Below are 51,518 nucleotides of genomic sequence, written 5' to 3'. Positions count from 1 at the left end.
GTGAGCCCAAAGTAAATATACAGCGATGTAACCACTCTGCACTTTGCTTATCAAGGGCTCTCACTGAACCCAGAGCTCACTGGCTCCCTCTGGTCCAGCAAGCCAGCTTGCCCAGAGCCCGGGGAATCCCTGCCTCTGTTGGGGTTATCTATCAGTGGATGGTAAAATGCCCACATCACTAGCTTTGTACGTTGGTGCTGAGATTTGAACCCACTGAGCCATGTCTCCAGGTCTTCATATGTGCCCCAGGTGTCTCAGATGACAGTCCTTCCTCAGATTCTAAGTCAGAATGATGGGCATGGGCCACCCTGCCTCATGTGACTCCATCTTTTCCTTTGTGTGTGCAGGTGCAATCCTTAATAGCCAAATACTTTGCATAGATGCATGTCACGGCATTGTAAACAGTCTTGAGAGCAGAACACTGGACACAGGGCTCCCACTTGCTGGAAATCCCCTCACAAGCTTCTGCCCTGCTGGCTCAGCAGGCCCACTCTCTCCCTCCCCAAGTTCTAGACACAAGTTCTTGTTTCCCTAGAGGAGAGTTCAGGAATTCCCCATCTCTACCTTCTCTCACTTTCTCCCTCCCAGTGGGCCCCAGTCCACTCCTGACTTCCCGGTTACCTCCCAGCACCTCACCCTGCAGTCTGGTGACTTCCAGGAGGTCCAGACAAGGTCTAGACCTTTGCCACATTCCCAGCCAGCCCAGAAGCAGGAATGAATATTAGCCATCACCTTGAGAATTGTTCTTTCTTCCTCCTCAGCCATGGGGTTGGCTCCTTTGTAATCACCCCTGTCAGTTACTCACCTCCACCCACTAGGGTAAATAAGTCCATAGAAGACAAAAACAAATCCTGTAAGCAGGAAAGAAGCCAAGTGGTAATTGAAGAAATAGTAAACAATGGGGACCAGGAAGGGAACTCAGCTGGAGCGGTAGGGTTGGCTGCCAAGCCTGGGAACCTAAATGCCATCACAGGGACACAGTGGAAGGAGAGAAGGACTCCACACACGCATGAGTATAGACAATAAAAGTAAGATGCAATTTCTAACGTGTTAAATGCAAATAAATAAGAAGCCACTTTAAGATGTGTTGAACACACCAAGAATTGGAGTGTCTGGAGGAAGGCAGAGGGAGCAGCAGAGCTGGCAAAGGCACATTTGGACACCCAGTTTCAAAAACTGGGCCCCAGTTTTGGAGGCAAACCACTGCCTGCACCTCCCTCCTGCCCCCCATTCTTCCCTCCCCTCCCTTTCTGCCTTCCACAGAAAGGATGTCGAAATCACAACTAAAAGACAAGCCAGGTTTGCTCTAACTCCCAGCCACCCCTGTGCCCCAGGAGGCCAGGAAAAACGAGTGTTTTACAGGAAATCAGAGCAAACTGTCCCCTTAACCCCTTAATGGAAGGTTTTGTGAACACTTGTTCTTGGATTGGGCATCACATGTCGGTTCAGAGTGTTCCCCCACAGCTGTTCCTTCCCCAGTCACAGAGGACAGCATGGTGGCTGGAGGCTTCAGGGACAGGAAATTCTAGTTACTACCCAAGACTCAAAAAGTTTCTAGTCCAGTGGGTGTGGCCACCAGTCAGCTCATCACATGTTGATAGGTTTGAGACCAGAAGTGGATATGGCAACCCAGCACTCCAGAGCTGGAGTTGGGTGGAGCACTTGCCTAGCATACACACGAATCAGTCATGATTGCAGCCACCTGCCCATCAACCGCAGCACCCAGGAGGTGAGAAAGGAGTGGAGGTTGAAGGTCATCTTTCTTACATGGGGACTTTGAAGCCAGCCAAGGCTAATGAAAAGTCACATTAAACAAGAAAGCAGACAAAACAGCTAGGCTTGGTGGCCACCCCTTTAATCCCAGCCAGCACTTTGGAAGTAGAGGTTGGAGGATTCTCTGAGTTCTCAGCCAGCCAGGACTGCATATCTCCAATCTCCAAAGGTCTGAAATTCAGCTAGCATGGCTCAATAGCCTGTCCAGAGGGAAATTGGCAATTCACTTTTTGGAATTTGCAGCCTAGCCAGCAGGTGTATGAATCTGGTAGAACCTTCAAAGAGAGAGTTGGCAAGATCTAGCAAAATTAGAATCAGTGACGCCAGGGGATACCAGCCACCTGAGCTGACACTATACTTTCCAGGGCTCACCCATGGCTGCTGAGTGGCTGCTCACAGAGGAAGCAAGAACTGAGTTGGTTGTTAACCCCAGAAGTCTGTCATCCGCATAAATTGGTTGCTTTCACACAAAGTGGCGGGGGGGGGGGGGGGGGGGGAAGCAGTTGGCAGTGAGGAGGAAAAAGCTCTTCTGAGCATTGATCTGGAACAATTGTTGAGGTAAATTTCTCACACACAGAAAGCAAGACAGCCCTCAGACAGCACTCGGAAGCTGGAAGAACAATACAGAGAGGAGGTTAATGGTTACTGTAAAACCTGTGAGTTGGTAATGACGGCCCAGAATCAGCCTTTCTAGAAACAAGAGTGTGTGGGGCTCATTGCTTGCCCGTGCAGAGGATTTGTGTGTGATTCTGAGGCTAACACAAACACCTACAATTCTGGTTCAGGGGATCCAACATCTTCCAACCTCTGCAGGCATCAGGAAGCACATGATACATGAACATACATACAGGAAAACACGTACATATAGAGTAAATATTTTAAAAAGAAAAGAAACCATGTCGTGTAGCCCAGGCTGGCCTTTAACTTGCTACATAGCTGAGGCTGACCTTGAACTCCTGACCCTCTTGCCTCCACCATCTAGTGCTGGTATTTCAGATGTGTGCCACTGAGCTGCATTCCAAAGGTTTGGTAATGCCCGGCAACTAGGGAGGTAGAGGCAGGAGGCTTGCTTGAGGGCCGGAGTTGAGAACTGTTTAACACCGTGGTCCACCTTCCTTCACCGCCATCCTCCCACACAGTATGATGCAGTGCTGACCCCCAACCATAAAATTATTTTGTTGCTACTTCACAACTTAAATTTGCCACTGTTATAAATTGTAAGGTACCCAGGGTACACAGGGCATACATTGCGCATTCTGGAATGTGTCTCTACCCACTTGTTGAGAACCACTGATTTAGCAAGCCCTGGGGGTTAGGGAGAACCACATAGACGTGCTGGGTTACTGGAACCCAGCTAAGTGTGGGAGGAGGTCACTCTGGACTTCAATAGTGTCTGGTGTACCAAGTACAACAGGAACCAGCCCACGTTCAGCATGTATCTGACCTTGACCCCCAGAGAAGCCTGAGCCCAGCAGGTATTTTTGAGCTCAGGGAAATGGAAATGTGCCTGGGGTTACTCACCCCAAGACTTGTTGCCCCAGGCTTGTGAAGAGCTTAGGAAACTGTGTTGCGAAATCTGGGGCAGCCCCAGGGGCAGGAACAGGGAGGGACCAGAGAGGAGAGCCACATAAAGAGGCAGAGTCCACAGCCCCTACTCACCACTGCCCACCCCTGCCCCTTCCTCACTCCTCACTCCTCACTCCTTCCACCCTTGTCCTTCACGATGGGACCAACTTCAGGGCCCCAGCTACTAGTGCTACTGCTGCTGTTGGCCAGCTCCCCGATAGCTCTGGGGAGCCCCATGTAAGTAGTTACCTTCTGGGGTGGGGGGTGCACTTATAGAATTTAGGAGGCACCTGAGTGAGTGTGGCTTTGTGGAGGAAGACAGGGATGTTAAGAAATTGTGCCAGAGGCTGAAAGACGAGTCAGTGGGTAAGACGTCTTGCTGCATAAACACAACCTTAGTTCAAAGTCCCAGTACCCATGAAAAAGTCAGGAGTGGCCCCAAGAGCCTGTGAACCCACTCGGTGGGGCTGGAGACAGGATACTGGGGCTTGCTGGCTGCCAGCTCATTGCCAGGTTCAGAGAGAGGAGACATTGGCTCAAGGTGTGTATATGGGGGGGGGGGGGCATAGAGCAGGATACTTGACACCCTCCTGTGGCCTCCACACACCTGTACACACTTGCACACACTCGTGCGTGCACACACACACACACACACACACACACACAGACTATGAATGTGAGTGTTTGTAAGGGTATTTACAGTCTTATGTTCGTAGAACCCAGGTATTGTAGTGTTGGTGTGCCTACTTATGAAAAAGAAGGTCTATAGATTTTAGGTTGTCTGTGATGTCTTGTGGTTTAGGTGTTGGTAAGTTTAAGATTTGAGGACTGGAGAGTTGTTGGGGTTCGTAGCCCTTGTGTGGACTGTCAAAAGCCAAGCTCAGATTACACGGACCTGTCTTCCTGGCTACTCTGGAAGCCCAGGCAGGAAGTGTGCACATTCTAGTCAAGCCTGGGCTACAGAGTGAGTTCAGAGCTAGCCTGAACAACTTAATGGAGATGCTGTTTCCAAACAGAAAAGTGAGAAGAGGCTGAGGTGTAGCTTAGTGGTAGAGAGAGCACTTTCTCAGCACAAGCAAAGTCCCTATGGCTGGTACCCAGTGCTGAAGCCAGGGAAAGCCAACTTCTGCTGGCTGAGGGAAAGTGGGCTGTGGCTTGGTACCTTCTCGCGTGGGGAGGACCGTGGACCCAGCCTGAACCCTGCAGAACTAGCGACTGGGCCAGCCAAGTGAGGACTGAAGTCTCAGGCTAGAGGTGACATCTGTTCCCACACAGGTACTCCATCATTACTCCCAATGTCCTGAGGCTGGAGAGCGAAGAGACCATCATACTAGAGGCCCACGATGCTCAGGGTGACATCCCAGTCACCGTCACCGTGCAAGACTTCCTAAAGAAGCAAGTGCTGACCAGTGAGAAGACAGTGTTGACAGGAGCCACTGGACATTTGAACAGAGTCTCCATCAAGGTGAGCCAGGAACTAGAGAACCGCAGTCAGCCACAGACAGCCCCTTCCAGTCTGGCCTGGGTCCTCCTGGCTGCCTCTGATATCATCCTCTGAGCTCCTCCCCTCTGAGTCCCTCCCCTCTTACCTTCTGGGTCATTGCTTCTCCCCCAAGTCTCCTCCCATCAAACCCTCCCCTTTGAGTCCCTCCCCTCAGATTCCCTCTCCTCTGAGTCCCCTCCCCTTTAACACTCCTCCCCTTTAAGACCAGCTCCTCTTAGTCCCTCCCTTCTACTTCTTCCCCTCTGAGCCCCCCCACTTGAGACTCTCCCCTTTGAGACCCTCCCCTCCAAGTGCCTCCCCTTTAAGACCCTCCTCTTTCCGTCCCTCCCCTCCCCTCTGAGACCCTCCTCTCTGAGACTCTCCTGTTTGAGGGGAGACCCAGAGATTCTGGAGGATGCTCTCTGGACATGGCTCCCTGCCACATACTCCTAACTTCCCCCTGGCTCATTTGTAGATTCCAGCCAGTAAGGAATTCAACTCAGACAAGGGCCACAAGTTTGTGACGGTGGTGGCAAACTTCGGGGCAACAGTAGTGGAGAAAGCAGTGCTAATAAGCTTCCAGAGTGGGTACCTCTTCATTCAGACAGACAAGACCATCTACACACCAGGCTCTACTGGTAAGTGCTGTGGGAGGCTGCTCACACCAGGGCTGGAAGGTTCTCCCAGAGCCTAAGTTCTAACAGGACTCTCTGCTTGTCTCCCCAGTCTTCTATCGAATCTTCACTGTGGACAACAGCCTACTGCCAGTGGGCAGGACAGTCGTCATCACCATTGAGGTACTAGCTACTGAGTTTCCCAGAGATGGATACCCTCCCCTTCATGTCCCCTCTCCTCCGAGACCCAGTCCATGGGCAAATGGCTACACAGAAAGATCAGTGCACAGACCTAGGAAGACCCATAGGTCATAGACTGAGGAATCCAACTCCAGGGAAACTCCCTGAACTTCAGTTTCCCTGTCTGAATATTAGAATATATTAATAGTAATTCTGTATGGTCTCCCTATTACCCCCTGTGGCTGCCACTTCTTTAGAGTCAGTCTTCCTTTCAAGGCACAAGGTCCTGCTCAACCTGCCCAGTTTCCTTCCTGCCTTCCTCCTCCGTCTCTTGCCCCCTCTGTGCGTGACACACACACACACACACACACACACATACACACACACACACACACCTCATCTATTAAGTGCTCAGGCTTTTGCTGCATTAACTATAAACATAAAAGGAAATGCACAGAGAGGTTGAACTATTTACCTGAGACATAGAGATTATAAGTTGCACAGCAGGGATTTGAACCTAGGCTGAGTTACCCAGGTCTGTGTTCTTAACTGCCACCTCAGTGAACATAGATGAGGTGGTTGTGCCTCTGAAGAGTTGTTTTTAATCCATATACCTTTCTTACAGACCCCCGATGGTGTGCCCATCAAGAGAGACACTCTGTCTTCTCATAACCAATATGGAATCTTGCCTTTGTCTTGGAACATTCCAGAACTGGTCAAGTATATCTGGGTCTCCAAAATGGGTGCTCCCCTGCCCCAGGAGAGGGATGGGGAAGAGGTGCTTGGAGGCCCTGCCACATTCCTCATCTTCTTGCAGCATGGGGCAGTGGAAGATTCGAGCCTTCTACGAACATGCACCGAAGCAAATCTTCTCTGCAGAGTTTGAGGTGAAGGAATATGGTGAGTCTTGGGACAGCCGACAGGTTGGGGGTGTGGCCATTGCACTTAGGCTGCCCTGACAACCATGCCAACCCCATCATCTTCATGCCCCACCCCAGTGCTGCCCAGTTTCGAGGTCCTGGTGGAGCCCACAGAGAAATTTTATTACATTGATGACCCAAAGGGTCTGGAAGTTTCCATCATAGCCAGGTGAGGGTGAGGATGAGATGGGGGTGTGTGTCCTCAGCCACAGCCAGAGAAGTCTCCAGGACCCCAAGTCTCCTTGTCTCTCAGGTTCCTGTATGGGAAGAACGTGGACGGGACGGCCTTCGTGATCTTCGGGGTCCAGGATGGCGATAAGAAGATTTCTCTGGCCCACTCCCTCAAGCGTGTGATGGTACTGCCGCCCCTTCCAGAGCTTGGCAGCCTATGCCACACCCCTCCATCACCCCTGAGCCCATCCCGCCTCTTAGCCCCTTCCAGGTTCTCACCTTGCTGAACCAGGTCACCCTCTCTGAGCTCCTCTCCTCCCCGGCCTCCCCTCTGCAGATCGAGGATGGTTTGGGGGAGGCAGTGCTGAGCCGACAGGTGCTGATGGATGGGGTGCGGCCCTCCAGTGCAGACGCCTTGGTAGGGAAGTCCCTGTACGTCTCCGTCACTGTCATCCTGCACTCAGGTGAGGCTTGCTTTGATGCAGGGCTAGCAAGGCTAGTCTGAGAGAGCCTGAAGGGCTGCTGGGAAGCCTGCCCTCACTGGTACCATTCACCTCCTCAGGTAGTGACATGGTAGAGGCAGAGCGCAGTGGGATCCCAATTGTCACCTCCCCATACCAGATCCACTTCACCAAGACACCCAAATTCTTCAAGCCGGGCATGCCCTTTGACCTCATGGTAAGATCCAGGGCCAGTACCCACTTCCACTTTTAGTCACTCGGATCACACTGCCTGACCCTTCTCTGCCTGACTCTGTCCACAGGTGTTTGTGACCAACCCTGATGGCTCTCCGGCTGGCAGAGTGCCAGTAGTCACTCAGGAATCCGATGCACAGGCTCTCACCCAAGATGATGGTGTGGCCAAGCTGAGTGTCAACACGCCCAACAACCGCCATCCCCTGACCATCACAGTGAGTGCCTGGAGCTCCAACCCTGGTCTTCACAGTCAGAGAAACACAGGGTTTTATGACACTTTCTATGGTTCACCCAGAGGATCCCATGTTGGTGTAACAAGACAACCTGACAAAAACCACCGAGGAAGAAATGTATATTATGGCTCATGGCTGGCAGCTCAGAAGGAGCACACAGCAGCTATTCACACTCCATCAGTGTGAATAGTGAATGCTGGTGCACACTCCATTGGTGTGAATAGTGAATGCTGGTGCACACTCCATCAGTGTAAATAGTGAATGCTGGTGCATAGCTCACTTTCTCCTTTTTATTCAGTCCAGTCCACTAGCTCACAGGAGGACGGTGCCACCCACACATTTAACGTAACCTCCTCAGCAGCATGGCCAGAGCTCCTCACCTGGCTGATTTTAGGTGCATAGCAAGCTGTCAATCAGTATTAACCACAGCAGAGCCCGTTGTGAGCGTCTCAACCCGGGCAGCTCTGGGAACCACCATGCCTGTGTCTGGATTCCTCACCCAGGTCCGCACCAAGAAGGAAGGTATCCCAGATGGACGGCAGGCCACCAACACGATGCAGGCACAGCCCTACGGCACTATGCACAACTCCAACAACTACCTACACTTGTCAGTGTCTCGAGTAGAGCTGAAGCCAGGAGACAACCTCAACGTCAACTTCCACCTGCGCACAGACCCTGGCCAAGAGCCCAAGATCCGATACTACACCTACCTGGTCTGTGAGCACTAGGAGCCTCAGCTCCTCCAGCACCCCAGGGATTCCTGCCCAGCCCTGGGGTCTCCTGTACTCATTCTCCCTAGCCCCGTCCTGGTTCTTATGCCAGCCGATTTTCCCTTCAGGTTATGAACAAGGGGAAGCTACTGAAGGCAGGCCGCCAGGTTCGGGAGCCTGGCCAGGACCTGGTGGTCTTATCCCTGCCCATCACTCCAGATTTTATTCCTTCCTTCCGCCTGGTGGCTTACTACACTCTGATTGGAGGCAATGGCCAAAGAGAGGTGGTGGCCGACTCTGTGTGGGTGGATGTGAAGGACTCCTGTGTAGGCACGGTGAGTGCCCCCTTCTCTCTTCCTACCCCCTTTTCCTTTTTTAAAGAGAGTCTCATGATGCAGCTCTGGCTGTCCTGAAATTCAGTATGTAGACAAGCCTAGGCAGAGCTCACAGGGTTCTGACTGCTTTTGTCTCCCCTGAACCCCACCATTTGCAACCCCCTTTTCTCTTCTCTACCCATGTTCTCTCTCTTCTCCTCTCTCCTTTGCTCATCTCTTCTCCCCCACCACCCCCACTGTCTCTTTTCCTCCCCCCTTCTCTTCCCTATGTTCTCTCTGCCTCCTTTTCTTCCCTCCCTCCCTCCCTCCCTCTCTCCCTCTGTGGGTTTTCTGGGATTAATTCTTCCCTGTCTTGCTTCCCCATCCTCTCTATAGCTTGTGGTGAAGGGTGACCAACGAGATAACCGACAGCTCTTACCTGGGCGTCAGACAACTCTCAGGATCGAGGGAGACCGGGGGGCCCGAGTAGGGCTAGTGGCTGTAGACAAGGGAGTGTTTGTGCTGAACAAGAAGAACAAACTCACACAGAGCAAGGTAAGCACCTGCGTCCCTCAGGTCTGTCAAGGGCTGGATGTCAGGGTAAGGAGAGGTGGGGATGGCATGGTTAATCTTGATGGTGGATTGGTGGCCTCTTTCCACCCCCTCTATTCACCCTATACCACCCCACTTGCAGATCTGGGATGTAGTAGAGAAGGCAGACATTGGCTGCACCCCAGGCAGTGGGAAGAACTATGCCGGTGTCTTCACAGATGCAGGCCTGGCCTTCAAGACAAGCCAAGGCCAGCAGACTGATCAGAGAGCAGGTGAGAAAAGAGGCCGGGGTAGACACAGGAGGGATGTGCTTTCAAACCTAGATGCCCATATCCTGTAAGAACAGGACCCTACTATCAAGAGACTGGATCTGCCCTTCCTCCAGTAGCAACACCTGTCCATCCCTGTTTTGCTTAAAATTAGTTTTTAATTGCAATAAATTAAAGTGGTGTGTGTGTGTGCTTTTTTTCTGTGTATGCACATGTGCATTGTGAGTGCATTTTGTGTGAGTGCATTTTGTGTGTGTCTTATGCACATGCAAACAAAAGCAAATGCATGCGTGCACCATGACGTGCATGTGGAGGTCAAAAGACAACGTGCACCATTCCATTGTGAGAACTTCTAATTTGTGGATCCTGGAGATCAAACTCAGGACATCTGGATTAGCAGCAAGCCCCTTTATCCCATGAGCCATCTCACCAGCTTTTTATTGATGCTTCTTGAGCCTCAGTCTCTTCTACTACCAAAATGGTGCAACCATCACACCCCAGCCTTACCCTGTCCCTCCTGTCTCTCTCTCTCTCTCCCTCAGATCTTGAGTGCACCAAGCCCGCTGCCCGCAAGCGCCGCTCAGTGCAGTTGATGGAAAGGAGGATGGACAAAGGTTAGGAATCCTCTACTGACCTCATCCCCATGCATCACCCACATCTATCCTGTTAGAATTGTGCATGAGGAGGAGAGGGTTGCCTTCCTTGTCCTGCCCCAGGGAAGTTCTACCTGAAGTCTGGTCTGATGCTCTCCTGATGGCTAAGGCTAACCCCAGGTCTGGGCCTCCCACAGCTGGGCAGTACACGGACAAGGGTCTGCGGAAATGTTGTGAAGATGGCATGCGTGACATCCCTATGAAGTTCAGCTGCCAGCGCCGGGCACGCTTCATCTCCCAGGGCGAGAGCTGCACGAAGGCCTTTATAGACTGCTGCACCTACATTACCAAGCTGCGTGAACAACACAGCAGAGACCGCGTGCTGGGCCTGGCCAGGAGTGAGTGATGGCTTGTAGGGTAACACTGGGTGGGTGGATGGGGGGACACACCTGCCCAGTGATGGGTGGCTGCACCTGTTTGCTGGAAGGGTGGCCCAAAGACTGTGCCCCAGCCCTGTCCCCCAGGGAGATAGAAGGAGGAGGGTGGGCTTTATACCAAAGGGATGACTGAGGGAGGGAACCAAGGACTTTTCTCACGCTGGGCATCAGGTTTTCACACCTATACCCCCAGCCCACAAAGCAATGCATCTTCAGCAAGATGAAGGTAAATTATCCTACAATCAGTCTACATTGAAGCCAGGTGTGATAGCGCATGCCTGCCATTTTAGCACACTGTAGGCTGAGACAGGAGGACTGCTGTAGGTTCCAAGCCAGCATGGACTACCTAATGAGTTCCCGCCCAGTTTGGATGATGCTCATCTTCATAGCAACACATCTGTAGAAAGTGACTTTAGTTTTAGTTCCTGGGTGGAGAGAGGAATCCCCACAGACCAGCGTGTCTGGGGCTGGTGGGAACTCTCACGCAGTGGTGAATGCATTTGTGCACCTCAGAAATGTTTGCAAGGGAACCAACTGCAACGTAGTGTCTTTTTCCAAATCGAATCCACTTACCGTCAGGTGACATGGATGAAGACATAATTCCAGAAGAAGATATTATCTCTCGAAGCCACTTCCCAGAGAGCTGGTTGTGGACCGTAGAAGAGTTGAAAGAACCAGAGAAAAACGGGTATGCTCTCTGGTCAGTGAACAAAGGTGCTGGCCACCAAGATACACCACTTGACCCACATGGTGGAAGGAGAGAACAAAATCCCACAAACTGTGCTCTGACTTCCACATGAACGTCGTGGCAGAAGGATGCCACACACACTTAAATATAAGCAATAAATATATTTCCTAAAGGGAGGAGGGGTGAAGCTGGGACTCTCCCATTCTACATCCTTGCCTGAGGGCAGAAGACATCCTCCCAGACCAGCTCATTTGCATATGCTTTGCATGTACCTGCCAAGTTCCTTTCTCTGGATTCACCATGGAGGTCCATGGGCTGAGCTAGCAAAGCCACAGGTGCAAGTCGGAGCTCCTGTCTAACCTGTCCCCCAGGGCCTCCACGACAGCACCGCCCCCCATCTTGATACATCTTACCACTTAATTTTTCAACTTCTGTCCCATGCAGAATCTCTACGAAGGTCATGAACATCTTTCTCAAAGATTCCATCACCACCTGGGAGATTCTGGCAGTGAGCCTGTCGGACAAGAAAGGTACAGGAGGGGCTGGGAAGATAGCTCAGCAAAGAACTTGCCCTGAGCTGCATCTGAAGAACCAACATAGAAAGCAGGGAGTCACAGTGCTCCTTGCAATCCTAGTGCTGAGGAGTGAGAAATGGGAGGCTCCTTGGGGCTTCCTGGCCACTTAACCTAGCCAAGCAATGAGCTCCAGGGTCAGTAAGAAAGTTCAGTGGTTAGAAACATTTGGTGATCTTGAAGAGGACCAGGTTTGCTACCAGTGCCTGCTCAAAACTCCCTGCAGCTCCAGGAGATCTGGCGCCCTCTTCTGGCCTCTGTAGACACTACACTGAGATGCACACAAACTGAAGACAGCACTCAGTGTCAACCTCTGGCCTCCACATGCGCGTGCACCCATGCACACATGTGCACATGTAAACAAATGAGGTTGGACACAACTGTGATACCAGCACATCTGGGATTTGCCAATCACACGTGCATGCGTAGTCTTCACCTTTCTGCAGATGGGAACAGCCATGGACAGCCAGGGAACTTGAACCAGAAGCCTGCTTTTGTCTCCCTGTACAGCCCCCCTACCCTGGACCCTTGACACTCCTCTTTCTGCCGACAGGGATCTGTGTGGCAGACCCCTATGAGATCACAGTGATGCAGGACTTCTTCATTGACCTGCGGCTGCCCTACTCTGTGGTGCGCAACGAACAGGTGGAGATCAGAGCTGTGCTCTTCAACTACCGCGAAAATGAGAAACTTAAGGTGGGAGCAAGTCAAAGTTGAAAGGGGGACCGGGACCCAAGAATCCACCTTCCCTCACCTGCCCTGCCCCTCCCTCTCCTGCACCTCCCTCTCCTGCCCTGCCCCTCCCTCCCTCACCTGCCCTGCCCCTCCCTCCCTCATCTGCCCCGCCCCTCCCTCCCTCACCTGTCCCGCTCCTCCCTCCCTTGCAGGTGAGGGTGGAACTGTTGCACAACCCAGCCTTCTGCAGTATGGCCACCGCCAAGAAGCGCTACTTCCAGACCATTGAAATCCCTCCCAAGTCCTCTGTGGCTGTGCCTTATGTCATTGTCCCCTTGAAGATCGGCCTTCAGGAAGTGGAGGTCAAGGCTGCTGTCTTCAACCACTTCATCAGTGATGGTGTCAAGAAGATACTGAAGGTCGTGGTGAGTCCTTGGAGTACCTGCTGCTCTAGCCTTCAGATCTCCCTGCTGCTGACCTGGGCTCTGGGGCACCGAGGATCGTCTTATAGAAACTTACAACTGGCTAGGCTTCAGGGTGTAGAGCACCTGATTAGTTCATGCAAAGTTGAAGCTCCATTTCTAGCACTTTGTAAACCAGGTATGGAGTTCCAGCACTTGGGAGGTGTGAGGCAGGGGGATCATGAATTTGAGAACAGAGGGGTAACTTAGTGAGACCCTGCCTCCAGTTTTTTAAAAAGTAAAAAGGGCCCAGGGAGATGGCTCAGCTGGCAATATGGGTTCAGAGCTCCAGCACCCTAACAGAAGCCAGAGGAAGTGTCTCACCAGCCAGTCAGCCGAGCAAATTGGGTCTTCAGATTCGTCAAGAGACTCTGTCTCAAAAGAAAAAAATTGAAGAGGGATAGAAGACATATGGCACTGACATTTCACACACTTGCACACACTCATACACATGCACACTCATACACATATGCATACCTGTATACACATACACACATGCACATCTTGCAAACTCTCACACATACATACGCAAACATGCACATGTACACCTCACACTCACGTAATGCACACTCATACCCTCACATTCACATACACACTGACACATACATACTTGCACATACACACAGGCACAGATATTCATCTACACATGCACACATACATGGTACGTACACTCATGCACAGATACTCATACATACACAAACATGCACACCACACATTCACACACATGCATACTTACATGCGCACTCACATGCACATGCAAACATGCACACACACTTACAAATACACACATGCACATGAGTATAAGGTAGGCATTTGAAGCACTTCCTCCTTAAAAGTTGAGACACAAAGAGGTTAAGTAACTGGTCTCAGTCATGCAGGCAGAGAGGCAGAGGACTCTCTCTGCTGTCCATCTGTGTGTCTGTTGCCATGTTATCCACTGTCCTCCACAGCCAGAAGGAATGAGAGTCAACAAAACTGTGGCCGTCCGTACACTGGATCCAGAGCACCTTGGCCAAGGTGAGGGGCAGGCAGAGAGGGCAAGGTGGGGTACCGAGGACGAGCTGGAGGAAGCTGGTGCTATCCAAGTCTTCACCCGCTCACCCTGCAGGGGGAGTGCAGAGAGAGGATGTGCCTGCAGCAGACCTCAGTGACCAAGTGCCAGATACAGACTCTGAGACCAGAATTCTTCTGCAAGGTAAGAGGGCCTTACTATGCAGGGGCCAGGGCAGCTGGGAGCCATAGCTGACTGAGCTCCATCTCGTGGGTTGGGGGTGGAGAGAGAAGAGAATAAGGAAACGGAGGAAGACCCTGGACCAAGATGCCTGATCCAAATCAATTTCAAGTTGATTGGCCTGGGACTCATTTCTTAACATACTGCCACCCCATGCCTCAGTTTCCCCCTATGAAAAAATAAATGCAATGATACAATACTGTTTTAGTCACTGTTCTATTGTGAAGAGACACCATGACCAAGGCAACTCTTATTAAAGGAAGCATTTAATTGGGGCTGGCCGATAGTTTCAGAGGCTTTGCCCATGCTGATGAAGGCAGGAAGCAGACAGACGTGGGGAGCAGCAGCTGAGAGCTTTGCATCCTGGTCCACAGGCAGCAGGCAGAGAAAGAAAGGGGCTGTGGCTAGACTGGGCTTTTGAACCTCAAAGCCCATCACAGTGACACACCTCCCACACGGCCACAGCTCCGGTTCCTTCTAAACATAGCTGCACTGAGGACCAAGCGCTGAAACATATCAGCCTCTGGGAACCACTCCCATTCAAACACCACAGACACTCTCTGCCTTTTTTGCTGTGGGGTTGAGCCATAGCATTTCAGATCCCCCACTTCATCTGAAACAATGCTGTGGGTCTGCCCGTGGGAGCTTCCTGCAGAAGTCAGTTTAGCCAACAGCATTGCTGGTAAAGACAGTCGAATGAGAAGCCCTATACATCAAGAGCAGAGGTTCTGCTACTCTTGACTGGATCCAGGAAGACCAGGGGGACATTGTCTCCTCAGACAAGCACTCATAGAGAGCTAGTAACAGTGGTTTGAGGATTATTTGTGATTCTATGTGGAGTTCTCCAATGGACATGAGCAATGAGCTGTCCGTGACTACGGCCATTGTTTTACCTAAAAGTGAAATTAAATGTCAAAGATGGGGTACAACCTTCCTCCAAACCCACACAGAACCTCAACACACAGCCTCCTGCAGCCACCAAACCCTAGGCTTCCTGTGGTCAGAGACTGTCTTGAACAGGCCTTTTCCTCCACCATTGGCTGCAGGGACCCCCGTGGCTCAGATGGCTGAGGATGCTGTAGACGGGGAACGGCTGAAACACCTGATCGTGACCCCCTCCGGCTGTGGGGAGCAGAACATGATTGGCATGACGCCCACAGTCATTGCGGTGCACTACCTGGACCAGACCGAACAGTGGGAGAAGTTTGGCCTGGAGAAGAGGCAACAGGCTCTGGAGCTCATCAAGAAGGGTGGGGCCTGTGCTGCACCCCTCCTCCCTAGGCCTACCCTCCTCAGTCTTCCCCCAGCCTCATCCCTCTTCCCAAGGCTATGCCTCTCCTCCAAGCCCCTCCCTTCTCCTTTCTTCAGAGATGGCTCCCCTGTCTGATCCCTGGGCCCAAGCTGAGTCCTCTTTTCAGAATCCACGCCTACTTGCACCTTCCTGCCTCTCTGCACACTTGTCTCACCCCGTGCAGCACCCTGTCCGTACTGTCCTCAGTGAGACCCTCCCACACACTCTGCCCTTCCTCTCTTAGCTTTTCCCGTCCTTAAAATCCCCTCCCTCCCAGGATCCTGGTCCGATCCTCTCTGAACCCTTGTCCCACCTCACATAGGCAGCATCCTTATCCTGCCCTGTGTCTCCCACTGTCTATCCTGGTCAGCCCAGCCACCAGCCCACTCCTTCCTTTGGTGACCCTGTTGTTCCTTACAGGGTACACCCAGCAGCTGGCCTTCAAACAGCCCAACTCTGCCTATGCGGCCTTCAACAACCGGCCTCCCAGCACCTGGTAAGCAGGTGGCCAAGCTGGCTTCTTCTGCCTCATCATCCACCTAAGCAAAGCCTGAATCCCTACCAGTGGCAGTCTGGCCTCTTTCTGTCCACAGTCAAGGCTGCAGGGACCGAATCAGCCTTAGGATCCTTTATGCACAAGCTTCATGCAGCTCAGAAATTAGAAATCCAAACTGAGTGACTCTAATACCAATCCTCTCTGCTCATTGGTGGGTGAAGATGTCAATCTATATACTAAAAACAATTGATTCTCAATGGGTGTCCCTGTAATTCCTATCCCCAGGCTGACAGCCTACGTGGTCAAGGTCTTCGCTCTGGCTGCCAACCTAATTGCCATTGACTCCCACGTCCTGTGTGGGGCTGTTAAATGGCTGATTCTGGAGAAACAGAAGCCAGACGGTGTCTTCCAGGAGGATGGACCTGTGATTCACCAAGAAATGATTGTAAGAGGCAGGCAGATTCCAGAAAGATGGGTAGAGGGTCCCGGGGAGAGGGCAGGAGAGAACACCAGCTACTTGTTTATTTGGTGGTGGGGGTTGGGGGAGGAAGCAAATAAAACTGTAAAACACTGGAAGCATTCTAAGAACCCAGAGGCTGACAGACCCAACATCTGCCTGTCTCTGCCTACCCAATGCTGGAATTACAAGCATATGCCAGCATATACAAATGCTTTTTTAAAAAAAAATGTGGGCTTTGTAACATCAGGCCCCTAGGCTTTAGCCATTTCCCCAGCCCCTGTTAACTGTTTTGACTCATGGGATTTACTATTAGCCCTGGGCCTCTCAGGAGGCGGCCCCACCATAAACCAAAGAACACTTCTTTGTCTGTGGAGCACTGAGCAGCTTGTCCTTCCTCCCTGTTGGACAAGAAGCCCTGTGAGGGCTAGAGTCCATATTTGCTTTTCCTCAGCCATTATTCTGGGGAGAGCAGTACAAGGGGACCCTAGTAACAGAGACTGAACAAACAATTCAATTGATTCACAAGAGAGAGTTTGATCCTCCTGGGTGGCGAGTTGAGCCTGGGTGCGTGATAGCCAGGCAGGGACAAATGAACAAATGAAGGCGTGATTCTGCTCCTTTCACAGGGTGGCTTCCGGAACACCAAGGAGGCAGACGTGTCGCTCACAGCCTTTGTCCTCATTGCACTGCAGGAAGCCAGAGATATCTGTGAGGGGCAGGTCAACGTAAGTGTCCTCTCAGCCCTCCTTTCTGTCGCCCTCCCCAGTTGTGATCAAATACTCTGACCAAAAATAGCTTCAGGTCGGAAAGGGTTTCTTTCAGCTTATAGCCCCAGATCACAGACCCCTGGGCAGAGTCAAGGAAGAGACTCGAAGGCTGGTGTGTTTGCTGTTCCATACAGCACTGCCTCAGACCAAGAACTCACCTTACTCACAGCCAAAGAAACGATGCTATTTGCTGGCTCAATGGCCAGAGTGCTCTAGGCACATAAAAGTATTCAACAAAGAGGTGCCACACAAGTGTCCCCAACAACTAGGAAACTCTTAAAGCCAGATACATCAAAGACAAGGGAGCCGCCCCAAAACACAAATACTAACCTGGTGGCCCAGAAGTCATATGAGACCCCCACCATCTGTCTCTCACAGAGCCTTCCCGGGAGCATCAACAAGGCAGGGGAGTATATTGAAGCCAGTTACCTGAACCTTCAGAGACCATACACAGTGGCCATTGCTGGGTATGCCCTGGCCCTGATGAACAAACTGGAGGAACCTTACCTCAGCAAGTTTCTGAACACAGCTACAGGTGAGAGATCACCTCAGCAGAAAGGGGTATGTGCATGGGTGGGTGAGGGGTCACCTCACAGGGAAGGGGTATGTTAGGGGGAGATGTTGAAGGGTCATCTAAAGGGTAAGGGGTGTTTGGATGGGTGTTAAGGGGAGCAATGCTGGAGCATGAGAGTGGGTCTGGACACATACTCTGAGCCGGGATACATGGCTCTTAGCTGAGATGAGAGATACACAGCTCACACTGAGCTGCACTGGAGGCCTCTAAAGTATGCTGACATTTCAGTGTAAATCACACAAGAGGCCTGCTACATCTTTCATTCAACCACACACACTGAGCATGTAAGTCCAAGGAAGGAGAAAAGGTGAGTGCGGCTGGTGGACTAGGTATCATTATAAAATTCCCCGATGGAAGCAACGCAAGGGAAGAAGGGCTCTGTTCAGCACAGTCAAGGGGGCGATCTGCTGTACCGGGAAAATCAAGGCAGTGGGACCGAACCAGGAAGCAGAGAGATAGCCACAGTTCTGCCTGTGTTCTCCATCTTACAGTCTGGTATCTCCACCCCGGGGAATAGTCCTGCCCACAGTCGAGATAGGTCTTCCCACATCAGCCAACACACTCAGAATACTCGGATTGACACTCAGCACTGAGCTCCAGGACACTGAACATAAGCACAGCCACCTGGTCCTGGGGAAAGGGTCACCGCCAGGCTACATGGGCAGTGGATGAGAGGCTGGGGTATCTCTGCAGATCGGAACCGCTGGGAGGAGCCTGGCCAGCAGCTCTACAATGTGGAGGCCACATCCTATGCCCTCCTGGCCCTGCTGCTGCTGAAAGACTTTGACTCGGTGCCCTCTGTGGTGCGCTGGCTCAATGAGCAAAGATACTATGGAGGCGGTTACGGCTCAACCCAGGCAAGTGGCCCAGAGCTCCAGTGCTTAGTTCCCATGTCTCCCCACGGAGACACCAAGGCCCAGGCATGCAGCTCTTGTGCCTGAGGAGTTTGGGGGCTGCAGGCAAGCTGAGGAACTGGAGCACATGCCTTGTTCCTGTATAGATTCTTCACCCGCTAGTTCCTGATGTCCCCTCCATGTTCTCATCAAAATGTTCTAGGTCATGATCCATGTTTCTAGGCCCCCCAATGTCACCCTAACTGGAGATTTGTAGATTATATTTCTAGTTTCACCAGGGTCTTAATGCCCCCTCACTAGAAAGTTCTAGATCATGACCTCAATTTTACGAGACTACCAGTGTCCTCATCTTTCATGTGTGGGCTCTAGGTCATGTTCACAGTTTCACTATACTCACTCCCAATGCTTGTCACTGGAGGGTTCTAGATTACGTCCCTTGCTCCAAGGGACCTCCAATGTTCCCCTCTCTCATCTGTGGGTTCTAAATTATGTCCTCTATCCCACCTGGTTCTCAAATGTTACCCTTTCCCCGGGGTGAGTTCTAGACCAAGTTCCCAGTTCCACCCAGGCTCTTCCCATCATTTGTCATGCATGAGTTCTAGGGCAGTGGTTGGGGTGTGCTGGGGAGAGGGTGGTGTACAGGCCCTAAACGAGGACACTGCCCGGAGTCTCTTTGTCTAGAGCTCTCCAGGGGATGGTTTTGGCAACTTAAGGCAAAAACAAACTTGGGGTTCAGCCTGGTCTTTCTTTCTCATGGACTGTCAATCACTTCTTAGCCCTTGCTCCATCCTCAGAGTTTGATGCCTCCACACTCCAGTTGTATTCCTTTTTTCATGAGATGGTTCTAGACTAATTTCTGCCCTCCTAAGCCCTATTCTAAGACTCCTTCCTCTTGATGGGTCTTACAGTTGGATTTTCTGGTGGAGTCTGACTTGTTTTTATCATTGAAAATGTGTGAACAAAAGCTGACCCCTTGGAGAGGTCTAGTGAGGTCTTCCGTATTCAGTGAGCTCACTGTTCGCTTCACGCTCTGGTGGGTTCTAGACCACAGAGTGACAGCTGACCAGCCCAGACCTGAGCTGCTCTAATGTGGAGCTCTGGGATATCCGCCCCTCCCACCTCTATCTCTTCATTCTCCAGCTTTTCTGTGTGTGCAGCTGATGCCATAACTCTGACCTACACATCATCATCTCCCCAGCACACCCGGGTAGAACAAAACCTAACCATCCTATCCCATGGGTTCTAGGCCACCTTCATGGTATTCCAAGCCTTGGCGCAATACCAAACAGATGTCCCTGACCACAAGGACTTGAACATGGATGTGTCCTTCCACCTCCCCAGCCGCAGCTCCCCAACCGTGTTTCGCCTGCTATGGGAAACTGGCAACCTCCTGCGATCAGAAGAGGTACAGCCTTACCCCACCCTCCCTCATTTTCAACCCTCTGAACCTGCCAGGACTGTCGGAAGGAGGTCAGATACCTGTCAGGAGATACCTGTCAGGAGATACCTGTCAAGAGATACCTGTCAAGAGATACCTGTCAGGGCCCTCAGAGCCAGAGGACGCTGGCCTCTGTGTGTGTGCTTGTGTGTGTACAAGTGTGCTTACGTGTGTGTGTGTGTGTGTGTGTGTGTGTGTGTGTGTGTGTGTAGACCAAAAGACAACCTTAAATGTCATTCCTCAGGTGCTGCCCACCTTGTTTGTCAAAACAGAGTGTTTAACTGGGCTGAAATTCATTAAATAAAATAGGCTAACTGGCCAGCAGTCCCCAAGGATCTCCCCCCCAACTACCCCTATCTCTGTCTCCCCAGTGCTGGGATCTCAGACCTATGCTTAGTTTGTTTTACATAGATTCTCAGGATCAAACCTAGGCTCTCATGCTTATAAGTCAAGCCTCTTATCCACTGCACCCCCACTCTTGTCCACTGTACCATCCCCTCTTGTCCACTGCACCCCAACTCCTGTCCACTGCACCCCAACTCCTGTCCACTGCACCCCCACTCCTGTTCACTGTACCATCCCCTCTTGTCCACTGCACCCCCACTCTTGTCCACTGCACCCCTACTCCTGTCCACTGCACCCCCACTCCTGTCCACTGCACCCCAACTCCTGTCCACTGCACCCCCACTCCTGTTCACTGTACCATCCCCTCTTGTCCACTGCACCCCCACTCTTGTCCACTGCACCCCCACTCCTGTCCACTGCACCCCCACTCCTGTCCACTGCACCCCCACTCCTGTTCACTGTACCACCCACTCTTGTCCACTGCACCCCCACTCTTGTCCACTGCACCCCCACTCCTGTCCACTGCACCCCCACTCCTGTCCACTGCACCCCCACTCCTGTCCACTGCACCCCCACTCCTGTTCACTGTACCACCCACTCTTGTCCACTGCACCCCCACTCCTGTCCACTGCACCCCCACTCCTGTCCACTGCACCCCCACTCCTGTCCACTGCACCCCCACTCTTGTCCACTGCACCCCCACTCTTGTCCACTGCACACCCACTCCTGTTCACTGTACCACCCACTCTTGTCCACTGCACCCCCACTCCTGTCCACTGCACCACCCCCTCTTGTCCACTGCACCCCCACTCCTGTCCACTGCACCCCCACTCCTGTCCACTGCACCCCCACTCCTGTCCACTGCACACCCACTCTTGTCCACTGCACCCCCACTCCTGTCCACTGCACCCCCACTCTTGTCCACTGCATCCCCACTCTTGTCCACTGCACCACCCCCTCTTGTCCACTGCACCCCCACTCCTGTCCACTGCACACCCACTCTTGTCCACTGCACCCCCACTCTTGTCCACTGCACCCCCATTCTTGTCCACTGCACCACCCACTCTTATCCACTGCACCCCCACTCTTATCCACTGCACCCCCACTCTTATCCACTGCACACCCACTCTTATCCACTGCACCCCCACTCTTATCCACTGCACCCCCACTCTTATCCACTGCACCCCCACTCTTGTCCACTGCACCATCCCCTCTTGTCCACTGCACCCCCATTCTTGTCCACTGCACCCCCACTCCTGTCCACTGCACCACCCACTCCTGTCCACAGCACCATCTAAAGCTGGTCCTAAAGTTGGCTCTTTTTTTTCTTTTTAAGATTTATTTTTATGAATACACTGTTGCTATCTTCAGACACACCAGAAGAGGGCACCGATCCAACTACAGATGGTTGTGAGCACCATGTGGTTGCTGGAAATTTAACTCAGGACTTCTAGAAGAGCAATCAGTGCTCTCCAACCCCCTAAAGCTGGCTTTTAACACCCCCTCTTCTCTCTCCCAACTCTGCAGACAAAGCAAAATGAGGGCTTCTCTCTAACAGCCAAAGGAAAAGGCCAAGGCACATTGTCGGTAAGAAAGGGGATCCATATCTGCCATGTCCACCACCTTCCCCTGTCCACCTCCATCTCCGTCCCTGTCCATCCCTTGCTCTCAGGAAACTTGCTTTCATCTTACCAGGTGGTCACGGTGTATCATGCCAAAGTCAAAGGCAAAGTTGCCTGTAAGAAGTTTGACCTCAGGGTCACCATAAGACCAGCCCCTGAGACAGGTAAGAGGAATAAAGACCCCTCCATTACCTTCCAGCCCCACTCCTGTCCTATTGCCTGCACTCCTCCTGAATCAGGACCCAAAGGCACCTTCCCCTATCTTTCTGTTTCCATGTTTGTAGCCAAGAAGCCCGAGGACGCCAAGAGCACTATGGTCCTTGACATCTGCACCAGGTAAGGATCCTGTTCCCTGGGGACGCATCCTGGTTACTTGCTGGTCTATGTACACTGGTGGAGCATCTTCTGAGAGCCAAGGCCAGGGCTGTGAAGCAGGAAATGGCCGAGGTAGACTCAGGCAAAAGCTTCAGGAGAGAACTCTCTTCCCAAGAGCTCTTATATGACAGACTCTCCAAGACGATCATTAAAAAAAAAAAGATTTATTTATTCATATTATGTCTATGACAACACTGTAGCTGTCTTCAGACACATCAGGAGAGGGCATCGGATCCCATTACAGATAGTTCTGAGCACCATGTGGTTGCTGGGAATTGAACTCAGGACCTCTGGAAGAGCAGCCAGTGCTTTTAACCACTGAGCCGTCTCTCCAGCCCCTAGACAATCTTTGTTGAAGCAATTCTTGTATCTTTATTCCTTGTGGATAGGGTCTTCTGTACATTTTGGAGTAGGCTTGGATCTAAAAGCTTGGTCTGAGATGATAGGGATGCCTCATCTGTATGAGGAGGGGCTTCCAGATGATGCCCCTATGTGACTAATTGTCATGGTCTTTTCCATGGGAGGCTGTGGTCATGTGACAGGGACCTGGTCTGGAGTAAGTGAAATGCCCAAAGTCCTCAAGTCTGAGGGTCCAGGGTTTCTGAACCCACCCAACCTTACCAAGTTTTCTGCCATGGTCCCCTACCCACAGTTTTTCTCTCCTCCTTTAGAAAGACTTTTTCATCGTGAGTGGTGTTGGGCCGAGCCCCTGCTTTGTGCACACAGCAAGTGCTGTAACCATGAGCTGCATCCTCAGCCCATGTCCTCCTTCATTAACACCACAAGCTTGCATCCTGACCACACAGCCCATCTCTCAGATCACCAAGGAAACCAATGGAGGCCCCCATACTCTCCCTCCTAAAGCATCATTGATACAGTGGTCCAAAAAAAAATTGCAAGAGGAATTTTTATTTTTCTGTGTTTCCTCTTTCCACAATCATATGTATGCATGTGTGTATGTGTATGTGTGTGCATGTGTGTGCATGTCTTTATGCCTTAGCATATATGTGGAGGTCAGAGTATAACAGGAGTTGGTTCTCTTTCCGGCCATGAGTGTTCTGCCGGTTGAACTCAGGTTGTCAAGCATAGTGGTTATAGCACCTTTACTCACCGGACCACCTCACTGGCACTCCACCTTCTTCTTTTACAACTTGTCCTGGAATTTGCCAAGTACACTAGGCTAGCTGAGCAATGAGCCCAGAGTTCCTCTTGGCTCCTCATCGCCAGGGCTGGCGCTATAAGCATGGACCAGAGAAAAGCTCAGTGGTGAATGGTGCTGGCCAATGCAGTTGATCTTTTGTTCTTTTTATCATGGACAGCGGATGGTCAAACTCAAGTCCTTACAGTTAGACAGCAAGCACTTAGCAGGTTAAGCTGTCAAGCCAGCCTGCCACACCAACCCTCCACACTGCTATGGTTTAGTTTAGTTTACTTACTTTAAGGTTTTCACTCACTAAGTAGCTCGGGCTAGTTTCAGCTGTTTTCCCTCCCAGGTGCTGAGACAGCAGCATGACCTGCATGCCCAGCTGCATCTACTTTGTGTTGCTTTAACACAGTGTTTTTCAAACCAGACGCTTCTTCGGAGCCTGGGTCTGATGAGACCCCTCATGCAAGCGCTGGCCCCGGGTGCCAAGCCCATCCTGAATGCCGACAATGTTTTTCTGCCATTCGCAGGTACTTGGGAGATGTGGATGCCACTATGTCCATCCTGGACATCTCCATGATGACTGGCTTTGTTCCAGACACAAACGACCTGGAACTGGTAAGGAAGCTTCGGTCTGGGGCCTAGGAAAGGAACCTGGGGTCTGGAAGAGGCTGCAGGGAGACAGGGAGGGATTTTTACCAGCTTCGCTCTTCCCTAGCTGAGCTCTGGAGTAGAAAGATACATCTCCAAGTACGAAATGAACAAAGCCTACTCCAACAGGAACACGCTCCTCATCTACCTAGAAAAGGTAACTCCTATTCCCAGGGAGGCTTCTGTGCCTCCTTTCCCCTTCCTGACTGAGTTTCTCCCCCCATCTTGATATCTAGCTCATGCTAGCCCCAGGCTTTGGAACACAGGATCTGTGTAAGAGGGGATAGAAGAAAGTTTGTAATATAAGGTGACCAATTCAAGAGTGTCCCTTTCCCCCTCTAGTCTGTTTGCGCTCCGTGATCAGGGACACAAACTCCTACCTATGGCTCTGTAATCTCCAGGATCTTGGAGTTTTCAGCAATAGCATCAGAAAAGTACTGGGTTTGTATGATTGTGAATGCCAGAGTTCTCAGTGTAGCCTGAACTGGTCCCAAACCAGCAATCCTCCTGCTTCACCCTCCCGGGTGTTGGAATTAGAGGTACCTGGCTGTATGTGATGCCTTTGTCATGCCGCTGTCACAGTGCCCTTCGTTTTGTTCTAACAGAATACCTGAGGTTTATTAAAAAATAGAGTAATTTAGCTCAAACTTTTGGAAGATAACAGCTCAAGACTGGTTGATCCCGCTGTCTAGCCTCTAACAAAAACCTCCAGGCAGGAGAGAGTACAAGAGAAAGGCCACATACTACAGGTAGAGCCAAGAGAGGTCCAGGAAACCAGACTCATTATTATGGTGAGTCACCATCACAGTAACAAATCCACTGTGCTGAAACCTGGCCCTCTCTTCTCAAATAGTCAATAATCCTCTCCAAACGTGGTCACCTATGACCTTAAAGGCTCTATCTACTTAATACTTCTGAGGCTATGGTCTAGATGAAGAAAAATCACATCCAAACAACAGCAGATCGATAGTTAGCTGCGGGCCAGAGCTGGGTTACCTGGTCCCCCAGTTTCTCTAGCAGGGCCCCAAATGCCAGGAGTGTGTCCTGGGCTCCCTCTGTGACACCCACTGACCATCCCCATCCTTCCCTCAGATCTCACACTCTGAAGAAGACTGCCTGTCCTTCAAAGTCCACCAGTACTTCAATGTGGGACTTATCCAGCCGGGCTCTGTCAAAGTCTACTCCTATTACAACCTGGGTGAGCAGCCAGGACAGGGCGTGGTGGCTGAGTCACCCTGGCATCTAAGGATCCTGAGGAATCCGTATGCTGAGATTCAGAGTCCTAGGATTTGGAGGGTTGGAAAACTCGGGGTCCAACTACTTGCAGAGATCTGGAGGTTGAGAGAGCCTTAGAATCTCGGGGACCTAGAATATGACATCGGAAGGTTCCAGGACTCTAAATAGAGGTTTCAAGAGACCATGGTCTGAAAGAACAAAACATCAGAAAGCCCAGGGGCTGGGTGTCACAGGCTCTGAGTGTTACAGAATCTGAGGTTGGAGACCTTGCATCTCATGGCCCTCTGACCTCCTTCTACGTCTTCTCCCCGCAGAGGAATCGTGCACCAAGTTCTATCATCCGGAGAAGGACGATGGAATGCTGAGCAAGCTGTGCCACAATGAAATGTGCCGTTGTGCTGAGGGTGGGCACTAGGAGGGTGTGAGGGGCGGGCCCAGGCAGGACACACCCACAGAGGTGTGAGGGGAGGGCCCAGGCAGGACACACCCACAGAGGTGTGAGGGGAGGGCCCAGGCAGGACACACCCACAGAGGTGTGAGGGGCGGGCCCAGGCAGGACACACCCACAGAGGTGTGAGGGGCGGGCCCAGGCAGGACACACCCACAGAGGTGTGAGGGGCGGGCCCAGGCAGGACACACCCAAAGAGATGCTCTACTCCTTTGAGGAGGGAGGGCCTTGAAGCTTCACCCAGGGGACTTGCAGTAGGATAGGTTAGGTGTTCCTTCTGAAAGCAGACCCAACACAGGGAGTGAGTTGGGGGTGTACTCAAGAGCCTGTATGTACCCCACCCTGCAGAGAACTGCTTCATGCATCAGTCACAGGAGAAGGTCAGCCTGAATGAGCGGCTAGACAAGGCTTGTGAGCCAGGAGTGGACTATGGTGAGTATAGCTGCTGGTGGATTGGGCCATGTGGAGCGAGTGTGACAGGATGTGACCAGTGGGGAGCAGCAGTGGTGGTGCTTGTGTCCCTCTGAGGCTGTGACTGCAGGTGACTGTTTCTTAGGGGACATGTATAGATGTGTAGTGAGAGGGTAGTCTGTGTTCTGTGATGTCTTGGGGGAGACACAACAGTTAGAGCACTGATCATCCATGTCCAGCTTGCCGAGTCAGTGAGTTACTAGGGTCACCCGTAAGAGCTGGAGTAAGGGGTTCCCTGCAGGAGCACAAAGACTGTGGGTGGGGTTGGTAGCTCTGTTCCTATGGCTCTGGGTGCCCAAGCATTTGATCCCAGCATCTAGGTAAAAAGCTCAGCATGGTAGCACATGCCCTGAACCCAACCATAGGTGAGGCAGACATGGAGGTTCTCAGCCCAGCAAGCCACACCAGTGAGGTCAGGGTCTCAGTAAGACCCTGTCTCAAAACACAAGAGGCAGAGATGGTTCTGTGTTAGAGCACTCCACCTCAGGCTCATAACAGCTCCAAAAGATCCTACACCCTCTTCTGGCTTCTGTGGGTTCACAGACCCATGAATCAAACAAAAAGGAGAAAGGTGTCCTCTAGTCTCCACACACATGAATGTGCACATGTGAGATTCAGTGGCTTCTCGGCTGCTGTGATAAGCAACTTGGGGAGGAAAGGCTTTATTTCATCCTACAGCTCACAGTTTTCCATTAACTGTGATGTAGGAACTGCAGTCAGAGACCACAGCGGGCTGCTACCTTTCTTACACAGCCCAGGCCTACAAGCCTAGGAATGGCACTGCCCACAGTGGACTAGCCCTTCCTTGTCAGTTAGCAGTCAAAATGCCCCATAGACATGGCCATAGGCCAAGCTGATGAAAAATTTCTCAGTTGGGTTTCCTCTTCCCAGAGTTGTCAAGTTGACAACTGATACTATGACATGTAAGCATGCTCACACACACAGAGTAGCTACTACACTGCCTGTAGCTTTGGGTGTAAATTGCACACAGCTGAGTGAATTAGACATGTGTTGCGACTGTGCATGACTTTGCATGGCTGTGTGAAACAGTGGTCAAGCATGACTTTGGATAAGAATCATGGCCATCATGAAAATGACTGTCCTTACACATGGCTCTATCAGGTGTGGTTTTGCAGGATTTCGCGGTTGCATGAAACTGTTGTTGCGGCATTGCGTGGTGAGCAGCTCTCTCTGTGTGTATGGATACTTACTTACCTGTAACTAGCCCTGTGCAGGGAGTGTGTGGCTATGAGTGTACACGTAGGTCTGTAGCCTGGAGTTGCCCCTAGCCTCAGTTAGAAGACTTTACCGAGAACGGCTAGGCCTGTAGCCGTCTCTAACTACTGAGAGACCGATGACTGAGGCCACACATGTGAGCGTGGCTGTGGGTGGCCTGGTTGGGGACAGACTGACAGTGGCTCTGACTCAGCAGTATCTCTGCTGGTAGGTATGTGTACGTGTGTGTTGGGGGTCACATGGTCGGGTGCATCTGCTGATGAGGGCTTCGTGACCAACCCTGCTCAAAACCCTCATTGCCCCTCCCCCACAGTGTACAAGACCAAGCTAGCCACGATAGAGCTGTCAGATGATTTTGATGAGTACATCATGACCATCGAGCAAGTCATCAAGTCAGGTACCCAGCCCTCTGTCTTCCTGCCTCCCCAGCCTGCCTCCCCAGCCTGCCTCCCCAGCCTGCCTCCCCAGCCTGCCTCCCTTTGCCGGAGCTCAGCCTCCCCGTACCTGCTCTGCAGGCTCAGATGAGGTGCAGGCAGGGCAGGAACGCAGGTTCATCAGCCACATCAAGTGCAGAAACGCCCTGAAGCTGCAGAAAGGGAAACAGTACCTCGTGTGGGGCCTCTCCTCCGACCTCTGGGGAGAAAAACCCAAGTAAGTTGCCACCCTGCATGTGGGTGTGGCTGCCCCTCTAGCCCCACCCACTGCCCCAGGAACCTGCCCTCAACTGCTCTCCCTTCCTCAGCATCAGCTACATCATTGGGAAGGACACCTGGGTGGAGCACTGGCCTGAGGCAGAAGAATGCCAGGACCAGAAGTACCAGAAACAGTGTGAAGACCTCGGGGCTTTCACAGAAACAATGGTGGTTTTTGGCTGTCCCAACTGATGGAAGCCCAGCCCTCCAATAAAGCTTCAGTTGTATTTCACCCACCTTTCAGTCTGGAGTCGCATGCTTGTGTGTGTGTGTGTGTGTGTGTGTGTGTGTGTCGGTAGGTAGAATGTGTGTACGTACATATGGACACCAATATTCTTTTTTTTTTTTTTCTGTTTGAGTTTCTCTCTGTAGCCCAGGCTGTCCTGGACCTTGCTCTGTAGAGCAGGCTGGCCTCAAACTCAGATTCACCTGCCTTTGCCTCCTGAATACCGGGATTAAAGGCATACACCACCACAGCAGACACTGTGTTTTTTAAGTTTATTTTATCTTTAAAATATGCACTAATTTAATGTGTGTCCATATGAGTTTATATGGGCCACATGACTATAGGTGACCTCAGGGGCCAGGAGAGGAAGCTGGAGCTACACATGGTTATAACCCAGGTCCTCTGCAAATGTTCTTTACTGCTGAGCCACCACTCCAACCCCAATAAGTTATCAAAATCCTGTCTGTGTCTATGTGTAGTACACATGGAGGCGAAGAGGGCTTTGGATATCCTGGAGCTGGAGTTACAAAATTATAGATACTGGGAACGACCCTGGGGCCTTTTCGAGAACTGTTTGTGTTCTTAACTGTATCTTTCTACAGGGGGAGAAGCTGTAACTAATATCTGGTTCCCTAATTGGTCCTTGATTTAGTCAGTAAAGAAGGTGGAAGCCATTTGCTGAGGGAAAAGTAAAGGTGGGACTTCCGGGTTCCAGGAGGAAAAGGGCGATGTGAGAAAAGAGAAAGTGGCTTTTGTAGCCGTGCATTGGAACAAGAAAAAAAACAATAGTCATGTAAGATCTTGGGGAAATTTGAACCTGAGGCTTTACCACTGGTGATACTGGCTGGCATAGATGAGCTGGTAGAGACTAGGTGGTAGAGGTTAGCTGGTAGAGGTTAGCTGATAAGTTTAGGGCAGGAGATTCTATGCCCAGCAATTGTGATATCTGACAAATTCCAAAATAATAAAGCTGTCTAATGTTTTCATTCTGCAAAGCTAAGGTGGGCAGAGAAAGAGAGAAACCAAGAGGGGCTGGTGGAGTGTAGACAGCAGCTCCCTGCTTTTCCAAGCTGAGGGTTGGTTGAGATCAATTCTGAGCTAAACCAGGACTGCAGGCTGCAGCCCAGGAAAGAAGGTAACATGGCTTTTAAAATTCCACACAACACGTTTCTCCAGATCGGTGAGCCATGTTTGTGAGACAGGGTCTCTCCCTTTTACTGAGAGCTCAGTGGTTAGCTAGGCTGCCTCTAGTGCTAGGATTATGTGGGCTCTGAGGATGGACAGACATCTAGTTACACAGCAAGCTCTTAACCACCTTATCTCTCTGCCCACTCTGAAGTTTCTAGAGGCACCTATGATCTCCCCACAACCCCTCCACAGACATACTTATAGCTCAGCCCTGTCTTATCTGAATCCTCAACAGTCTCTGTTCCATGGGTTGCTGAGATTCACGTGGTTTGTGCTGCTGTTTCCTCCAGGTGTAGACAGACCGTTGTGGAGGGAAGTTCATCACACTGGCAGGGTTCAGAAAGTTATAAATCCCCAGGCTCCTGCCCTATTTTTATTCCTGTGCCGACTTTCTTTGATGATGAACTTTGATGTGGAAATGTAAGCTAAATAAACCCTTTACTCCCTAGGTAGCTTTGACCATGGTGTTTCATCATAGCAATAGGAATGCTAACTAGAACACACTCTTGGGGTATGTGTGTAGTGAACATTGTTGATGGTATTCAAGAGAGCGTGGAGGGCTCCCTAGGCCCCTCCTGTTATTATGGGGGTGTGGGATGAAAATTGTGAAGGGGATGCTCAGTGTTGGGGGCTGAGTTGGGACAGGGACTCCTCAGCAGCTGAGGGCTTCTCTCTTGCTCTCAGTGTCCTTGCTGGGGGGTGGGGGTGGTCCAGGGTTTCTTACTCCTTGGAGGCCATGTAGGCCATGAGGTCCACCACCCTGTTGCTGTAGCCGTATTCATTGTCATACCAGGAAATGAGCTTAACAAAGTTGTCATTGAGCGCAATGCCAGCTCCAGCATCAAAGGTGGAAGAGTGAGAGTTGCTATTGAAGTCACAGGAGACAACCTGGTTCTCAGTGTAGCCCAGAATGCCCTTTAGTGGGCCCTCAGCTGCCTGCTTCACCACCTTCTTGATGTCATCATACTTGGCAGGCTTCTCCAGGTGGCATGTCAGATCCACAACAGATACATCAGGGGTAGGAACACGGAAGGCCATGCCAGTGAGCTTCCCATTCAGCTCTAGTATGACCTTGCCCACAGCCTTGGCAGCACCAGTGGATGTAGGGATGATGTTCTGGGCTGCCTCACAGCCATCCACAGTCTTCTGAGTGGCAGTGATGGCATGGACTGTGGTCATGAGCCACGATGCCAAAGTTGTCATGAATGACCTTAGCCAGGGAGGCTAAGCAGTTGGTTGTGGTGCCGGATGCATTGCTAACAATCTTGACTGAGTTGTCATATGTCTCATAGTTCATACCCATCACCAACATTGGAACATCTGCCGAAGAGGCAGAGATGATGACCCTTTTGGCTCCCCCTCCCTTCAAGTGGACCCTGATCTTTTCCATGGTGGTGAAGAAGCCAGTAGATTCCAAACAAACTCAGAACTAGCATCAACTCATTTGATGTTAGTGGGATCTTACTCTTGGAAGATGGTGTTGGGCTTCCCGTTGATAATAAACTTCCCACTCTCAGCCTTGAATGTGCCATTGAATTTGCCATGGGTAGAGTCATACTTGAACATGTGGACCATTTAGTTGAGGTCAATGAAGGGGTCATTGATGAAAACAATCTCCACTTTGCCAGATGTAGAGCAAAAGGCAGCCCTAGTAATCTGATACCCAATATGGCCAAATCTGTTCACACCGACCTTCACCATCTTGTCTATGGGACAAGGCTGGCACTGCACAAGAAGATGATGCAGCTGTCTCTGGAACAATTGGTCAGTGGGCATCCCTTGCCAAGCCAGTTGTTATTGCAGCTTGCAGAGGTCACAGCTGTGTGAGACTGGTGGTCTCTTTTCTCTTCTGGTAGTATACACAGAACCTTTCAGCACTATGAAGGCCAGCCAAAGTGAACAAAGACTCCAGGACATATCACCCCGACTTTTCCATGTTCTGTAACTCAAGTATGTGGTGTTTTCAGCAATGGGGTCTTACTATCAAGTTCTGGGGTTAACCAAGGGCATTGGCACTAGTCTGTAATGTTTGAGACAGTCTTTGGTACCTCACTAGCCAACAACTAAAAAAGAAGTAAAACATTTCTGATATTGAGCTTTTATTTGTTATTGAGGTCTAAGAGGAGCAGTGTCACCCCATTCATTATAGAATAATACACACACACACACACACACACACACACATACGACATATTTACAATGGTACATTGGTTTGCATCTGTCTGTTTCGACTACTTTCAATGTATGTATCTGTCCCATATTTCCTCCTCTACCATAACCTCACACAACCTCAACTAATCTCCCCATCCCAATAAGTTACTAAAAGCCTTGGTACAATAGCTTCTATCTACCCATCCATATGACTCTGAACTGCCTCCTCAAACTGCCTGTGGACCCTCATTAATGTCCTGACATGCATGATGGTTTCAAATGAAGCATATGTATCTGAAGATTCAAAGTTGATATCTGCAAAGGCAGAAAAAGTGTCTACTTTCTATATTATAGTAGAACAACAAACAGTTATTAAACCACATACAGAAATGACTAAGTAGATGAATGTAAGAACTGGTGAATCAGTATATGTAGCCTAGTGTATTGGAAACTTTGGTGAGAAAATGTATTAAAGTTCTCCACCAAGAACATGCATCAAGGAGACTATGTCTAAAAAAACAAGGAGAATAAATAGATGTAATGAAAAGAATGGAGAAATGTAAGGAGGAGGATGGACAGATGTAATGAGGAGGATGGACAGACATAAGTAGGATGGACAAACGTAAGGAGGATGGACAGACGTAAGGAGGAGGATGGAGATAGGTTTGTTAGTTCAAAGTTCATTGTGCTGTTGCAGGCATTCCAAGTTTGTTTCTTAGTGATCATGAAAGGAAGTTCATGGCAGCTGTAACTGCGTCTCTGGCATAATTGTTGCCTTCTTCTTGTTCCTTCAGCCAGCATAAGACATGCATACACTCAGAAGACAAAGGTATGTAACAGTAAATGTTAAAAATATACAAATTGGCAACCTATAGTCTGGGAATAAAACTTCAGTAACCCCGTATCTGATAGAGTGCTAATATCTAAAATACATAAAGAACTCAAATAGCTAACCACCAAAAAAACAAACAACCCAATCAAAAAATGGGGTACAGAAACTAAACAGAGAATTTACAACATAGGACAATCAAATGGCAGAGAAGCCCTTAAATAAATGTTCATAATCCTTAGTGATCAGAGAAATGCAAATCAAACAACCATGAGATTCCACCTTCCACCTACCAGAATGGCTAAGATCAAAACTTCAGGGAACAGCATATGTTGGGGAGGATGTATAGAAAGAGGAACACTCCTCCTTTGCTGGTGGGACTAGAAACTTGGGTGTAGATTGTCCTGAAGCTGTTTGTATTTTAATGTTAATTCCATTTCCCCAAGAAGGGCTGGTTAGTCTCTTGACACCAACTAACCCTTCCCGTTTTAATTAGTAAAATAAAGGAAAGCCAGTGACTGGGTGGGGGCGGGGGGGGGGGAGTAGAAAGGACTGAGAGTTCTGAGGAGGTCAGAGGACGGAGGGTGGAGGTCTTGGCAACTCGGAGTTTCCCAAGGACCAGCTAGACCCAGGTGGGATTGATTCACATTAAAAAGCTATGAACATTAAGGATTTTATAGGTCTAATAGCTCATATAAAAGGATAATTTGTATCTTTGTCTATTTGATGCAATCTTGTTGTGTAGAGGATTTGTGGGTTAAGAGTTGAATATATATGAACCCCGGGACAGAGGCAGAGAATAGGCAGTAGAAAACTGCCAGGGAAGGGAGTTGAGTGGATGAGTTGGGCTGTGTTAGCGGCTTGGACCAGGCACCAGAGGTGCATGCGGCTCCAAACTAAAACCAGGCTTGAGGAGTGAGACCTCAGGGCCGGTAAAGAGATAAACCGTTTTTAATTTTTTAATATTTACTGCAACACTAGTAAAACCATCTGGAAATCAATCTAGAGATTTCTCAGAAAAATCCAGCTATACCACTTTTGGACATATACCCAAAAGATGTCCCACCATGCCATAGGGGCCCATGTTCTACTATGTTCATAGTGGCTTTGTTTGTGGTATCCAGAAGCTGGAAACAACTCAAATGTCCCACAACAGAAGAATGGATACAGAAAATGTGGTTCCTTTATGCAATGGAATATTATTCAGCTATTAAGAATGAGAACATCCTGAGTTTTGCAGGCGAATGGATGGAATTAGAAAATATCCTGAGCGAGGTAACTCAAACCACAAAGACATGCATGGTATGCATTCACTAATAAGTGGATATTAGCCAAAAAAAGAAAAAGTACAGAATTCCCAGGACATAGTCCATAGAACTCAAAAAGGTTAACAAACCAAAGGACCCAAGTGAGGATACCTCAGTCCCACTTGTGAGGGAGAAGAAAATAATCACAGGAGGGGGAGGGAGGGAGGGTCCTGCGTGGGAAATAGGACAGGGAGTAGAAGAGGGGAACATGATTAGGTATTAGGTGGGGGAAATGGATTGAAACCCTGAGGGCCATCAGAAGAATGGAAACAGGCAACCTCAGGAGGTAGGAGGTGAAGGGATCTTCCAGAATGGACCAGAGACCAGGGAGGTGAGAGACTCTCACACAAAGGGTGGGACTTAGATGAAGTGCCCTTCTGTGGGGAGAGAGAACTCATATGGTCCACCTCCAGCAGAAAGACAGGGCATCAAGTGAGGGACGAGGTTGCCATCCTATAGTCAAAACTCTGACCCATAATTGTTCCTGTCTGAAAGAACTGCAGGAATGGAAATGGAGAAGGGCTCGAGGTGGTCCAGTGACAGGCCCAAAGTAGGATCCAGCTCCAAGGATTGACACTGAGGTTATGGTTTGTTCACAAAAAGGGGTCTATCATAACTGCCCTCCAAAAGACCCAACAAGCAGCTGAGTCAGATACACCCAACCAATGGACAGAAGCTGGTGACCCCTGTGGTTTAATTAGGGAAGAGCTGGAGGAAGCTGAGGAGGAGGGCGACCCTGTAAGAGGACCAGCAGTCTCAACCTGGACCCTGAGATCTCCCAGACACTGGATCACCAACCAGGCAGCATACATCAACTGATACAAGGTCCCCAACACCTATACAGCAGAGGACTCTCAGGTCTGGGTTCAGTCAGAGAAGATGTACCTAACCCTCAAGAGACTGGAGGCCCCAAGGAGTTAGTTTAGAGGTCTAGTGAGGTTGGGGTGGGGTGGTTGGGGACATTCTTATGGAGACAGGGTGTGGGAAGGAGGTATGGGATATGGAACATTCAGAAGGTAAACTGAGAGGGGGATAAAATCTGAAGCGTTAAAAAAAAGATTAAATATTTTTTTTTTTTTGTTTTTTAAGATGAAAAAAAATATAATGTGAAAAGCCATTGAAGAAGCTACTCAGTGTGGGCCTCTGTTCTTTAAATACATTCATACACCAACACACTCACTCACACAGATATACCACAAGATCCCTCTCTCTCTCTCTCTCTCTCTCTCTCTCTCTGACACACACACACAAACTCACATAGACACATGGTCATCCTCACACACACACTAATACACTAATACACCAACACACACTTTCTCACATTCACACACTAATACACCAATGCACACACTTTCTCACATTCACACACTAATACACCAATGCACACACTTTCTCACCTTCACACACTAATACATAGACATACACATACATTCTCACATAGTCACGCACACACACACATGCACACTCTCTCACTCACAGACATACCACACATACATTCACACATGTACACTAACACTGACATACATACACTGTCACACACACACACTCACACATTCTTTCACTCACACACACACACACACACTCACACACACACACACTCAAAGACATACTACACTCATATTCGCATATGCTCTCAAAGACATTCACACTCATACACCCACATACTCTCACTCATACACACACACTCACACCCCTACATACACTAATTCTTACACTAACACAGAGACATATATACACAGAGACATATGTCACATACCCTCTCATAGACACTCACTCTCAGACACACACACACACACACACACAGAGTTACTGGGGAATTTGAGACTCTTTGCTGAGCTGCCTACAAGCAGAATGGGGAAGTCCCGGAGTGCCAGCTTGCATTAGTCATTGCTCATGCTCAACCTGGACTTTCATGACACAGAGTCTGAGTCATTTGATTTCATATAAGGACCCTCACTTTTGTAAGTCACCCAGATAAACTCACTGGTTCACCACACTGCAATCAGCTGTGACCATTTCTTCTGTCCTTCCTTCCCCCCATTATCTGCAGGAAAGTATAAAAATAGTATCCCTAGGGGAAGCCACCCAAGAGCCCACAAGCTTTCAGGCACCCTTGTTGCACTCCCATTTCATTTACTCAGCAACAGCTTACTGCCCCTTCGCTGAGCCTCACGTCTTGGCTTCCCAGTGGGCTGCCCTGATGTTCCCCGGTCTCTTCTGACCCCTGCCTGGCACACTCACATCTGCACTTGTGTGGTTAGTCTAGATGATCAATTTTACAGGTCATAGAGTCACCATGGAAACAACTCTCTAATCATTTCCATCACTGATGACCTAAATTGCATTAACCGAGAGAGAAGTCCCGCCCTGCGTGTGGGTGGAGCGTCTCAGGGCTGGGGTCCTGGGCTGAGTGAAAAGGGGGAAGTGAGCAGAACACCTGTGCTCATGGTCTCTGCTCCCTCACTGTGGATCTGAAGGACCCACTGCCTCATGCTACCTCCCCTCTCCCCGCCTTGACTTCTTCACCGTGATAGATATTTCCCACTGTGAGCCAAGGGTTTTCTTCCTCCCAGTCTTAGTCAGGGTTTTCTACTGCTGTGATAAAACACTATGACCAAGAGTGACTTGGAGAGAAGAGGGTTTATTTCACTTACATTTCCAGGTTACATTTCATCACTTAATAAAGTCAACACAGGAACTGAAATTGAGCAGGAACCTGGAGACAGGAGCGGATGCAGAGGCCATGGAGGGTGATGCTTGCTGGCTTGCTCCTCATGGCTTGCTCAGCTTGCTTCTTATAGAACCCAGGACCACCAGCCCAGGGATGGCTCCACCCACAGTGGGCTGGGCCCTCACCTATCAATCACTAATTAAGAAAATTCCTTTCAGACTTGAGTGCAGCCTAACCTTACTGAGGCATTTTTTACAACTGAGGCCCCCTCCTCTTGCTTGTGCCAAGTTGACATAAACCCATCCAGGACCATTTATACCTTGTCAGCTCGACACACAAACATATGGCTGGTAAGCTACAACCTTTCCTTTCTTGTCATCTCCAAGATCAAACATTAATATCAGTGTTGCAATATAAAAACATTTTGTGGGCTAGAGAGATGGCTTAAAGGTTAAGAGCACTGGTTCTTCCAGAGGATGAGAAATTCCCAGCACCCACATGGCAGCTTACACTTGTCTTTAATTCATTTTCCAGGGGATCCAAATCCCTCATACATGCAAGCAAAACACAAGTGTACATAAAATAAAAATCTTAAAAGCTTTGCAAAGGTCTCACAGCCTTACAAATTCAAACACTTTAAAATTTGGTGTCTTTAAAACTCCAGAGTCTAAAGTTAAAATCCTTTAAAATCTAAAATATTTTTAAAAATCAGTCTCTCAACTGTGGGATCCTAGTACATCGAAAACAAGTTAAGCACTTCCTTATTTTAAGAGGGAAGAACCAGGGCACAGTCAACAACCTGAACAAGCAAAACTAAATCCAACTGTGTAAATAATTCAATTTCCAATGTCTAGGATTCACACATGGTCTTCTGGGCTCCTCCAAAGACCCCAAATCACTCCTCTGGTGCCGCCTCATACAACCGTCAGAATTTGACTTTTAGGCTGGGGCTGGCTCCACCCTAAGGCTGTTGGTGGTGGTGGTGATCATCCCATGGCACCGGCATCTCCAAAATGCTGGGTCTTCTGCTGCCACTGAGGAAGCATCTTCACCAACAGCCTTTCCTGGCCTCACTCAGTCAAGCCTCGGCTGTTCTCCATGACCTCCTCATGCTATTAAAACCAGCACCATCTGAGTACAACCTTGCTCACCTCAACAGCGCGGCTTCTGTGTACTGACTCTCTCAGGAACACTTCCCAGATCTCACCTCAGTGATGCCAGTCTCTTCTTAATCACAGGCGGTTCCGCAGAACTAGATAAGCAGAATTAGGAATCTTACTTCAAACACCAAACAATCCCGATGCTCTTGTTTTGTTTTAAGATACAATCTCTTTATAGGTCTTGCTCTCTTGGAACTCACTATGTAGACGGGGTTGGCCTTGATCTCCGAGATCCACCTGCCTCTGTCTCTCAAATGCCATAACTAAAGATGTGTGTTAACAGACCCAGGAAACCCTGGTATTCTTTAAAGGACTCTCAAACTTCCCCCTGGAAATCACAAGCCAGCCCTCCAACATCTACATTCTTGTTAGCATTTTGAACTTCCAAGCTCCCACACAACAGCCCAAGGAGCTCTGTGCATGGAACGATTTTTCAAGTCCAAAGTTCAGATGGCAGTACAATCTTCCCAAACCATAGTCAGTTTTTCCATATCCCTACCCCACTCCTGATACCAATTTGTGTCTTGGTTAGGATTTCTATTGCTGTCATAAAACACTATGAACAAAAGCAACTTGGAGAGGAAAGGGTTTAACTTCAGCTTATACTTTCAGGTCTCACCTCATCCACTGAGGGACAGGACTGAAACCTGGAGACAGGAGCTGACACAGAGGCTATTCATACTGCTTACTGGCTTACATCCTGTGGCTGATTCAGCCTGCTTTCTTATAGAACCCAGGGATGCCAGTGCAGGGAAGGCACAGTCTACAGTGAGCAGGGCCTCCCACAATCCAATCTGTTGGGAGGGCATTTTCTCCATCGAAGTTTCCTCTTCCAAAGTGAATGTAGCTTGTGTCAAATTGACACTAGCCAGCTCAGATCATAAGAGACTAGAGAAGGCTTCTCGGTAGATCCTATATGGCAGGATACTCCAGACTGCTGAGTAATTGGCACGGTTCCAGGAATGGATCTGAGTTGGGCAACAGCAAGGAGATGAAGAAAAGACAAACAGACATGCAGGGATTCTGGGGTCATGGTCTGGGCTCAGACATTATACACAGAGCTGAGTGGAGAAGCAGGGTTATTGCATACTACTGAAGGAGGGCTTACATACACCGTGGGATGGGGAAGGCAGGCTTAGTTAATCTCCATAAGAACCGTTTCACGTGGCAGCACTCAGGCATCCACATCCACGTGTGAACCAGAAGAGGCTGTTTCCCTCTGGGTCTGAGGCTCAGGAGTTCTTGACAAACTCAAGCCAAAAGCACACCTTCAGCACCTCACACACCTGGGCTTCCTCTGGAGGGTCTGTTCCTGAGGTGGGTGGATGGGTGGGTCCCGTAGGAACCCTGGTTAGGGAAGCCATGAATCAGCAGTGTGGCAGAGCCCTGGGGTTCTGGGGTCACTGCACCGCCAACCCTACGTGAGGACAAACACTACAGCATGGGGGTGTTTGACATTGAAAGGAGGGAAATGGTGAGTCTTCTAACTGAACCCGAGCCCTTAGTATCTGTCAGGGTGTGTGATGGGAGTGAGATTCAGGCTGAAGACTTGGGGACAAGGTAGTATCTGAAAATCTGCCCCAGCGATGTTTCCAAAGGACACACGTGAACACACCTGAGGTTCATATGCGCATGTACTAATAGATGATATACACTGTAGCATGTGTGTCCATATATGGGCCTGCACACAGACATATATCAGAATGTGTGCACAACACATATGCACAGATTAAAGCAAACACAGAGACCTGAGCTCGCCAGTGTGAGCACATGCAGGTGTCTGAGCTCGCCAGTGTGAGCACATGCAGGTGTCTGAGCTCGCCAGTGTGTGCACATGCAGGTGTCTGAGCTCACCAGTGTGTGCATATGCAGGTGTCTGAGCTCATCAGTGTGTGCATATACAGGTGTCTGAGCTCACCAGTGTGTGCATATGCAGGTGTCTGAGCTCACCAGTGTGTGCATATACAGGTGTCTGAGCTCACCAGTGTCAGCACATGCAGGTGTCTGAGCTCACCAGTGTGTGCACATGCAGGTGTCTGAGCTCACCAGTGTGAGCACATGCAGGTGTCTGAGCTCACCTGTGTGTGCACATGCAGGTGTCTGAGCTCACCAGTGTGAGCACATGCAGGTGTCTGAGCTCACCAGTGTGTGCACATGCAGGTGTCTGAGCTCACCAGTGTGTGCACATGCAGGTGTCTGAGCTCGCCAGTGTGAGCACATGCAGGTGTCTGAGCTCGCCAGTGTGAGCACATGCAGGTGTCTGAGCTCACCAGTGTGAGCACATGCAGGTGTCTGAGCTCGCCAGTGTGTGCACATGCAGGTGTCTGAGCTCGCCAGTGTGAGCACATGCAGGTGTCTGAGCTCACCAGTGTGAGCACATGCAGGTGTCTGAGCTCGACAGTGTGTGCACATGCAGGTGTGGTGTAAGAAGCTTGCATGGAACTCACAGAAGCGCTTCTGATGGGAGCAAAGCCACCAAGCTCGCCAGCAGGGACTGCCCCGTCCATCTCACCTGAGTCACATTTTCTGGAAAGTGTAAGGTATGGCGGCATGAGTGAGAATGATATGGGGGCCGGGCCTTCTGAGGACACAGGAAGAAGAGGAGGGTGCGTAATGGAAGGGGAGGCACCGACATTCAGCTTTAAAGTGAGTCCCAGGGGCCACAGGAACCTTTTGCAGTTTGCAAAGCCCAAGCATTGGGCAATTGTGGTTTCCTCCAGAGAGAAGGAACTCAGGCTTGCCAACCCTGAGCCTGGGCTCAGCTGCTTTGGCATGGAGAGTGTGGTACAGCCTTCAGTGTTTGTGGTGGATGGACAGACAGACATCCCATTCAGGCGGCTGGGACAGAACCACAGGAGACGGCAATGCGGAGCTCTCCAGGTCAGCCTGGCCCTGTTGCTGCTGCTGGGTGCTGGGCTGGCCACTCAGGGCTGGTTTCTTCTGAAACTGCATCAGCGTCTTGGGGACATAGTGGCTCATCTGCCAGTAAGTGGGGCTTGGGGGACCAACAGGGCTTCTCTAGTGCCTGTCTCTTTATGGCTGTGTATTGTGTGTCAGGCAGAGAGCCCAGGGTTTCACCTGTCAGCCTGTCTCTCTGACCCTCTGTCTTCTCTGTACACGGGGATCTGATACGTGTGCGGTGTCTGACAGCTTTCCTGGATTCACCTACATGGTTGTTGTTTCCAGCCCAGACCCTTGTCCACCACTAGCTTAATGGTCATTCTGGTTCACTCTCAGCTTTCTCATTTGCTCACTCTTTGTTCCTTCCCGACAAGCCATGGGTGTGTCTGTCTGTGTCATACCTGGTCACTTGTATAAACAATATGTTCCTGAATCTTTGCCTACGTTTTCTTTTTAAGTTTTTTTTTTTTTATCACATTTACTTATTTAGTGTGTAGATATGAGCAGGTGCTGCAGCATGTGTGTGGGACACCTTTGGGAAATCACGTCTCCGTGTCTCCCTTTGTGTGGGTCCTAGACACTGAACTCGGGTAGCCAGGCTTTGTGGCAATCAAAGCCCCCACCCCCCAGCCCTCTCACTGGCCCTCAACTATCAAAAAATCTTGAAAACAGTTCTGAAACAATTCTAGTCTCAAGCATTTCAGACACTCAACTTGATTAGTTAATTCGTCATCCCACACGTGGGCAGGGGAGGCTCAAGGAGTTCAAGGTCATCCTAGGCTACTTAGCAAGTCTGAGGCCAGACTGGGCTACTTGACTACCTATCTTGGAGACACAGCAGATCTAATTAGGTATGCACCCCTTCCCCCACATGTGTGTGCATGTGCTATGTGTGGCTCTGCATACATGTCTGTGGCCATGGCCTAACAGTCTCATCACCATCTGCCAGTGAGACTCTGGGGAGTGGCAAGCCCTTACCAAACATCCCTATCTGCATTTCAGGATGGAGGCAAAGGCTCCTGGGAGAAGCTGATACAAGGTGAGTTTGGGCCCCAGTCCCTTCAAAGCAAGTGGAATGGTTCATGATTTGCATCGCCCCACACCACCCTGGGTCATCACCCAATGTGATTTTGTAGACCCCACAGGTGCCCCTCCCCCAGGGCCTGAGAAGCAGAAATCTGGGTCATTCCAGAAGGGGCAGAGCCTGACACTTACAGGTAGCCTCAGTCAGTGTGTGAGAACACACACACACACACACACACACACACACACTCCTCTCTTTGTCTCTAACCTCTGACTCTCTTCCTCAGATCAACGGTCTCACCAGCCCAACCCAGCAGCACATCTTACAGGTGAGGGGGATCCTAGAACTTCACATGGAGTGGGGTTTAGTGTGTCCTGGGAGACACAAGTTAGAGCATTCATTTATGCATCTTTTGGTATGTTTTAATTTTTTACATTTACTTATTTTTATTTATTATCACATAAGCACATGCACATGCCACAGATTGGAGGTCAGAAAACTCTCAGGAGAACGATTCTTTCCTTCCACTTTGTGGCCTCCAGAGCCTGACCTGAAGTCACCAGGCTTTGCTCTCTGAGGCCATCTTGCTGGTCTGTCTTTCCAGTGTTTACTAACAAACAGCCCAGAGAAGAGCCACAGGGAGACATGTAAAGTCATCTCTTTACCCTGCTAGTCATGGGGACACATCCCAGGTCCTTGGAGGACTCAGAAGTGGGGACACAGGTCTACCATAGTCCATATCTATTTGTTTGTTTATTTTTGTTTTGGGGAACAGGGTCTCTCTATGCAGCCTGTGCTACCTATGTAGACCTGCCTCTGTCTCCCAAGTACTGGAATTAAAGACATGGGCCACTACACCTAGCTCTATAGACAGTTTGACTTATAATTTATCAAGTAAGAAATTAACCAGAATACATGTAAATATGCTATAATCAAAAACTGTTTTTAAAACATAATGTGGGAGATAGGGAGATGTGCAAAGTACCAGCCACTTTTGACTCAGCATCTAAGTCAAAAGTTAGTCACACACTTGTGTGACAATTACAGAGGCAGAATCAGGCAAATACACACTCCTGTAACAGTCATGGGAGCAGAGAGAGGCAGAGAGGTCCCTGGGACCTGTTGGCCAGTAGGCGTGACAAACGGAACTTCTGGGGTCAGAGAGAGACTCTCTGCCTCAAAAACACGGTGAACAGAAGCTGACACTGAGGAAGTTGCCACACACACACATACACACATACATACTCGTAAACACACACATACACACATTCACGAACATACACACCACACACACACCACAAACACATCACACACATACATACTTATACACACACACATACACAAATACACACACACACATCACAAACACATCACACACATACATACCCATACACATACACAAACACACAGACCACACACACTTTTTTTATTGAAAAACTTTATTTTAAAAGACAAAGATAAGTGTACAAATTTTAAGCATTTTTGCATAAAAGTATACAAATACATTTTTGTCAGTGCTTGCCTTTTTTTTTTAAGGTTTGATAGTGTGCATTAAGATCTTACTAGTTACAATGAACATAGAGCACATGTAAAACACACATACTTTTTGAGACAGGTAGCCTAAACAGGCCCTGATCCTCCTGCCTCCATCTCCCAAGAGTTGGATGACAGGTGCTGGGATGGAATGTACGGCATGCTGGGCAAATGTCCCACCTCCTAAGTCTTAACCCCTTTAAAACATTTTGACACTGCACTAGGAAGCTTAAGTACCGTGTGCCTCAGTTTCCAGTTTGGTATTCAAGTGGCTTTGCTCCTCTGTGCCTCAGTTTCTTCCCTTGCAGAAGGAGACGGGGATAAACTGAGTGGAGACTCATAACCACCAAATTACTTTGTTTGCCTTTCTATGCCTCAGTTTCTCCACCCTGCAAGATGGGAACGGGCTGAGTCCACCCAGACAAGCAGCCTAACGAGTCAGTGAAACCAGAGGGAGCTAGCTAGTATAAGGTCACACAGAAAGGGTGGGCACAATGCTAACCATGCTGACCAGTTGTCTTTCTCCCTTCCTCCCAGGAGCCAACGCCAGCTTGATAAGCATCGGTGGACCTCTGTTATGGGAGACACAACTTGGCCTGGCCTTCTTGAGGGGCCTGACATATCATGATGGGGCCCTAGTGACCACAGAGGCTGGCTACTACTACGTGTATTCCAAAGTGCAGTTGAGTGGTGTGGGCTGCCCCCAAGGACTGGCCAATGGCCTCCCCATCACCCATGGGCTGTACAAACGCACATCCCGCTACCCCAAAGAGTTAGAACTGCTGGTCAGCCGACGGTCACCCTGTGGACGGGCCAACAGCTCCCGAGTCTGGTGGGACAGCAGCTTCCTGGGTGGAGTGGTACATCTGGAGGCCGGGGAAGAGGTGGTGGTCCGAGTGCCTGGAAACCGCCTGGTCAGACCACGTGATGGCACCAGGTCCTATTTTGGAGCTTTCATGATCTGAAAGCTTTGGTGACAATGGATTCTGTGGAGGGACCTCTCTAGGACTTACCTCAAACCCAGCAATCGGGTTTGGAGTCCCCTCTTTAAGGAGCCCTGAACTCAGCAGGTGGAGTGCTCCGGATGGCATAGACAACTGACCTGCTTTGGCAATCTTCAAATTAGAGACCTGGGGACTTGAGGTCCGAAGCTCAGGAGTGTGGGATCAGCCCATTTGCCTGATATTCAGGAAGAAAGAAAATAGCTGGGGTATTTATGGTTCTGATGTGGACACCGAGATTTGGGCTTTCTGGGTTTTGGGCTGGAGACAAGAAGCCTCCCCAAAGTATCATCAGGACCATGTTGGCAATACTCGGGGCTCCAGACTTGCCACCACACACTGGCCTCTCCCATCCATCTGCTGCATTAGCTTCCAGCCACCAAAACAGCACTGGGCCCCTGGCTGCATCTGGCCAGGTACCAGCTTCTGAGCACATGCCTCCTTCAGGGACATCTCGATGGGACGGACCTCAGTACTCAGCCCAATGCACAGCAACGACAAACATGCCAGTAATGGTTGGTCAGAAAGGAAGGGAGGAAGGGGAAGAAAAGGAAGAGTGGGAGGAAAAGAGGGAATGAAGAAGAGAAGGAAAACAAAAACAAGACCAAAAACCAAATAACCAAGGAATGAAGAGGCAGGGAAGGGAGGCAGCACCCTTGACGGCATCTTATTCAGCACACTTAGACCAGATGTGCCAGGCTTGCTGCACTCCTGGAGTTGATGGGATTGTGGGAAGATACGAGGGGAGCAAATGGGCTTGAGTTATGGCTCACTGGGTAAAGTGCAGTTATGCGGATCTGAGTTTGAATCCCCAGAACCCATAAAGACACAGCTGTGGTGATGGATGCCTGCAATCCATCAAGCGAACAGAGACAGGAGGACCCCTGGGGTTCACTGGCCAGGCAGTCTAGCGGTCAGTGAGCTCCTGATTCAGGGAGAGACCTTGCCTCAGAAAAGGTAGATAGCTCCTGAAGATGGTAATGGTGGCTATTCTCTGCATCTTATGTGCAGAACACATGCATAATAAATAAAATTTAAAATATTAAGTAATAGTATTTGAGAGGCACTTTATATGTTCTAATTATTTGTGCTTTTATGTGTTTGTTTGTTTGGGAGACAGGGTCTCAAGTAGACTAGGCCACCTTTGAACTATATATTTTGAGGCAGAGTCTCCTGCCTCCTATCTAGGTTTCCCCAGCATCTAGAACTGTAGCTGTGTGTTGTCCCAGTTGAATATCTGGGCAGTTACTCCACACTTTCTAGCTGAAAGGATTGGGCTCCCTCTGCTCAGGAGTCACAGCCAGTCACAGCCAGTCACAGCCAGTCACAGCCAGTCACAGCCAGTCACAGCCAGTCATAGCCAGTCACAGTCAGTCACAGCCAGTCACAGCCAGTCATAGCCAGTCACAGCCAGTCCAAGCCAGTCCAAGCTGACTTCCTGCTTCCTGTCCTTGCAACGCTGGTGGGAGGTGGAAAAGCCCCCAAATAACCAACCTCACTCTCCACTGGAGTTTCCTTTATGCTTATCTTGCTCTGTTTCCGTGTCTTTGATGAGACCAAGGTGTGAGGACAGTGTATTTATAAAAAGCCAGCAGTTTCCCCTGTAAGAAAAAAATTATTCTAGATTTTTCTCAACCTAGAGGAGAATAGAGGAGGGGTGGGTGAGAAAGGGAAGTAGGAAAGAATGTAAGTGAGAGAAGAGGGACAAGGAAGAATGCCAAGAAGAATGGGGAGCAAGGGGTACCCTGGGGAGGTCGATTGTGGATTGCAGATAAAGCCTAGAGGCAGGAAGCCCCTGGGCCAAGGCACTGACCTACTTCTGTATTTCTGAGGTTATCTAATGTGTTTTCTCTTCTTCCTCTTGGGTTCTACCACACACTACTCTCTGGGACACCATTCTCCACCTAGGTAGTTGCTGACCCTTCTTCCTCTTACCTCCTACCAAGGATAATGATGGCCGTATAGCAATGTCATAGGATGGCGCTACAGCTCACCCGCTAAACACCACCGTTAAAATGAGAGATGTTATCACAGAGAAATCTGATGGTTCTTATGTTCTGGGGTTGATGTTCAGAGTTCAAATCCCTGCTCTGCCACTTCCCAGCTGGGTGACTTTGAGATCCATCCTTGGCACCTCTGGGCCTCAGTTTCCCTATCTATATAGCTTGGGCTGCAGTGGGGTCTTTTATTGTTAGTAGCTATTCTTAATGTAAATATAGTTGCTGTACTACATGTCTCCCCAGAGGTGGTGCTTTCGAGCCAGACTTACCTCCCTCCAAACTGTTGGTAAGAGGTGTCCCAGAGACCTCCAAAAACAACACAATCGATCACCACTGCTCCGTATTGCCCACCAGAATTTGATCATGACATCTCACACAGCTGTGAACTGCGTGAACTTCAATAGCCACTTTGGGAGACGTGACCATGGGTGTAGCAGTGATGTAGGTGTCAGGGTGGTAACTAACCAGAGAAAAGTCACACACCTGGCACTGTAAACCAAGCCAAGAACTCATGTTTTGGGCGCTCACAGACCCCAAGGGTGAATCACTATTATTTTGCTAAGTGGACATAGTATGAAAATGGCTGTTAATATCTTGCTATGGGATGATCCATACAGCACCGGACCTCAGCAGAGAAGCTTCTTGAGGCAGTGGACGACATCCCTGAAACTCTTGATGGCCAATACTGCAGAGAGCAAGAGACTGAGGAATACTCATTCACAAGTGGGAAATCTGTGCCCCATCCGTCCCCAAGGCTCAGGGACCATCATGAAAGAAGGGCAGAAAGACTGTAAGAGCCTGACCAGGGAGGACCAGAGCAAACCAGTGTCTTCCGGCTATGACAGGACCCGGCACCTGTGAACTACAGCAGCTGTGGTCAGGCCGCCTTGCAGCACAGAGGGCAGGCACTCACGACCCCACCCCTAACTGAGGAGCAGCTTCGGTAAGAAGAGGCCATTTTCTTCAAGGGTATGGTCCCTCCCTAGTGCTGCTCAGTGCTCCACAATACCCATGCCGATTGTGGCGTTTGAAAAAACATGGCCCCAGGCTTCCTCTTTCCAGCCAGCGCCGAGCGATGGGGATCTCTCGAGACAACTGGCACAAGACGGGGGGGGGGGGGGGGGGGTAAAGAGAAAACCCTACCACAAGAAGCGGAAGTATGAGTTGGGACGGCCTGCTGCCAACACTAAGATTGGCCCTCGCCGCGTATACACAGTCCGAGTTCGAGGAGGCAGTAAGAAGTACCGGGCTCTGAGATTGGTTGTGGGGAACTTTTCCTGGGGCTCTGAGTGTTGGACTCGCAAAACAAGGATCACAGAGGTTGTGTACAATGCATCTAATAACGAGCTCGTCTGCACCAAGACCCTGGTGAAGAACTGCTTTGTGCTTGCTGACAGCACACCGTACCGGCACTGTTACAGTCCCACTATACACTGCCCCTGGGCCGCAAGAAGGGAGGGGGCCAAGCTGACTCCTGAGGAGGAAGAAATTTTAAACAAAAAACGACCGAAGAAAATCCAAAAGAAATACGACGAAAGGAAAAGAGAATGCCAAGATCAGCAGTCAGAGGAGCAGTTCCAGCAGGGCAGGCTTCTAGCCTGCATTGCCTCAAGACCAGGCCAGTGTGGCAGAGCAGATGGCTAACTTCTCGAAGGCAAGGAGCTGGAGTTCTATCTGCAGAAGATCAAAGCCCAGAAAGGCAAATAAACTATTCATAGCTCATGTAATAAAGGTGTTTGCTGTTCTGTTAAAAAAAAAAAAAAAAAACATGGCCCCCATTAGGCTAATTTATCTGAATGCTTGATTCCCAGTTGGCAGAACTGTTTGGGAAGAATTGAGACAATGGCCTTGTTAGAGGAGGCCCGTGAGTCACTGGGGTGGGCTTTGAGGATTCAAAAGCATTGCTGTCTGCAGATCAGCAAGTAAACTTCAGCACCGTGGCTGTCTGCTCCTGCCACGCTGATAATAGACTAACCTTGTGAGGCTGTAGACAAGCTCCCGGGTAAGAGTCGCTGTGGTCATGGTCCCCTCACAGCAATAGAGCCATGAGTAGGACACTCATGCAGGCAGCTCCTGTTGTACTGAGTGAGCTACAATGAGGAAAGAGGACATACAAGTGGAAGGGTGGAAGATGGAGTGTCCTGGAGGAGTTGAAGGGGGATAAATATAATCAAACCCCATTATATACCTGTAGTTATTCTCAAAGAATAAATTTAAAATGCTAAAAGCAAACAAACAAAACAAAAACAACCTGTGTGGCTTGTTCGGAGATCATTGGTCAGTTGGAAACAGGCGCTCAAAGAGGAGAATGAAATGTAGTCTGTTCTTTTTTCTTCTCTTCCACTTTCCATGCGTGGAGTGATTTTTTTTCCCCCACCATGACACGTCCCAGCAGTTTCAAGACGACAAGAACAACCACTCATAGACTAAAATTGCCCAAAACAAAAATCAAAGCAGAACGTTTTCTTAGCACATTGTCTCTGTCATGTGTTATAGTGACAGATAACCGTCATGGTCACAATTATGAGCTCTCTTAAATTTCCAGTTTATCTCAGCCATTATGCCAAAGGCAGCCATGCATCATCAACAGGACACTAATCAGTGTGTGTGTGGAAAGGGGAGCTTAGCCAGGCAACAGTGGTGCACCTTTCATCCCAGCACCCAGGAGGCAGGTAGATCTCTGAGGTCAGCCAGATTCACAGAGTGAGTTCAAGGACAGCCAGGGCTGTTACGCAGAGAAACCCTGACTTGAAAAAAACAAAAGGAAGGAAGGAAGGAAGGAAGGAGGGAACAGAGGAAGTAAAGAAGGAAGAGAAAAAGGAAGGAAGAAAGGAAAGAAGGAAGGGAGGAAGGAAGGAAGGAAGGGAGGGAGGGAGGAAGGAAGGAAGGAAGGAAGGGAGGGAGGGAGGAAGGAAGAAAGGCAGAAGAAAAAGAAAAGGGGAACATAGTAGCCAATATTCGTGTGTCTGTGTTGACTGTGTGTGTGTGTGTGTGTGTGTGTGTGTGTGTGTGTGTGTGTGTACATGTCCATGCAGTAGTAAACATGTATATGTGTATGTACTTATGCATGTGGAAGCCATGGGTCATTCTTTTGTTATTCTTCTGTCACCTTGATGTCATTTTTCATGCAGCCTGCACCTTGATTTTTAGGCAGCACCTCTGACCTGAAGCTCAGTGACTGTGAGGTGGGCCAGCATGCCCCAGTGAGCTTCCTGTTTCCTCCCCTCCAGTGCTGGGATCACACATGCATGCATATATAGATTATCTCAGGTGCATTTCTGAGGCAGAATGGCCCACAGTAACACTATGGGTGGCACCATTCCCTGGACTTCCATCCTCAACTGTATAAAAGGGAACTGAGCTGCAGAAATACTCACTGCTGCTGTGTCTTCCCTACCATGGTGCTCTGCACCCTTGAGCCATGATCTGGAGTAAACCTTCCTCTCTTGAGTTGCTCTCATCAAGGTATGTCACTATAGTCATGGGGAAAAGATCTAAGATACCTGGGAAGGTACAGATTGTGACGAGCTCACTAGGAAGTGACTGTCCATCAAATAGGCCTCCAGGTACAGGTGTCCAGGTGCTTGTGTCCAGAAGCGTGACTCCAGGTACAAGTGTCCAGGTACAGATGTCCAGGTGCAGGTGTCCAGGTACAGATGTTCAGGTACAGGTGTCTAAGTACAGATGTCCAGGTGCAGGTGTCCAGGTACAGATGTCCAGGTATAAGTGTCCAGGTACAGATGTCCAGGTACAGGTGTCCAGGTGCAGGTGTCCAGGTACAGGTGTCCAGGTACAGATGTCCAGGTGCAGGTGTCCAGTGCAGGTGTCCAGGTGCACATGTCTGCCCATGCTCCAGCTGTCAATCATCTCCCTCTGGCATCTATCACTTATTGCCAATGGAACAATCTCTGCCAGTGCTGAGCCTTTCTGGTGATATATATATTTGGTCAAGCTGAGGTACAGGAAGCTCTTTGAGGCTGCTCAGAGATGCTACTGAGTCACTTCCTGGTGGGGAACCTGCAGCCTCTCAGATGCCTTATGGAAATCCAAGACATTTTCATCTCTGAGTTTCCCAAAACTCTTCTGGGAGGATTTTCATGTTCCCAGGACTCTCTCCAAAAATCAAAATGTAAGTGACTTTGCCCTGTTACAGACTACATTATGTGTGACAGCTCCAAATACATGTCCTGAAGTCCTGACAATCACCCAGATGTCTTTGCTCCAATTTTTTTTCTGTTGCTGTAGTAAATGCCCTGACCAAAAACAACTCAGGAGGGAAAGAGGGTTGGTTTTGTTTACACTCCTAGGTCACAGTCCATCACTGAGGGAAGTTGAGGCAGGAACTCAAGGCAGAACACTGGGGCAGAAGCCATGCAAGAAGGGTGTTCCCTGGCTCATCCATTCATGGTCAAGCCCAGTGAGTGTCATTATCAGGCTTACCTGCCTGGGGATGGTGCCGCCCACAGGGGGCAAGGTCATCAGGCTTACCTGCCTAGGGATGGTGCTGCCCACAGGGGGCCGGGTCCTTCTGTCAATTATCAGTCACAGAACCTCTCATCTACATAGCCTTAGGCTTATCTGATCTGCCTTTTTTTTTTTTTTTTTTTTTTTGAAAAGGCTTCTTGCCTGCTGGTACATCAAGCTGACAAAAGTAAGTGGGACAATTTCCCAATGTGCATCTGTGAAGATTTTCCTTAATAGATGCCTTGGCTATTGGGAGTTCAGTGGAGTGCAGTAATCCATTATAAATGGAGACTGGAAAAAGAGATGGGATGGGCAGGTTTCTCAGTGGCAAGGGTCCAAACAATCAGAGGCCAGGCACGGAGAACTGAGACTCCTGCTTGGAGTTGGAAGACTGGAAACATAGTCTACTGTCGGCTGCTGTAACAAAAGACCTGAGCCTGAATACTTTACAAAGAAAAAAGGTTTATTGATATCACAGCTCTGAAAGAGCCTGTACCAACATCATAACATGATTGACACCAAGGCAATGAGAGGTGTGGGGGCCAAGACAGGACTCCACATTGTCTTTCTCAAAAGTATGAGTTCCATAATGTTTTAGGGAACTTGACTCTGGAAAACCAGATCGGTGGCTTCAGTGCAGAAATATATATCTATTCAAGAGGGTATGAAGCAGGGTTGGGGTTCTATTCAAAATAGAAAGAAGAGTGGCAAGGGCCGAGCAAAGGGTGGGACGCAGTGGATACAGCCCTTGTTCCTTCCCTTCCTGTTCCCGTCCCTTCTCTCCCTTCCACTTCCTTTCCAGTGAGCAATTATCTCTGAGATAACC

The 51,518-nt window shown here is 49.7% G+C and overlaps 2 protein-coding genes and 1 pseudogene across 3 annotated transcripts; all 3 read left to right on the top strand.

Moving 5' to 3' along the window:
• The first annotated feature begins 3,455 nt into the window (after positions 1–3,455).
• On the top strand, positions 3,456–28,440 carry C3 (complement C3). Its single transcript, XM_080917063.1, has 41 exons — positions 3,456–3,576; positions 4,615–4,804; positions 5,298–5,460; positions 5,549–5,619; positions 6,242–6,336; positions 6,434–6,516; positions 6,615–6,705; positions 6,790–6,892; positions 7,045–7,171; positions 7,270–7,385; positions 7,471–7,617; positions 8,139–8,348; positions 8,474–8,680; positions 9,056–9,214; positions 9,354–9,483; positions 10,023–10,094; positions 10,271–10,471; positions 11,090–11,198; positions 11,643–11,728; positions 12,324–12,466; positions 12,658–12,870; positions 13,857–13,923; positions 14,015–14,101; positions 15,184–15,387; positions 15,849–15,924; positions 16,210–16,369; positions 17,011–17,109; positions 17,530–17,686; positions 18,419–18,582; positions 19,826–19,984; positions 21,890–21,949; positions 22,058–22,148; positions 22,269–22,320; positions 24,034–24,121; positions 24,222–24,311; positions 25,247–25,352; positions 25,705–25,794; positions 26,187–26,270; positions 27,859–27,942; positions 28,061–28,196; positions 28,288–28,440. The coding sequence occupies exons 1-41, from the start codon at positions 3,497–3,499 to the stop codon at positions 28,427–28,429; spliced, it is 4,992 nt and encodes a 1,663-aa protein (XP_080773189.1). The 5' UTR covers positions 3,456–3,496; the 3' UTR covers positions 28,430–28,440.
• Positions 28,441–40,541: 12,101 nt separating this feature from the next.
• Positions 40,542–44,192, top strand: TNFSF14 (TNF superfamily member 14; the record flags this gene model as incomplete). Its single annotated transcript, XM_080917430.1, has 4 exons — positions 40,542–40,754; positions 41,673–41,709; positions 41,981–42,022; positions 43,765–44,192. 4 exons carry the CDS (start codon positions 40,542–40,544, stop codon positions 44,190–44,192), a joined length of 720 nt encoding a protein of 239 aa, XP_080773556.1.
• A 3,111-nt stretch (positions 44,193–47,303) lies between these two features.
• On the top strand, positions 47,304–47,935 carry LOC308421031 (small ribosomal subunit protein eS8-like; annotated as a pseudogene). The gene has a single exon. The product of its transcript is annotated as a small ribosomal subunit protein eS8-like (transcript).
• Positions 47,936–51,518: the final 3,583 nt, after the last annotated feature.

The sequence above is a fragment of the Micromys minutus genome (assembly GCF_963924665.1).
Source record: "Micromys minutus genome assembly, chromosome: 5".
NCBI classification, from domain to species: domain Eukaryota; kingdom Metazoa; phylum Chordata; class Mammalia; order Rodentia; family Muridae; genus Micromys; species Micromys minutus.
Note: the sequence above shows the minus strand (reverse complement) of the source record. Positions and strands in the feature narration are given on the sequence as shown.

Excerpts from the sequence above, each read along its gene's own strand:
- C3 (XM_080917063.1), top strand. The coding sequence starts at position 3,497 with ATGGGACCAACTTCAGGGCCCCAGCTACTAGTGCTACTGCTGCTGTTG. Across the intron at positions 8,349-8,473 it reads TCCGATACTACACCTACCTG|GTTATGAACAAGGGGAAGCT; the intron begins GTCTGTGAGCAC and ends TTTTCCCTTCAG. Across the intron at positions 14,102-15,183 it reads GACCAGAATTCTTCTGCAAG|GGACCCCCGTGGCTCAGATG; the intron begins GTAAGAGGGCCT and ends CATTGGCTGCAG.